Source organism: Leptodactylus fuscus, chromosome 6 (genome assembly GCF_031893055.1).
Source record: "Leptodactylus fuscus isolate aLepFus1 chromosome 6, aLepFus1.hap2, whole genome shotgun sequence".
Classification (NCBI taxonomy): domain Eukaryota; kingdom Metazoa; phylum Chordata; class Amphibia; order Anura; family Leptodactylidae; genus Leptodactylus; species Leptodactylus fuscus.
In genome coordinates, this window is record NC_134270.1 from 113,088,464 (window position 1) to 113,160,552 (window position 72,089).

Below are 72,089 nucleotides of genomic sequence, written 5' to 3' on the forward strand. Positions count from 1 at the left end.
TCAAATGCATTTTTTTTACTTTTTTTTTTTTTTTTAGAAAATAACCGAAGAATCCAGTATAAAACATGTTATTTATTTGTTTACAACATCCTATAAGCAGGAAAAATAATTATTTGTGAAGAAATGCAGAAGAAACAAAATTTAAAAAACTCTAATGGAATGCAATGGAAAATTGAGATGGAAGAGTATGGATGATGTCTCGTTCCTATAAAACCCATAATAATTCATGACACATAGAGAATGATAAATTTGTAGGAATCAGTTAATGTACACAAATAATTTATGCAGTGCATTCATTTTGGAAAATAAATTACTGAGAATATCACATACAGTATCTACATGTGGAATGGCAGTACAAAATATTGAGACGCAGGCAAAAAATAGACGAATGTCATATAACAAATGAATTTCATATCAATTCTGTATATCATGAATTATTACAATATTGTATACCACAGATAATACAGTTTCTTCGTGATATGGCAGTGAAATTGTTATATAAACTATAGGCAGTGGTTTTTCTGGTAGGTATGTAATAAGTAGGGTTGAGCCGATCTTGGGATTTCAGGATCGTTTTTAAAATCCGATTTTCGATCATTTTCCAGTCAATCCCGATCGTAAAATTTGCTCGATCGGCATCCAATCTTTCCCGATCGCTCAATTCTAGTTATAAGCCATAACCTATTCCACAATCCTGTACTCAGAACAGCCTGTGGTGCTGCTAAACAGAGAACTGTAGTCAGTGCGAAGACTAAAAAGTGTTACAAAATGTAAAAAACTGTATTTTTCAATACAGTGGTTGACTTGGGAAGACAACTTCACAGTAGAAGGCATAAATAACTGTTTTGGCTAAGGTAAATAATATATATGGTTGTCTGCCACCCACATATGTACAGGCAAGAATAGAACGAGGAGCATCAGATATCTGAAAACCCCATTCATTTAATTAGAAATTCACCTATAAAAATGTGTCATTTTATGCTTTAAATGGGTTGACCAGAATTACAATATAGTCTGTTTTTTTTCTCTTTCATAGACAATACCACTGGGTTATGTCTGGTATTGCAGCTCATTCAAAGGAGACCATACAAAGTCCATGAGCAAAGTTGTTCTGTTTTTGGAAAAACGCAGCAGACCCTTTATTATAATCCTGTTTATCGTCTGTAAGGAAAATAACTTGGACTGTATATAACTTATTTTTTTAGTGGACATAGACCACAAAGTTATTGCAAGGACCAAGCTAAACCAAACCTCAACAGGGGCAGCCATTTTGCCAGTCTAATATCAATGGAAATGCAGATGGTCATCTTTATGTCTCCTACCTCACAGACATCATTAACTCTATGCAAAATGGGCAAAAAAAAAGACAAATACAATATACTGCAGCTATATCATTGACTATGTTCATGTATAAAAGTTTCAAAAGCTATGGTACAAAAATCCAAAAACATTAAACTATACAAAAATATTATTTTCTTAAGGCAGATAGAAGGAGCCATGTGGTAACCAAGATGGCCTGGTCTTCAGTCCCTCCAGGCAGTGGACAGATTAGTCTTTTGGCTTCCAGTCTATTAGTTCATATTTTTTTTTTTTTAATTGGAAAAGGGGGGTGTCCAGTTCCTATTAGTTGTAAGAAATTACATGGCTTCCTGTTTGGTGATGGTGGGTTGTGGAATGGAAGTTGGCTGTTTGGATACGGCAGTGATTGCTCCGTGGACAATTTTATACTGCTCAGCACCAGAGCCTGCGGGTGGTGATGGTTGCGGGGTCTCCGGGGTGGCTGAAAAACAAAAGTTTGCAATATAAGCAAAAATGGCTGTAGATGATGGCAAATGAGAACATTAGCAGTGAAAATTGACTCCCAGAAACTCACACATCTGTCCATTGTGGAGTTGGGTTGGCAAAGTGTTGTTGGCCACTATGACGTTCGTTGCTAGATGCTCCTGAACAAGATGAGGGTGAAGTGAATGATGGGAGTGGGGGGCTTCATTTGTTGAACCTGTGTATACAAAAATGAATGTTTAATATTGTACATAAATTAAAATAGCAAGTCCAATCTACCCTATAGTCCCATACTTTGAGGAGTACTTGCTCCAGAAGGGTTAATAACGAATTTATGTGGGTGCAGTCTGGTGTTTACCCCAAGAATGAGGTAAGCAGGAGTCCACTGTAACATTGTCGCTCAGGAGAACAGTCAGACCTGACTGAGTAACAAACAACATGACTGCTTTTACATTTCTCACACAGCTCCTGTGAGAAGACGTTGTGTATCTTCATACTACCTGACCAAAAGGTAGTAGTGATAATTCATTATGAATCTCAGTGATGTCAGTGTTCTAGTTAGCTTATAAAAAACTTCAGTTTTCGGTGTACCCATCCTTGTGGACATACTGACCTCCTAACAGCATTTCCTGCAGCAGGTTATCAATCTTGGCCATTCCAAAGAGTTTGACAAACTGGATCTGTTCAATCATCTGCCATGTTATGCTCTGCAGAGTTGGCAGTAAAAGGAGCAGCTCTCCAAATCTTCCCCGGGAGTCATATTGCCGATCATTGATGTAATCTTCTAGGCTCACCTGGACCTGGTACCTCATCCTCTTGATTTTTGTGGGGTCACTTAATCCTTTGGCATCTGGAAAAATATTAAAAAAGGGTCATTAATATTTTCTAAGTTCTACTACCATGCTAAATATTGAACATGCCTACAGTTTATGGAGAAACCATACAGGTTTTACAGAAGGGAGGTGCGTGACTGGTCCTGCGTTCCTGATACAGAGTTCCATAGATACTAAAGATAGTTTTATGGTCTTCCTGAGACCACTACTAGAGGCAGCATAGAAGTTTGCTCCACACTGTTTCATTATTGTGCTTCTCTCCAAATGTTTGTCAGTTAGAAGCAGCGCCGCACCTCCCATGAGGCGACCTGAAGCGAGCGGGAGGGCGGCATTTTTTCTTACCTAAGCCAGTCAGGGGTGAACCTGCCCCTTTCGCCGCCCGAGGCGAACGACAGAAAGCCGCCCCCCCATTCCCGGGAGGAGGGGGCGTTGCTAAGTGAAGGGGGTGGGGCCTGGTGGCGTTCGCAGGCAGAGAGCAGGCACGGGGAGGACCTGCTCTCTGCCTGAGCGTGAGGGGAGGCTGCTGGAGCAGTGCTGCTCCAGTGGCCTCCCCAATCCACCGCTCGGTGCTAAGCCAGTCCAGGACAGCTTGTCCTGGACTGGCTTAGGTAAGCAAAAATGCCGCCCTCCCTGGGGCCCTGGCATAGCGCCGCCTGAAGCAGTCGCTTCAGGTCGCCTCATGGGAGGTGCGGCGCTGAAGCCAGTCCAGGACAAGCTGTCCTGGACTGGCTTAGCACGGAGCGGTGGATTGGGGAGGCCGCTGAAGTAGCGCTGCTCCGGCAGCCTCCCCTCACGCTCAGGCAGAGAGCAAGTCTTCTCCGTGCCTGCGAACGGCACTAAGGTCCACCTCCTTCGCTAAGCCCCTCCCCCTCCGCTCCGCCACGCCCCCTTCTCCCCGGGAAGGGGGCAGCTTTCTGTCGTTCGCTTCGGGCGGCGAGAGGGGCAAGTTCACCCCTGGTTAGAAGACTGGGAAACCTAGATGCTAAACCCCCAAGAGCGGCCATACTGGCTGTCTCCCAGATTTCCTAAAAATACATTTAATCAAATAAACGTTTTAACACTGGAGCCAACTGACTTTAAGGATAATGAACTAACCACTGACTTTTACTTTTGAAGCTCATGAGACAATTATAACGCTTACCAGGATCAAAAAATATGATAGCTTTAAGACATGCGTATTCATTATCATCAATCTGAAGGTCCTGGAATGGAAGAACTAACTCATCTAGGATTCTGACAGCCACTCGACCCACTTCAAGTTCTGAGCAATTTCTTGGCACCACACGGTCATTACCTGCCATGAAAGAAGAAAATATATAATAAGTTTTATTTATAAGTATCTATTTATATAGTGCCATCATATTCCACAGTACTTTACAGAGATATTTACTCAAGTAGGGCACACAATCAACATACAAACTCCTTCCAGATGTTGTCCTTGGCAGGATTTGAACCTAGGATCCCAGCACTGCAAGGTAACAGGGGTTTTAGGAAAGATCTAGGGGATGGCATGGTTATTAGGGAACATCAACTACAGTAATATGAAAGTTCTAGTGCTTGATCACCTGGATACAGGGAATAATATACCGTAGATAGGACCACTGAGGACCCAGAGCAAATATCAAATACTACTGCTGGGAAAAATAAGCGTATGTATTCACTATACCAGTACTACTGCACAACAATACAGGATTCCCATTCAGAAAGCTGAGTGACAAATCCCTAACTTAGCGGGTGACTGTTAAATATTATATATTTACAATATTCTCTAGCAGACATGGGGTTAACACTCTACTGACATCATATCTGTTGTATTTTGGGTACATGGGTGCGGTTAGAGTACACCATTTTAGAAATCTCCTTACATAGCTACAAGATGGAAGGTAACACCCACTCTCATGAACATAAATGAGTGACAGACACACACGTCGTCGTCGTCATCCATGAGGGGGATCCATGGGGAATCTATGGCAGGTCTGTCTGCCATCCCTCTCTGTCATCCTGGACAAGATGTCGTGAATATTCCAGATGACCAGACCAGATGACAAGCATGAACCAAGCTGTAACTACAAGATATCCAGATGATTTAACTCCTCTGAAGATGTAAGCTATTGACAATTGACTGATATTTGTGTTATTTGGACATCTTTCCCTGTTCCTGTGTTTTCCTTCAAGATATTAATAAACCTCTACACTGATTTATAACAAGCTGACTTCTTCCTATCGTGGATAAGGCCTACAACACGTGACACAAGTCTATCCCACAATTTCAAGGCCAGGTACGGATATTTAACAGTGGACACAAGTCTCACCGGCAAATACAAGATATTTAACAGTGACATAAAAGGTAAAGTTATTAATGGGGACTGGTATCTTTTTTTAAATAATTTTTATCCTTTGCTTTTGATAACTTTGTACCTATGCCATAGCTTCCACACTGGAGCATACCTATATGGGGTTCAGAGGGGGCTCAAAGACACCAATTTTATAGACAGCATATGCTAAATGGGGGCCCCAATACTAATTTTGCATTGGGGCGTAGGAGCTCCACGCTATGCCTCTGCTTCTGTGTAACCATGCAAAGGGTTGTATATGGATCCAATCATCTGTATAGCAACTGTTATCTTCTATATCATAAATCTGTGAAGCTGAAATCTAGAAGAAACAAAGTAGCTTTTCCTTCATCAAACCCGTGTAATCTGAAGCCCTTATTTGTCTGCTTGACATGGACTACTTTATGAGGCCAGGTCTTTTTGATGGTGAGTGGGCTGCTTATCTGAGCAGGGTCACTAATGTTTAACACATAATGATATCATGTATTATCTGGGGGTGTTGCAGCCTTTGCTATCTTAATGACATGCCATAAACATGATGTCAAGAACTCAGTATTTGTCACAAACAGTAACCTGGAGACTGAAATGTCAGGTAATTGTGTATATGGGAAGGGGGATTGCTTAGAACACCAAGCTCCACAGGTTTGTATTAGAGTACATATTTATGAGATTGGGGGGGCTTATAGAGTTGGTATAGGGGAGCCAGTGTGGAGTTATATCCCCCACATGTACAATAAATCCTAGCAAAGCATTACCACAGAATGTGTCATTCATTTGTCAGATGTCATTAAAACATATAAAAAAAATGTCTACCCACTGATTGTTCCACCCCCACCTATATCTGTCTCAATTGGGTGATTGAGACCCACCTAAAAGTAAAACATCCTTGTATATCATTGACCTCTTTGCAGCTCCGAGAAGTAAGTGCTCTCCTGCATGTGCACGTAACAGCGCCACCTAGGAACAAAATGGTAAAATGTAAGATAACATATTTACACTCAGTTTGCATGAAATTAGTTGATTCAGTAACATAGTGCTCAGGGTCCTCCAACTTGTTGTAGCATTGAGAAGTTTTACCTAATTCCTTGCTCTGAGCTGTTCCTTAACCAGGTTTAATAAAGTTTGGTCATCAACAGAAGAAATTAGAAATGAATAGCATGAGCTGGATCTCTCACTCAGTTACCGATTGTCACTGTCTATGAGTTAAACATCAAAGATTCTTGAAGACAGAGAGGTTAATGACTAGACAGGGGAAGCTCTGGATGGACCGGTGGAAGGGCGTGGCTAGCTAATTAGTGTGAACCTCATTAGGGTCATTATAAATACATGGATGGTTTTCTGACAGGAAGGTTCCATTGAAGCTTTTACCCTGGCCGCAAGGGTAGATAGAAACTAACATGAAAATCATGCTCAAAAATTTCCAAATAAAACTATATCAAAAATTTGGACTGCAGATTGAGTGAGAGGTTGGTGGCCCCCGATTTCATTAGCAAGTTTTACGGTGCTTCTTGATGGGGCCACCGGCAAGCAAAAACTCTAAGGTTCTTGAAGATGCCAACATCAGGGACCAGAGAACTCATAAACAGACATATAGGGCAGACTAAAATAAGACCAGTCATTCACATTACATCACTGCTAATGCTATGAGAACTCTAAGATGACCCCCAGATCAATTTAATCCTTCTGGTCTAAGGGGCAATATGCAATTGTATCATATGCAGCAAATTTCCAGCAGGCACAAACTGACATTTGTCTGGTTATTGAACCCACCTGATCATCTAGGGGGAGTTCACAGAACGCTGGTATATATTTGGCCCATTCTACAAGGACCAACAATTGTTGTTTCATGGAATCACAGACATCTGTGATACTGGCAATTTTCTTCCCTCTGATGTCTGTGTTTAACATGGAGACTGATGATGTTATCTGTAAGAGAAAGGGCATTTACTGTCTTTTTGTATTCTCATCACAGCTATAGGGCCTTATACATTCTTCCCCAGTTTAGCACTTTAGACAATAAAAACAATACAATGACCATTTATGCCAGTGAGCAGTGAAATTCAGATGAATGCTTATTGTATACAACATACAAGTTCTATATATAAAATGTCCATCATTTCACCCACCCATTGTTACCCTATTGCCTCCCCATTCTCACTGGCTTGTGCTGTTCAATCAGTGCGCTCAGTGACACAGGCTTAAACAAACAGCCTGGAAAAACAACCATCTCTAATCAATAAGCCATGACCCACAAAATGAGGTCTGATCCAGAGGCGGCCGGGTCACTCATTTACTTATCTAAAATGGGGACATTTCCTGTACAAAGAAAGAAAATCGTCTCTGTACGAGAAATGGCATTATAATGACTTGTAGATAGCTAGCTGCAGCAGCTTGAAGGCTGGCCATTAGATTTTATTTGTCTCCCACTTATAAGGAGGCCCCCATTGATAAAATGATCACAGGTTGCACTAATGCTCTGATGAGATATAATCTGTAGGCCATCCAGGCATCAAGTGTTCAAATCTCCTGCAGCGCCACCACAGGAAAAGTGAGGCATTACACAATTCTTTATTAAAATCAATAGGCTATCTGTATAAAGTGCACATGTAGCAGGTGCTCCAAAAAGAAAGAGATAGAGATGCCCTTCCTATTAAGGTATTTCATAAAAGGTTTTTTGACCGTTCAACGCCTTTAAATGGGCTAAATATGCTTCTTTCCCTAAACAGCTCCACTCTTGTGTATGGGCTTTATCTAGTATTACACTAATTATTCACATCTTTAACTTGCATGTTAAGATGTAGATCAGTTTATTTTTTCCACTAAATTTTTGGGCTGCCTTATACAGTAAAGAAGTTGGCATATTTGCAATGCTATGTAAAGCCTTAGATCAGAGATGTAACTTAAAGCTCCTGGGTTCCATTAGAGAATCTGTAATGTAGCCCCTACCTTCTGCCATTTAGAAGAGTGCCATATTTTATGTGTCAGATGGACCTTTGGACCCCCTAAGGATCTAGAGCCCCATAGCGACTGCTTTCTCTGAATCCCCCATAATTATGCCCCTGCCTTAAACGACAATATCATGAGTTGTACCAGATGATAAACTCAATTTTGCTACATCTGACAAAGACTGGTTTCCACTGTCTGTAATATGGGTGTAATTTAAAGTACATATTAGGGACAAAAGATCTAAATGGGGCTTAGATCATCACTGAACGCTATGGTGATATAAGTGAAATTTTGTAGAACATTGAAGTCTCTGAGTCATACAGGTCATAAAAACCCTAAGATGCCTTATTATGGCTGTCTGAGACTAGACAAACTTTGCTCAGTTTATTTTAATTGTTAATCTGTTGTTCATCTTGTCTTTATGACCACCACAGACATTACCAGACTCTCAGCAGATTTCACCAAATTTAACTGGATTTGCAAATAAATATCTTATGTGTATGGCCAGTTTAACTCCAAGCCAAAATAGCAAGACATTATGTGTCCTACCTGCTGTGATAAGACCTCTGCCTGGATTAAGACATTGATGGATGGTAGACTGCTGTCTTCATAGCTTGATCTCCTCGTACTTATTCGGTCTCGTTCATTTTGAACAGCTACAATGGAAACACAAGGGTTAATGGGGGCAGAAATACTTTATGTGTCTGGCTCAATGGGAAACAATCCTAACCCAGGTCTTTCAGTAAAAAGATGTAGTACCAAGGGCTCAGTAAGGTGTGAAAGGGGTTAATGAAGCTTGACCGACACATTATGAGATCAAAGTCAGTGAACATCTTATCCAGAAGTATGAGGATGAGACTGTCTGGGAAGACTGGTTCCCAATTCTGCAGCTGAGGGATTCTCAGTAGTTCTATAGAAAGATGGATGTCCTATGGGGGGTTCTGTTTAAAGACATTCACAACTATATCTGCATTAACCAATGTAAATACTCTCTTTTACTTATCTTGCTCTCATTTCCTATGATGTTTTATTACTATTACTTTAAAAATTCTGCTGGTGACCAGAAAGCAGTGCATTGTGGGAGCTCAGGAGACAGAGGCTATTCACGTGACTGTGTACTGTTTGTGAAAAATGGTCCGTGTGCCGTTCACATTTCCAGGACCAACAATGGCTGGGTGAATTCAACTCAATGCATTATACTGAGTTATGATGGAGTGAACTCCCAAATGGCTGGTTGGCTACTGTACTGAACTTACATAAAGCTGTCAGGAGCAAGGGTCATATGAATAGCCCCTAATATATAGTAGATCAAGTTGAGCTGTGATGTCATATTACTGCCAGATTAAATACATACTTGCTCCAAGAAGGCACCAGTACAATTCTGCATTCACTTTGGGTGTGACTGGGGAAGAAAACATCATATAGCTCCAAATCAGTACAGGATAAGTAAATGAAAGAATTTAATAAGTTACTCGTGGGTTGTTTTTTTTTTACCTTCCTCTGGATGAACACTGTAGGGGACTGTAGGGTTATAGGCAGTGGCGTAACTACCACCATAGCAGCGGTAGCAGCTGCCACAGGGCCCGGGACATTAGGGGCCCGGTGACAGCTGCTACCGCTGCTATCATTATTCTCGGAGGTCTTTTCGGGGCCCCCTCTTGGTGGAATACTTTCCACCAACAGGGGGCCCCGAAGCTTCAGCAAAGGCTGAGACACAGGAGCTGCAGCTCGGGCTCCTGTCAGGGCTTCAGGACGCTCTCCCCCTCTCTCCCCCTCTCTCCCCCTCTCTCCCCCTCTCTCCCCCTCTCTCCCCCTCTCTCCCCCTCTCTCCCCCTCTCTCCCCCCTCCCTTTCTCTGCTGTCCTCTGCCCACCAATGAGAGGAGGAGGCGGGGCTTATCCCTGCCGAGCTCCTGCCGTCCGTCCTGCACTGGAGGAAGAAAGGAAGAAGGAAAATGAAACTAAAGCTACACAGGTACGTACTGGGGTTACTTATTAATGTCAGGCATATGGGGGGATTACTTGTGTTTTAGTAACTCCATGTGCCTCATATTAATAGCAGTTAACCCCATCATCTCCCTCACATTAACCCCTGTTTGCCTCACCATAAGAGTTACTGATATGTGAGACATATGGGGGTAATAATAATGAAGATACTTTATTATTACCTCCATGTCTCTCACATATCAGTAACTCTTATGGTGAGGCTTACAGGGGTTAATGTGAGGGAGATGATGGGGTTAACTGCTATTAATATGAGGCACATGGAGTTACTAAATTGTAATGCACAGGGCCAGATTTTTTATCCACAATTTGTCCTGGTATAGCGGTCAGCGGGTGACGTGACAGTATTTAGTCCTGTAGGGGCCACTAAGGGACATAATACTGTGTGCAGGGGCCACTAAGGGACATAATACTGTGTGCAGGGGCCACTATGGGACATAATACTGTGTGCAGGGGCCACTATGGGACATAATACTGTGTGCAGGGGCCACTATGGGACATAATACTGTGTGCAGGGGCCACTATGGGGTATAATACTGTGTGCAGTGGCCACTATTGGGTATAATACTGTGTGCAGGGGCCACTAAGGGACATAATACTGTGTGCAGTGGCCACTATTGGGTATAATACTGTGTGCAGGGGCCACTATGGGACATAATACTGTGTGCAGGGGCCACTATTGGGTATAATACTGTGTGCAGGGGCCACTATGGAACATAATAGAGCGCGCAGGAATGCGTAGGAGGGACTCGGTCGAGATCTTCGGTGTCGGGGGGGCCCCATGTCAAAAGTTCGCCACGGGGCCCCGCCATTCCTAGTTACGCCACTGGTTATAGGTTGGATTTAGTGGACTGGTGTCTTCATCCAACCTCATCTACTATGTATCTACTATGCAACTAAACTTGTAAGTATACGCTAACTTCAAAATGAACATTTTCTTTAAATGTTGATACAGTCCTATGAAAAAGTTTGGGCACCCCTATTAATCTTAATCATTTTTAGTTCTAAATATTTTGGTGTTTATAACAGCCATTTCAGTTTGATATATCTAATAACTGATGGACACAGTAATATTTCAGGATTGAAATGAGGTTTATTGTACTAACAGAAAATGTGCAATATGCATTAAACCAAAATTTGACCGGTGCAAAAGTATGGGCACCTCAACAGAAAAGTGACATTAATATTTAGTAGATCCTCCTTTTGCAAAGATAACAGCCTCTAGTCGCTTCCTGTAGCTTTTAATCAGTTCCTGGATCCTGGATAAAGGTATTTTGGACAAACAATTCAAGTTCAGTTAAGTTAGATGGTCGCCGAGCATGGACAGCCCGCTTCAAATCATCCCACAGATGTTCAATGATATTCAGGTCTGGGGACTGGGATGGCCATTCCAGAACATTGTAATTGTTCCTCTGAATGAATGCCTGAGGATTTGGAGCGGTGTTTTGGATCATTGTCTTGCTGAAATATCCATCCCCGGCGTAATTTCAACTTCGTCACTGATTCTTGAACATTATTCTCAAGAATCTGCTGATACTGAGTGGAATCCATGCGACTCTCAACTTTAACAAGATTCCTGATGCCGGCATTGGCCACACAGCCCCAAAGCATGATGGAACCTCCACCAAATTTTACAGTGGGTAGAATGTGTTTTTCTTGGAATGCTGTTTCTTTTTGGACGCCATGCATAACGCCTTTTTTATAACCAAACAACTCAATTTTTGTTTCCAAAATGAAGCTGCCTTGTCCAAATGTGCTTTTTCATACCTCAGGCAACTCTATTTGTGGCGTACGTGCAGAAACGGCTTCTTTCTCATCACTCTCCCATACAGCTTCTCCTTGTGCAAAGTGCGCTGTATAGTTGACCGATGCACAGTGACACCATCTGCAGCAAGATGATGCTGCAGCTCTTTGGAGGTGGTCTGTGGATTGTCCTTGACTGTTCTCACCATTCTTCTTCTCTGCCTTTCTGATATTTTTCTTGGCCTGCCACTTCTGGGCTTAACAAGAACTGTCCCTGTGGTCTTCCATTTCCTTACTATGTTCCTCACAGTGGAAACTGACAGGTTAAATCTCTGAGACAGCTTTTTGTATCCTTCCCCTGAACAACTATGTTGAACAATCTTTGTTTTCAGATCATTTGAGAGTTGTTTTGAGTAGCCCATGATGCCACTCTTCAGAGGAGATTCAAATAGGAGATCAACTTGCAATTGGCCACCTTAAATACCTTTTCTTATGATTGGATACATCTGGCTATGAAGTTCAAAGCTCACTGAGGTTACAAAACCAATTTTGTGCTTCAGTAAGTCAGTAAAAAGTAGTTAGGGGAATTCAAATCAATAAAATGATAAGGGTGCCCATACTTTTGCACCGGTCAAATTTTGGTTTAATGCATATTGCACATTTTCTGTTAGTACAATAAACCTCATTTCAATCCTGAAATATTACTGTGTCCATCAGTTATTAGATATATCAAACTGAAATGGCTGTTGCAAACACCAAAATATTTAGAACAAAAAATGATTAAGATTAATAGGGGTGCCCAAACTTTTTCATAGGACTGTATCTGCGATATTGGCATAAGATTTTGCCCTGATACCCCCAGAACTTCCCCTCAGTAAATTCAGAGGTTATTAAAGAGCGAGAGATTGGAAGAAGCACAACCTGGGTCACCGGACAGGAAACCTATATGTCAGTGGTTCTCAGTGACCTTTATCCACTATGAAAACATTGCAGTCACATAATGCTATATCCTCAGAGGTGACCGCTAGAATTGTTTTTATAAGATCTGCTGCTTAGTAAGATGCACAAACTCTGTCCATATTTTTTTTACAGACGTCTTGATTTCATTGACATGATCAATTTTATTTATGGATAGTGAGTCTGTGAAAATAAAAATGGAGACAGGATCCATGATGAAACTGGAGTATATTACAGTCCATGGGTCAGTGTCCGTTTTCACTGATGGATTCCAGCCCGACCCTCACTCGTGGACTTGGTAAGTGTAATTTGATCGAACGTTGCCTACCCCTGAAACGAGCATTTCCCCCCATAGACTAAAATAGGGTTCGATATTCGATTTGAGTAGTCGAATATTGAGGGGCTACTCGAAAAGAATATTGAACCTCGAACATTTTACTGTTCGCTCATCTCTGTCTTCCTTTGTTATGATTCTGCAATGGCCCAGAAGAACAGACACCCTGGCGCAGATGTGAACTCAGCCATAGAGAATATTCTTATAAAAGTAATAGGTAAACAATTTTCCAATACACTTTCTGCATCAATTCTTCACATTTGCAATGACTCTACTTGCTGTCATTGTATGGTTATCAATACTGTGACATGTAATGTGCCAGACACCTGCACCATCACCAAATGACCAGGATAGATTTACTGGATGGGAACAATGAAGGTTTGTATTGAATGACAGTAAGCAGAGATCTTGACATTGTGAGGAATTCATACTTCATGTCTCCTTCCAACGTAGAATGAATAGCCTTTATCTGTTGAAACAGTAATATTCCTTAAGAAGATTCTATTCCTTGGATTAGTTAGTTTGGAGACTATATAGGGCAGTGATGGCGAACCTATGGCACGCGTGCCAGAGAGGGCACGCAGAGCCCCCTCTGCTGGCACGCGTGCTGTCGCCCTGATCGCTCACTAACGGCGAATCCGATGCAGGATTCCCCGTTAGTGAGCGATCGCTGCCTTCAGCTGGTTGTGCAAATGCGCATCCAGCTGAAAGCTGTCAGTGTAGCTCAGTGTAGGCCACGCGTACTACGCGGCCTACACTGACTACAGAGTGTGACCTCTGAACAAGCGCGGGCGTGATGACGTAAGTCATCAGCGCGCGCAGTGAACAGAAGAGAGAACACCCGGCAGCTCTTCAGGTAACTATATTGTGTTTGTTTGCACTGTCAGGGGAGGGGGGCAACGGTAGACATTTCATGTTGTGTAGGAGGGGGCTACTGTAGACTTTCATGCTGTGTGGGTAGGGGGCTACTGTGGACCATTTTATGCTGTATGGGAGGGGGCTACTGTGGACCTTTCATGTTGTGTGGGAGGGGGCTACTGTAGACTTTCATGCTGTGCGGGGAGGGGGCTACTGTGGACCATTTTATGCTGCTACTGTGGATCTTTCATGCTCTGTGGGAGGGGGCTACTGTGGACCAGTTCATGTTGTGTGTGGGAGGGGGCTACTCTGGACCATTTCATGCTGTGTGGGAGGGGGCTACTGTGGACCATTTCATGTTGTGTGGGAGGGGGCTACTGTGGACCATTTCATGTTGTGTAGGAGGGGGCTACTGTGGATCTTTCATGCTCTGTGGGAGGGGGCTACTGTGGACCATTTCATGTTGTGTGGGAGGGGGCTACTGTGGACCATTTCATGTTGTGTGGGAGGGGGCTACTGTGGACCAGTTCATGTTGTGTGGGAGGGGGCTACTGTGGACCAGTTCATGTTGTGTGGGAGGGGGCTACTGTGGACCAGTTCATGCTGTGTGGGAGGGGGCTACTGTGGACCAGTTCATGCTGTGTGGGAGGGGGCTACTGTGGACCAGTTCATGCTGTGTGGGAGGGGGCTACTGTGGACCAGTTCATGCTGTGTGGGAGGGGGCTACTGTGGAGTATACAGGTATAATCCTGTGTGGGGGCCACTGTGGGCCAGATTGTACTGTGTGGGGGGCCACTGAGGGGCAGATTGTACTGTGTGGGGGGGCCACTGAGGGGCAGATTGTACTGTGTGGGGTCCCCTCACTATGTATATCACACAGTATTTGTTTTATAGCAGACGTGAAATTAGTACAGGATGTAATAACATTGCACGGTAACTATAAAACAGATCCTGTGCGATGTAAATAGTGAAAATTAATTGTTAAAAGTACAGAATGCAGAGACCTATAGGTAATTTCAGTACAAGATCTGTAAAGCCCCAGTCACATGACTGTAATTTGTGGGTCCGCAATTGTGGACCCACAGAGTTTTAAGGTTAAATTGCCGTGTTGGCACTCCGTGATAATTTATTTGGTTTTGGGTTGCAGTTTAGGCACTCGGTCTCAAAAAGGTTCGCCATCACTGATATAGGGAAACAAGCTGAATATGCAGAAGTGGCGCAGCTTGTACTAGGTCGTCAGGTCTTATACTTGTAAGTAAATATTAATCTAGAGTATAATATTATCCCAGTTTATTTGGGGTTATCTAAGGAAACATTTAGTGTTTGCCAAGTGATTTCAGCTCATAAAGTGATTATGTGGTACAATTAGCCAAACCAAAGATTGGCAGAGTGATTTTCCCATAATGCTCAGTCACACTATCCATGCAGTGATGATAGAACATACGTGACACACAAGTGCCAGGCTGAACCCTTCATTGAAATTAATGGAGACAAAACACGAGAAGTTTTCATTCCAATCTCTTCAGTCATTGGGTAGATGGGACCCACCCCCACCCTGTGCTCTACAACATTATCTGCGGGATGACCCCAAAATATTTGCTCAGTGTCCATTGGTCATGGATCTAATGTTAAAAATGTTAAACATTAACAGAAGTTGAAGTACAGTATAGGAAAATATAAGATGTGATGAACATAGAATCCTAAATCTACAGGACGTCTCCAAAATACTGAAATCACAGCATCCTGGGACCTCGGCTGTCACTGTGTCATTGCTGTTTTTCCATACCCCATGTGTCAGTGGGTCATTGTGCTGTTTTCCACACAAAGTACTTCTTTCTGCTCTATCTCAAATATTCCAAAGTCACTGTTTTGTACAGGAGCCAAAACAGATAACTGAGGGCCCATTTGCAAAAAACAGTTATATACATCTTGTTTTCTAGTATCTCAGCATAGGGCACCCTCTTTTGTCTTTCTGACAATCCACCGTTAACTCATTAATTCATGAAGTCCAAAAGTCCATTCAGCCACAATGTAATATACAGTACAAAGCTGTCGTTAATAGCTCCTCCTGACTTACTGCACCACACAGGCTATACTCATGGTATGGGGGAGCCACTGCACCCTCAAAGTAGTGGCTCATTGTTCTGTATACCAAGTGCTGATTCTAATTCTTCTGTTTTCCAAGTGTAGTGTATCTTTGCTCTGTTCCCAAAATGACAGGTCATTGTTTCGCACCCCAAAAGGCAGGGTGTTGTTGTTCTGTACCTCAAGTATCAGTATGTCATTGTTTCTACCCAAGTGTTAGTGCCTTGTATCTTACTTATCATTTCTTTGTTGACCTAACTATGAATTTATCAGTGTCCTGGTACCCTAAGTGTGCTTTTATTCTGTACCCCAGATCTTTATTCCATAACCTAAGTCACTGTGTCATTGTCCTAAGTGTCAGTATGCTTTTTCTCTATGTCTGAAGTGTCAGTGTACCATTGATCTATAACCCAGATGTCAGTGTGTCTTTGCTCTGTATCTCAGGTGTATCATTGCTCTATACCCCAAGTATTATTTTATCTGAGTTATGTAACCCAAGTATGTCATTGTGTCAGAATAATGGCATGCTGATAACTTGGACACTAGATCATCCATTCCTGGTACATGATCTGGCAGTCTTCCCTCTCTGGAGTCCTAACCCTTTGTCATTGTTATGCCCAAAATAGTTGGTTCAAAACAGATGTAGTTCACATGTGTTGAAAAAAGACCCTGAGACTAGGCACTATCTACACATATTTACTATTTACCTAACTTTAGAATATTCTTTTTATCTGCAGCCTAGACCAGGGGCATAGCTTATAGAGATGCAGAGCTAGCAATTGCTACCAGGCCCTGGAGCTTCAGGGGGCCCAAAGCAAACACCAGTATTATAGATAGAAGGTGACAGGCAGAGTGCTGGAGTTCAGATGTATCAGCCCCAGGTTTCTGACACATGTGTGAAATACGAAAAAATGCTGCCGCACACACTATATTGTCAAACGTGAAGTTGATTTATTTACAGAGCCAAAAGTGGGTATTTTACTATCGTTGTACCATGGACATGAGGAAATCGGCATTCAAGAGGAGTAATAGATCAATAATGCTTTTAACGTTTCTGTCCATAGACCTTCATCAGAACTGATCTATCAAGGGATGACCGGTCAGTATAATCTGTCCAAGGTGCCTGTCTGACATATGTGTGGTCCAGGGCAGATCTGGAGTAGGCCGCAGCCCAGGTGGAGATCCTTGGCTCATTACTGGGCCAGGAAAGACTGCAGCTTTTGCATTGCAGTGCAGTTCCATGAGGTGAAAGGAGATGTATGGTTCTGTCCTGTGACCCTGAGTCTGGTGAGACTATATTGCTCCTGTTTTATTCATGTGGCTGGAAGTAAGCCACATGTATAGTTATAGTTCTGTTTAATTAGTCGCTCAGACAAGCAGGTTTTTAGCCTGAATTTAAGGCTGTATCTTGTTTTGTTATTTTGTGCCTGAAGTCAAGGTTTATTTATTTTTCTGTTTTTTTCTAAATAAACCAATTTGCTGCATATTTTGTGTCCCTGTCTTGACTGTTTGGGTCCGCACCACTGCTTCTACTGAGCTAACTTCCCCATGATATACATATTTTTTGCATTGGGGTCCAGGGGCTTCAAGTTACGCCTCTGGCCTGGACCCACTTCAACTATGCTTTCTTAAGGCCAAGCATTTTACCTGAAAGCACATTCCCTTTAATTTAGTCAGTGATTAAGTGGGCGCCATTTAATGGGTCATTGAGCTATCAAGCAAAATCCCTCACCTTCTTTCTTCATTCCAGCCCGAAAACACTTCTTTAACCTGCAGTATCGGCACTGGTTTCTCTTGTCCTTATCAACCACACATTGCCTATTAAACCTGAAATGAGACAAAGAAGAAGGGAGTCGTTATGTCTAAAATACGGCAATGCTTACAGCTTAATTTAAGGAGGAATTAAATCAAAAATTGTCACAAGATCACAGTGTGGTGTCCACGGTGTATTTATTGGTGCTGCTCTTACTGGAAGTCTTGATTTGAAAGACCTGGGTCATAGATTTCTAGTAATGTATGGTTTATATTTAATTTTACATGACAAGATATTTTAGAGGGGTGGGTTCACTGCGAGAATGGTGGAGCTCCCCACACACAGTATAACACTCTTCTTAGTACGCTCACACAGTATACTGTCAGCTAAGTGTTCCCACACATAATAATGCTCCCTCGGTCGCCCCACATAGTGTAATGTCCCCAGTCCACCCACAATGTAATGCCTCCAACCCCCATATAGTGTAATGCCCCCAGGCCGCACACAGTACATGGCCTGGGGAGTGAGGGGTGAGTATGCTGCTCTTAGAATTCCCACCTGCTTCACTACTTCCATTGCTGGTGTACACAATATAGGTGTGGTGCTGTTTCTAGAAGACTACAACTCTGATTTTCTAATTCTGTACAACCTTGTTAACCCCTTGGCAACATCTCTCCTACATGTATGTGTTGTATATACAGTACAGCAGACAAATGCTACTAACATCTGTGAAAAGTGATAGTACTGGTAGTGGCTATTTAATCAGCTAGATGCTATGGCCAACTACAACAGTGGCATCTAAGCCATTGGCAGCTGTTATATTTTATTTGAACAGTATAACATAACATCATTTGAGGGCACCACTTAGTAGATTGGGCAGACATTTTAAGAAGTCATTGAGAGTAGTTGTGGCTATTTGTAGGACGCCCTGATAATTATCTCTGCATTCTTTATGGCCACAAAGGTATGTTTCCTTTTAAGGGTTCCTACACTTCTCTATTAAGGTATGTTCACAAGGTGAAAAAGGTGACGGAAACCTTTTCCGCCTTGTGAACATTTCGCACGGCTAGTTGCGATGGGATCCTGATTCAGCATCGCATTCCATCGCGGCATCTCACTCCTGGTTAGGCCCGAATGAATAGGAGCGTGTCTCAAGCCACGGATGCGCGCCTAACTCAGCTGCAGAATGCGCAGTAAGATAGGGCATGTTGCTTTTTTTTCCCGCTAGTAGCTACCAGAAAAAAAAAAAGCGAGCAGCTCACATTGAAGTCAATATGAGCCGTTTTTGCAGGCGGATTTTAGAAACGAATTCCACGTCAAAATCCGCCTGCAAAAAAACTCAGTGTGAACATACCCTTATTGGCAGGGCCACACCTCTAATGAGGCAAGGTGAGGCAGCCACCTCAGATGGCACTTTGGAGGGGGCGGCAGCTAGCACAGGCTTCGGGCCTGTATGGTAATGTCCCAGACCACGTGACATCTGGAACATTACCATACAGGCCCGAAACCTGCTAGGAGTAACATAGGATCCCGGAGAGGTGAGTAAAACTGTTTATTATCTTCCCTCACCTCTCCTGGGGCTCCAATTATTATGCTCGGGGGCCTGAAAAGACCCCTAAGAATAATAATAGTTCATGGGTGGTCCACAATGGGGCATAAGAGTTGGATGTGCAACTGTGGGGCATAATATTTGGGTGAGTAACTGTGGGGCATAATAGAGGTTGCAGGGTCCACTGTGGCAGTAGAGAGGCTAGGTTCACCACTGCTTATTGGTTTGGAAGGGAAATCTCCCAAACTCCCTTTTAAGACCTACAGTATAAGTATATTATAGAACATATTTATCAAACAAACACAGATTTGACCCACCTGGAGGACCAAAAACAAATAAAAAAATTGTTTTAGGCAAAATCCACTCGCAGTTTTCACGGGTCACCCATACATAAGAGTGTATGGAGGGATCTGTGAAAAGAGACAGAAATAGAACATCACCTATATTTTGATGGTCATGTGACTAGCCCATAATGCTCTTGCTTTCAACTTAATTCTGCTGTGTGACGTTCATTGAAAAAAAACATACAACATGCGGCCGTTATTCACTGTGGTGTGAATATAGCTCAGGTAATGCCTGACATTTCCTATTGATTAATTAATTAGGAATTTCTACTGCTAATGCCTCACCTATTATTGATTAACCCACAGTGGTTGAGTAAATTGCTCTGTACATAGATCCATCCTACCTGCAAGAGTACATGTGGTTTTTTCTGACGCTTCTTCTGAAAAACCCTTTGCATCCATCACAGCTGGACGCTCCATAATGTTTTCCTGTTGCCCGGTCACCACAAATTGCACACAAAGAGTTAACACCAATGTTCGCAGCATTGAGACTTGTCACTTCTGATGGTGAAGTATCTGCAGATACATAATATTTACAGTGGTTAACATTCACACACACACTTATTAGTTTGATAGTCTCAGTAACCACTATAAAGTTTCTTTATCTTAAGGAGTCAACCATTGTCAATGGTTGTATAAGTACTGTTGGGGTGCCAACATGGTCTACGTTTCCTTTTAAGGCTCAGGACCCAAGTGGCGTAAACAAGTAGGGTGGGACGTGGGGTTTGGTAAGGAGTCCGGCTCCCAGCTCACGTTGGCCTATTCTCCTATACAGCTGCCAGATATGGAAATTGGGGAAATGCACTGGAAGCTCTTGACCTAGCAGTATCATAGCTGTAATGAATTAAGCAAGTACCAGGAAAAGGAACCATTTTTATTTTCCTTTTCTCTTTTCTGTCATTTAAAGTGACAATCATTTTTTTTAAATGATTTTATGGGGTCCTTCTCTGCAGTTGGGTCATGTTATCTTATTCTGAGCTGTTAAGACTTATATTGCTTAAAGTGGTTTACTGGGCTAAAAATATTGTTGATCTATCCTAAGAATAGGTCATCAGAATCAGATTGATGGGGGTCCCTCACACCCACCAATCAGCTGGTACATAAAGAATGGCGGAGATGGCACTGTTCTCTGTGTAGTGGCCAGACTATGGGATTGTACATCAGCTCTTTTTCATTTTAATGGAAAGTAAGCTCAGATTCGCCACTACACAGATAACACAGGTCTTCCCCATTTGTGTGAAAGCTGCTAAGGACAGGGGTGTTGGGTATCAGATCCCCCACATATCTGCGATTAGTGACCTATCTTTAGAGTTGTTGGTCATCAATAGTTTAAAGGGGTTATCCAGCTTCCAAAAATAATCTGCAAATCCATCCACAGCACTGCTAAATCCTCACTGTTCCCTTGTACACCCATTTCTTGGCTTTATTTTACTTGAGACTCCTTGTATCACCATTATTTACATTCAGTGAATCTGTGAACAAACTACATTTCCCATGATTCATCTGCCTGCTCTCACTTTCACGTTCTCCACTCTCCCCTGCAATGAAATCACAGATAATAAATCACTCTTACATCTGAGGTCACATGATGCTGTGTTTACAAGCTCACCTCCCCCATGAGCAGCAAACACAGACAGTGATAGCAGATATATGCATCATGGGAATTGTAGTTTGTTTACAGTGTCTCAAGTACAGTAAAACCAAGAAAAGGCTGCACAATTAGAGAGTATTCAGTATTGGTGTGGATGTATTTGCAGATAATTTTTGGAAGCTGGATAACCCAGAAAACCCCTTTAATCCTCTCATTATAAGGTTAGATTTACAAGACTCAGTTGATTCTCAGCATGCTCTACTTTTAGAGAGATCTTGGTCAGCACTGGGCAGTGAACCCTGGTAGTGTGAATAGAGCCTAAGTCAGTCTCACTTTCTGTATGATGAACCATTCCTCACAAGTTCCCCACATGGGGGACTAAACGTCTGTCACAGCTACTGCTCCTGTCACACAGTTATAGTGAAGAAGATGACAATGCAGCTTCCTTGACTTATGGTCTCCTAGATTATTTGAGAAAGAGAAAAGGATAAGTATACTGTCATCCAAGCAGGCAGAGATGGTACAGTCTCTATCTGCCCATGTGATGCTGTGCTACGACATTGTGGGTTTGACAGCGGAGCACAAAAAACAAAATATACAAACTAACGCTAGGTTCACACTAGCGTTCGGGTCTCCGTTCTCAACTTTCCATCTTCTGCATGCAGAAGACGGAAAGCTGTCAGACTGGGTCCGGCCGTGAGCGGCGGTGAGCGTTTTATGCTCTCCGCTGCGAAACCGTTTTTTTAAAATCAGACACAGAGTACTGCATGTCCGACTCTGAGTCTGATTTAAAAAAAAACGGTTTCGATGCGGAGAGCATAAACGCTCACCGCCGCTCACGGCTGGATACCTTTCAAGCCCATTCAAATGAATGGGCATGAAAGAGTCCTGCAGGTTTCAGTCTCCTGCCTCTGTTTTGTGCAGGAAACGGAAACCTGCAGAACGGAGACCGGGCGGAGATGTGAACGAGCCCTAAGATGGTATCTAGTTTGAGTGCAGGTTGTCCAAAGTGTGACAGACAATCAGGTGTGGTGTGCAGTAGTGGAATAAAGTGTTTTAACCGGACTGCTTCTCTTACAATATGCAGACATTTTTATATCCTACCACCTTTGTAACAGTTCTATAAATGCTGAAGTTTTATTACCCATGAACCAACAAACTCCAGAGGAAAAAAAAACAGGCCGCACCTAAATCAGTACAGCCTTAAGCTGTCATCTACTTTCACTATGTAACACCCTGCAGAACAATCATATGTCATACAGATCATTTTTGTAACAATTAACCATGGCGAAACAGCGGTACAGGAAGGGAATGGACAAGTACAACATGTAACACAATATGTAACTGCGCCTGCAATATCTGACTGTAAATATTAGCTTGCAGGATAAAAATTATCAATGATGGCAACATAAACACTCACATTGTATGACCATCCCATGGAACTTCCATTGAAAACAAAGCTACCAACATGTTGACACTGAAACTTCAGGCTTTATACACATGACCATATTTTTTATCCACAATTGCGTACAGTCACATTAATTTCTATGGGTATATACATACAGCCGGAGTTTTTGAGGCTTTATGTCAGGCCATAATCAAAAGCTGCAAAGTTTAGAGAAGGTCCTATACCTGTCCATATTTGTGGCTCGTTACATTCATTACAACGTATGGGTCAGTGGAAATGATGGATGACACACAGATACCAATCCGTGTGTCATCTGTGCCATTTTTATTGACTAACACACTATAACCTAACCAGCCCTTGAATATTAAACATCAGATATGGTGGTGGAACTTTCCCTATTTTACAGAATCTACCAGTGGTCTAATGTGCAAGACTTTTCTAGACTCTATTAGATGCCCACTTTTTATTGCAACAATAAAATCATGTTAGTGGTTCTGCCTTTCTCTGGGGAGATCTACCATCCTTTGGTAAAGATCCACCAATAATCTAATGTTTAGAATCAGGATATCTAGCTTCTCTTAGGATGCCCTCACACGGAGTTTACGCTCAGCTCATTCTGAACGTAAACTCGTTCAGAATGAGTGGCGTTAAAACAGATCCTATTGATTTCTATGGGTGCCAGCATACGCGCGCTACCCATTGAAATCAATGGGAGGTTTTTTTACCTATTGCTTTCAATGTGATACGCGCATTTTTTTATTGAGAAGTTTCCAGGTCTATACAATGTGCTTGAGCAAAAAAACACAGCAAAAAAACGTAACGAAAAAGCGCATCAAAAACTACGTCATGTAAAAAAGCGTCAAAAAATGTTTCCTAATTCCTGCAGCAGATTTTTCCTGCCTGCAAAAAAGCCTTAGGCCTCCGGATTCACACAGGAGTTTTTTGAACCGTATTTTGACGCGGTGGCCGCCTTGACTGGATGCCAGTGCAGTGCATACAGTGCACTGGCATCCAGCTGTGGCATTCTGCTCTGGATTAGGTTCAAATGAATGGGCCTAGTCGGGAGGCAGTTTCGTGAGGCAATCTGCCTGAAGAAATGACATGTTGTTTCTTTCTTCCATGAGTGGGAACAAACCGCTTGCGGATAAGGGAACTGTCCAGCTCCCATTGATTTCAATGGGAGGCGTTTTTTTGGTCAAAATCCGGCCCAAAAAACCCTGTCTGAATTCGGCTTTAAATGTCTGATTTTGGTGGGAAAACAGACAGAATACATATGAAGATCATTAGTTCTTTGGTAGGATCCACCAATGGTCTAATATACATTGGGAATGACACGGCCCCCCAGAGCATTAATTGCTCAGGGGACACATGGTAACATGGTACCATAAAGATATTTTATTAGAGTGATTATTAAAATTAGTTAATAATTTCCCCTCAGGCAATATGTCTATATTAAATTATTCTGTCAAGTAAATTCCCGCCTATTTCACTTTCCTCAGGCAACTGGGGTTCAAATCAAGGTCATCCAGCTCAGCTGACGGGGTCTTCTCGAACTTTCGAAGTGGGCGTGTCCTTGAATCAGCTGTTCGGAGATCTCATCAGCTGATTGGCTGTCATCGCGTTTGTGGCGGGAATTTTGAAAATAAATAGCCGGCAAATTGGCTGTTCGGGTCATTCGCGTCAAGATCTTCACGCAAGCCCCCGCCCTCCCACCCTAAAGGAAATCTGTCTGGAAGCAAGCATTGTCATGGTGTTTATTGAAGGTGGTTAGTCGATCAGCTTATGCTGATTGGACTTTGATTTTATTGATTAATTTGATTATTTATTTAGTTATTTATTAAAATTATTTATTGAATTGGATTTTAATTATTTATTTATTTATAGTCGAATTATTTTGTTATGAAGTTTCCTTAATAAACACCATGGCCAAATATTATTCCACTAAAGAAATTGGTTGTGTTGTGTATTTATTTATTTATTTATTTATTTATTTATTTATTATAGTTATTTTATAGTTATGAATTTATTTTATTGGTAAAATTGGCATTGGTTAAGCTTAATATATTTGTGCCTATGGTACCATGGATCTAGACTTTCATGGATGCTAACTATTTGTGTCAATCACATTTACCATGTTGGTAAAGCCTTCCTTTACTGGGAAGATCCACTAATTGTCTAATGTGCATGAGGAAGGGTTCTTCCAGACGTATAGTCGGAAGTTGAATAGATCTTGTTGATAGCTCCTTTCTTCTTTCACAAAATCCACCAATGGTCCTATGTGTAAAGACAAGGGGACCTTGTAAATCAGTTAGATACTATTGGTTGAGCCTTCTTTCATTGCCAGGCTCCACCTAAGAAGGCTCTTAGGGAGCCTTCACGCGGAGTAAACTCTCGCAAAATACACATGTAAAAAATACATGTCATTGAAGTCAATGGGAGTCTTATTTTTACACGTGTATTTTTTACATGTGTATTTTACCAAAATGAGTGAGCGTTTACTCGGTGTGAAGGCTCCCTAATATGACTAGGCAATGGATCAAACTCTCTTGAATGATTTTCTAAAACTGAGTAAATGTTATCAGAATCTCCCCTCTAAGTACTGTCGCTGGGTTCACGCCAGCGTTGGGTCTCTGTACTTAGGTTTCCGTCTTCTGCCGGCAGAAGACAGAAACCTGTCAGACTGGGTCCGATTTTGTGTCCAGTTAAAAAAAAAACGGTTTCACCGCGGAGAGCATAAAACGATCACCGGCGCTCACGGCTGGACACTTTTCAAACCCATTCAAATGAATGGGTTTCAAAACTGACTGCAGGTTTCAGTTTCCTGCCCAGTTTCAGGCAGGAAACGGAAACCTGTACAAACGGAGACCGGGCGCAGATGTGAACGAGCCCTAACAATTGTATTGACATCTTCCAAACAACCTAAGGAGGTGGGGCTGGAAAATCTCCAACACCCTCCCCTTAAATATCCAATATAAGGGCCCGTTCACACAGAGTAAACACGCGTGTATTTTGGCAAAAGGGAGCCTTCACACAGAGTAAATGCGTGTGTATTTTTGCAAAATACACGTGTTAAAATACACGTGTAAAAATAAGACTCCCATTGACTTCAATGATATTTTTTACACGTGTAAAAATATGCCTGTAAAAATACGCCTGTAAAATGTCATTGAAGTCAATGGGAGTCTTATTTTTACATGTGTATTTTTACACGTGCATTTTGCAAAAATACACGTGCGTTTACTCCATGTGAAGGCTCTGTGTAAAAAATACACGTGTAAAAATAAGACTGCCATTGACTTCAATGACATTTTACACATGTATTTTGATGTGTTTTTTTTACACCTGTAAAAAAATGTCATTGAAGTTAATAGGAGTCTTATTTTTATACGTGTATTTTTTACATGTGTATTTTGCCAAAATATACACGCATTTGCTCCGTGTGAACGGGCCCTAACTTTAAAAGGCTTGCACAGATAAAGCCTGAATTCAGTAAGGGGATGGCGTCTCCCTTTAAATACAAGTTATAAAGCACTGTAGCATTTAATGCACAAGACTGGCTGTGTTTATGCAAGTAAGGTAGAGATAAGGAAATAAACATCCTTCTATTTTACTGTATAGATGGCTTATGTACTGCTGCATACTGATTTACTGAAGTATACAACTTACTTTCCTGATCTTTTAAATGGCTGGCTTAAAAAAAAAAAAATCAGAAGCGTTGCTTAAATACAATAAATCAGTAAGACAGTATGATTATTGTATAATTATTATATGATTATATACATGTATTAATATTATTATTACTATTATTATTATTATTATTATTGTTAATATTCATTTTTTAGACTGGCCATATCCAGCAAATGGTGTTATATTATAGATGGGCTTTGTTTGCTCATTGCTTGCTGTTTATATCGCAGTGTTGGGAAGGGGGAGTAAAGTTGTAGACATTCTTGAGTTAAGTAGTTTACTTATGTAGAGTGCACTTCTTAAAGATAACCCTAACCTTGTCCTGTGTTTAACAAGGGGCCACACATATTTCTTTATGAACTAAACAGGTAACACACTATGTTCAGTACTTGCTATACTTGTAGTTGTCTTTCTTGAGGATTTAGGATGTTCCTGCATTACAAGTACAAGCCTTTGATTTCAATGGAAACTGTGTAATACTTCATTTCTCCTGTGGTGGCGCTGTAAGAAAAATGCATATTTTATCAGGTTCCATTGCAGATTATTGCGGTAATTTTTATTTTGTATGGTGTTGTCCGGGGTGGGGCTAGAACCATTGATGTATTATTTTATTTATTTTAATTATTTTATTTTTAAAAAACTTTTCTATTAATTTTTTTTCACATTGTGTCCCCATAAGGTCCCAATAGACCTTTTAGGACATTTCATCCAAGGTTTTTTTTTGGTTTTTTTTAAGGTGGGAAGGCTAATTTCCCCTGTAACTGGAACTGGTACATTTAGCCCCAGTTGCAGGAGGAATACAGCCTCCTGCCCATTCTATACAGTTGATCTGGGTCCTGTAGGACCTAGCAGCTTTAACACACGCTGATCCCGGTGGATCACGTGATTGCCCGGTCAGAGGGCGGCCACACCATAGCAGCGCTCATAGTTGTATACACCGCAATGAGCGCCGCCATGGTGCTGTATAGACAGCATCATGTATAGACAGTGATCAGGAAGTTAGGGAAGGTAATAAACCTTCTCTGCCTTCTGTCTGGGAGCTCCGGCTGAAGTTACAGGCGACTCCCAATTTCAGCAACTGCACAATTTTGTAAAGCTGCTGAAATCTGCTTAGACGTACTATTACATCTTGGCAGGACAAGGCAACCACCTTCCAGACATAAAAACCCATTGGGTGGTCCAGACGTGGTTAAACATAGTGTCAGCTCAAGAGGTGAGCCAGTGCCATAACTAGCAAATACTTAATGTTTTCCGCCGTAGATATCTGCCAGTAGGATCAATGATTGGAGACAAATCCTATAACATATATTTAATCTCCCCAATGTCCTGGGATCTGAAAGTCATTTTGAGGGATTGGGCTCCTTCTAGGAACCTAAAGGCCCCCCTTTGGGTGTAAAGGGCATCAGAATATGGCAATGCGAAGAAGTGTTGATCTAAAAGGTTTATATTTTTATAATATTAAAACATAACAAAACTATAGAAATTTGGTATCACTACAATTGTACTGGCCTGACATAACGTGTTGTTTTTATTGCTATATCAAAAGCCACAACTGTGTTTTTTCCACTTCAACACCATTAATTTTTTTTACAGCTTTCCATGGAATATTAACTTGTCTCTCAAAACGACAAGTCTGGAATAATAAATTTATGGCTTTCTGAAGGCAATGAATAAGAAGAGGTTAAGGGACTGTTCTAACATAATATACCTCTTCCCCGATTCTTCATTGGCCGCTCCCTTCTGCCAATCCCTTCACTGGATACCCATTGCCCAGCGAATAGAGTTCAAGTTACTAAAACTGATATACAAAGCTATACACAACATCTCCCCTCCATATATATCTGACCTAATCTCCCACTATCTGCACACACGTAACCTCCGTTCCTCCAAAGACCTTCTACTCTGCTGTGATCCACTCTTCACACAACCATCTCCAAGATTTCTCCCGTGCATCCCCCATACTCTGGATCTCCTTACCAAGACACATAAGACTGATCCCCACAATCACAGGCTTTAAGAAGACCCTGAAGACTCACCTATTCAGGAAGGCCTACAACCCCCAATAACCACCAAATCACCATCTAAACAGTCTCCCCCTCTCCTTCTGTCTCTATTCCTGCTCCCTCATAGATTGTAAGCCCTTGCGGGCAGGGCCCTCTACCCCGCTGTGCCAGTTGGTCATTGTTAGTACTATATTTGTTTGTATATTTTGTGTACCGTATGTAAACCCTTAAATGTAAAGGACTATGGAATTAATATAATAATGTACCGCACCATGGAATTAACGGTGCTATGTAAATAAATAATAATAATAATAATGATAATAATAATGATAATAATAAGATAGATTGTAAACAGCAGACAAACCCTATGAAGCTGGTCATATAACTTAGCTCTATATCCTGACTTGCCCATATACATACCTCTACAGCTCAATAGGTAACAAAAAAGAACCGAAAATTATTGACACCACTAACAAATTGCTAAGATGAAAAATACACTTTTTTTTTCTTTAGTGAGATCACCACATGCCGTATCTGCAGCTGAAAAATGATGGATATTTCCTGTGCAATCTTTCAGACCCTATTACACCAACAGATTATCAGGCCAATTCTGTGTAAACAGGGGTGTGTGGCCGATGATCAATAAACCTGACTGAGGCAGGAATGATCATGGTATGTAATATACATTGATCCATGTTATATTCTCAGTCGGCACTTGCTAGGTTTACATTTCTATGACTGTCCAATAATCCAGAATATTTAATAATCTGTCATCTCTATCTGATCTAATAATTGTCATTAAAAGAAGTACAAGGGGTTTATGTTTTTATGGCCTAGTATAAAGATAGAACATTATCACCCCCTTGGTTCTATTAGCCAGTAGTGTAAGCCATAAAGCTTATCCACTGAGTCAAAGAATCCTCCTTGGTTTTTTGCCCATGGCCACCAATGACAGCGTCTTATTTTCACAGCGGTTTAAAACATTAATGCTGAAATCTGATTGGTTGCTTTTAGCCACAAAATACACTTTTACCCCAGTGTGGGGTTTTATGAAATATTTTTCCATAGTCTGTAAAAATAGGGATGTAGTCCTCTACAGACACAGATCTATACACATTTCCTTTGAAGAAGTTAGGACAACCCCTGTCCGCATGTCCTGTTAGAGTGTATATATATATATATATATATATATATATATATATATATATATATATATATATCATAGAAAGGGGTCCTCCAGTCAACGAGCTCCATCTATAAGATAGGGTAGAGAGTGGCTTATGCTTTGGAGAACATGGGATGTTCATGTATTCATGGATGGCCATTTGTCTAAATAGCTGCTATGTCATATAACAGTTATGGTGCCTTGCCTTGCCATGGCAAAATAAGCTTTTTTATGGGGCGTTCGGGAACCAAACTCACATAGGCCTTGCACAAGGCCTAACATAATTGGTCTTATTTACTACAAATGTATTTCAGAGAAGCTGCTTTCTTAAATATATGCCAACCAATAACAGGGCACCTTTCATTTTTTTCAGACCAACTTAAGGAATTACAACCGGGCTCTGGTTGGCTGCTGTGGGCAAAATAGTTTAGCTCATCGAGCCAACTGTATGCTAGCTTTAATGAGATATATAGATATGTACCAGTAGCTAAAAGGCAACTTAAACAAAGCAGGACATGTGTCTTATAGAGTTCCTCCAATGTTATGTTCCTGGGCCAGATGCAGAACCATTACACCTCATTTATATGACTGCACAGGCCTAGTTGTGTCTGCAAAGTCCTTATTGAAACTCATCTGTACAAATGAACAACTATACTACTGTGGTCCCATTTATGGCTTTACAAAAGTCTGGGCAAATACAGACTACAAACATACGTGAGAACCACACTAGTTGCCATTCTTGGGGTCTGTAAGGGGACTCGAAAAACGGAAACCCTGTCCACTTAAAAAGCGATTACACACGGAAACCCACAGACTCCATAGATTATAATGGTGCCTGCCGAGTTTCCACCGATTTTATACTGTAGCCAGGGGAGAGGAAAGTTCTCCTTGTAGGGCTTTTCTCTCCCATCGATTTCGGCAGATTCAACAGTGGAGTGGATTGATATCAATGTAGAAAAATGTTGATTTTTCCATATTCTGATGTGTAATATCTCACCTCTCCAATCCAGACAGCCATACACGTATGTATTAAGCTACCCATCTACAAATAATACAGTCTAAAGGGTTTCCACTATATATAGTTATGGAATATCAATTATAAATGACATAAAACTGTAATCCATATGGGTTCGAATGCCGTACTGTTCCACAAACCTCAGTACAGAGATGCTCAGTCCTCTTTTTGTTTTTGTTTTGCTAAGGCCCCACATTGCAGAAATGCAACAAAATCTGCAACAAAAAAAAGCTGCATTTCCGCAATGTGGGACCCCAGCCTTAGAGCAATTTATTGGGACAGGGCACTTAAGTGCTTGGTTTTGCACTGGTCACATCCCCATGGATTTATGCCATATGGTACCATACTGTCTGGAGGTGCCAACAAACCTTTCTTATGTATTTAGATACAGAGTATGAGCAGGGAACAGTATTTTTGACCCAGGTTAAGGGATCATCATATACAATCGGTTGTGGAAATTGGTATAATCATTCTGTCCTACTCCCTTTCATGATAATTCGGGTATGTAGCAACCTACTGTGGTCTTCAGTACCCTACAAATACTGTTGACACAGATACAAGTCATTCAACTTGGGTGACACAACCTGTCACGTTACCTTATAAAACTGTCATGGTCAGTATGGACATCGCAAACAACCATGGCTTTTCTAACTCCGTTTTTTTTTCTTATTGACAGTTCAACTCCATTAACTTGCATGAAACAGGAGAGGTGACTGCTAGTCCACTGGATGTCATCCCCCTCCTCCCTAAAAGTCATTTACAGTCAGGAGACAATTTACTCTCTTACACTAGACCCGGATACAAAGAGAAACCATTAAATGCTTGAGCAGAACAGCTATATTAACTATTCTGAGTCATGGGAACAAAGTCAGAACTTGTCAATGGTTCAATATGCTGTCAGTGAAAACACAGTCCCAGAGGCAGATTTACTAAGAATGGTGTTTCCTACAACAGTCTTAATCCATTCCACTGCTGGCTTGAGATGCACCTGAATTATTAAAAGCCTCCAACTTCTTAATAATTCTGGAGAACGCCCATGTGCGTGAAATCTATGCCAGTCAGTGACTGGCGTAGTTACCACCGAGGTATCTCCACCTTGTTATTCTCCTGCCTGCCTTGTTATATGCTCCAGGCACTTTCATAAAAAGTAGTGAGCAAGGTGAAGAACCAACAATTTGGTTTTTAGAAAAAGAAACGACTGTGGCCAAAGATGCGTCACATCTTCACCCAACTATGCCCATCTGGCGTAAATGGGTTAGTAATTTACCCCCATAATGTCACAGCGTGGACCACCCCCACTTTACACTATGTTACACATATTTTCTATGAAGACATGCCCCATTTTGTAAAAAGTCTAAAAATCTTGATAAATGTAGAGCATGGCATTTTTTTTTTTTTTGTGCAAATTATGCCAGAATTCTGGTCCATTATGCTTAGGAAATATCCCCCACTGTTTTGGACCATACAATTATTAATACTGATATTGGTAAAAAAAAAAAAACAGAAAATGCAACCCATGCAAAAATATTCTTATGACATCTATAGTGCTGGTGGAACTGCTTCATTTTCCTTGCAGAAGTGTCCACTGAAATTTCAAGCCATTCATTTCAATGTAATCTGGCTAATAGTAAAGGAAGAATCCAATTCTAACCATAGGCTCACACTATGGTGTCTGCTGTTCTGGTTAGTCAGAGGATCAGAACAACCAACAAACAGCCTGTGAATGGCAAATTTAGAATATCTGGTCCAAAGGGTTCCTTTAGGCTGAGACCATACATTGCGGAAAAGCTGATTTTCAGTTGCAGATTTTCCTCTGTTTTTTTTTTTTTTTTTCTTTTTTGAGCCAAAGCCAAATACATGGAATGTATGGAAAGTTCTTATACCTCTCCCTTCTGCTAAATCTACTTCTGGCTTTGGCTCAAAAAACCGCAGCAAAATCTGCAACAAAAAAGCTGCTTTTCTGCAACATGGTTCCTTACCCTCAATCTAATATTCAAGAGTCCAGGAACCTGCATTCCAACCAGACTAAGGTTATGAGACCCCTGTATGAGAACGGCAGCAAATTTTCCTGAAGGTCTTTCTCTCGGGTTTCCATGGTCAGTATTTTGCAACACCATTTGTAAGCTAAAAAACAGAAATGGGGCCAAATCAAACAAGAAGCACCTCTATCCATTATATTGTTATTGGTGCAGGTTCCATGTCTGGTTTTGTCCTAAAAATACTGATACAAAATACTGATAATGTGAAAGTGACCTTAGAGCTAACCTATCTGCTTATCTGTCTATCTGTCTGTCTATCTATCTATCTATCTATCTATCTATCTATCTATCTATCTGTCCCCAGCATTCCATAACCCAAGTCCCATTATTATAAGTGATATAAAAAATACCCGAACCGGAGTAACTAGAGCAGCCATTGCATTTACTAGGGGACTAAGAATGCCCACTTAAAGAAATGTTGCTCCATTTCGTCGAGGGTACAGAATAAAGTTGAACCTTCCAATTTTATTGTAGGATCTTTTGATCTCTACAGAGTACACAGGGTTAGCATCAACATGTCTATGGGCCTATCAGAGTGTTTGGAAAGGGATTTCTTTTGTTGCCTCCATCCCCTTACCTCCTCCATTCAGTCTCTATATGTTTAGCTGAGTACAATGTGGGAATCAGACCAATAATCGTCATCCAAACAATTGTGTGACCTAAGATCACCTCAAGAAAGTTCTAGATTTTCCATGACTGAAGTATTAATTATTGTCCGTCACAAATGATTATCAGAATTCATAATAATATTTAGCCTGTACAATTACAGAAACTGAAAAAAAAACTCTGTACACAATAGTGTAAAAAAAAAATAATAAAAATTTGTTGACAATTTGGAATATCTAGTTAAGTCACTAAGTGTATTGTTCGGTATGATACGACACCTCAGTATAGACAGCTATCATTGGCTCTTTTTGGTCTCATGGGGGCCCTAGAGAGGCAAAGGGCCTGGAGCATAGTTATGAGTAGCAACTTTCTACTATGCCAGTAAACCAGAGGTTTTCACTGTAATGGCCACTAACATATAGGATAAATGTATAGTAACCTGTGATACTTATTACTGCCTTTAAAAACCTGCATACAGCTCTTCAGTGAAAAAAAAGTGCCATGTGAACCCTGTCTAAAAATCAGCATGTGCCAATGACTACTTATAAATGGTACAAAGGTGATAGGCACAGCTTCCACAATAACATGGGACAACTACACCCATCATTTACTACAGACATACACTTAGAGAGTCTCTTACCATTCCCTATGGCCAGTACTTGCATGTTCTCAAATTCCAATGTGGTGTAAGCCGGGTCCAATGCCTCAGTGTAGTCAGCCATATCCATATCTATCAGGGCTTTAGAAAGTCTCATTATCATCAGCAAACAGCGGCTGGCTTCCAGCAAATGCCCCTTGTGAGGTTATTGGCCCCTCAACCTCGGCTACATTGACTCTAGCTTGTCACCTCTCTAGTGCAGGTAACTCTGATAGATGAGCACATAAGCAAAAAAGGCCTATGGCTTTCTTAGGGTGGAGTTGTGGAGTTAATTTTTAAGCAACCCACCTCTGGATGCCCACACTCCCCCGCCCCCTTCTGAGACAGGATTTTCTGAGGATTTCATTGACACACTCAGTGACTAATGAATCTATACACGTTGTATGAGCTCAATAAAATTTATGGTTTTCTATTAGCTTTATATTCAAAAACTATAGCCGTAGCCGAAATAGTAATGGCAGTATTATAGTCCTTATATTCTTGTAAAGAAGGGGTAGTCTCATAGTAGATATATGCTTGTACATACATAAGGAGTAGTAATATTACAGTTATATTCTTGTAGCTAGGGGGCAGTACTGTAGTTATATTCTTGTGCATATTGGGCAGCATTATAGTAGTCTTGTTCATATGCATGGGGTAGTATTATAGTACCGTAGTTATATTTTTGTAGATAGATGACAGAATAATAGTAATATTCTTGTACATAAGAGAGTAGTACTATAGCAGTTATATTATTGTACATAGAAGTAGTATAGTAATTATATTACATAGAATGTAGTAATATTGCTGTTATATTCTTTTAAGTAGAGTTTAGTATTGTAGTTATATTCATGTACATAGTGGGCAGCATTATAATAGTCATTGTCTTGTACATAGGAGATTGCATTATTGTTGTTATCTCACTGTACATAGAGAAAATATTATTATAATTATATTCCTGTACATGGGGTAGTCGTATTGTACTGTAGTTATATATGTGAGTATGGGGCAGTATTATAGTATGTATATTCTTGTAGATGACAATATAGTAGTTATATACATTAATAGTAAATAGGGCAGTATTATAGGAGTTATACTTTTTTACATGGTTGTAGTATTATTGTAGTTATACTGTTGTAAAGTAGCAGTATTAGAGTAGTTATATCTATGTTTTATATTTTTTTTATACAGAGGCAGTATTATAGTACTTAATAATACTATAATATATAGAATGGGGCCCAGTCTGTGTTAGCTACACCCCTGAATATGCAAATCTCTATTACCCTACCCTGGGAACAGTGGTGTAACTAAAGTCTTGTGGGCCCGGGGGCAAACTTTTGCCTGGGTCCCCTATGCCCTTCCTAGACCGAATTCTGGATAGTGGCGATTCCAGGCACTGAAGCAATATCTCAGATACTTAAAAGGGGTACAGCTTTAGTACCCACAACTGCAGCTATCAAGAATACGGAGAGTGAGCAGTGCAGTGGTATTACGTGCTCCACTGTGGTCCCCAAACAGTATTACATGCTCCGCAGTTGCCCCCTCACAGTATTACGTGCTCCACGGTGGACCCCCACACAGCATTACATGCTCCACAGTGGCCCCCAAACAGTATTATGTGCTCCACAGTGGCCCCCTCACAGTATTACACACTCCACAATGGCCCAAACAATATTATGTGCACCACAGTGGCCCCCAAACAGTATTATGTGCTCTACTGTTGCCTCCAAACAGTATTACGAGCTTCGCAGTGTAACCCACACAGTATTAAGTGCTCACAGTGGTCCATACACAGTATTACGTGCTCACTGTGGCCACAACACAGTATTATATGCTTCGCAGTGGCCCCCACACAGTATTACGCATGTTACAGTTCTGTACATATATATATATATATATATATATACATATATATATATATATATATATATATATAATTATTTTGACAGAACCTCTTGACTGCGGTAGTGGCTGCAGTCGAGGTCCACAAGCCCCAGAGGGGCAGCCGTCTGCCTGAGTGAAGCAGCAGTAGGTTTGTGCAGTTTCAAGTGTGAACAGGGGCCAATGCATATTCACCAGTTAGTTTCACTGAGTGAAGGCGTTTGTGCAGCTCTACTGTGAACCGGCTGCAAAGGAGGATTACACCAGTTGACCTCACTGGGTAATAGTGTTTATGCAGCTTCAATTTGAACTGGCTGCAACCAAGACTGTCAGGGGTCAAGTGTCACCCCTGGTCAGAAATACAAAGGGCTCCACAACAGCTTTGGAGCTACAACAGTACTAGACAGAAGCAACAGGCTCTACAGTTCCCTACCAGCAGTACCCAGGAATCCTACCCCAGAATACCTGCACTGGCAACCTGGCATTGACAGGAACCTAGCCCTGAACCTTTCTGTCTAAACCAGGGGTAGGGAACGTACGGCTCTCCAGCTGTTGCAAAACTACAACTCCCAGCATGCATACTTGCTCTGCTGTTCTTGGAACACCCATGGAAGTGAATGGAGCATATTGGGAGTTGTAGTTTCACAGCAGCTGGAGAGCCGAAGGTTCCTTACCCCTGGTCTAAACATATTAGTCAAAGTGTGAGCACCCGGCGGGCGTCGGCTCACACCATATAAAGGCAAGTCCCCGCCCACAGGGCAGTGGCCATAACCTCACTGGGCATGCCCAGTATGGGTGGAATGGGACGTAACCTCAGAACGTCTCCAAAAAGTCTGAGCATGCTCAGTAGGGTGAAAATGAGACAGCCTCAGAACGTCTCCAAAAGGTCTGAGCATACTCAGTAGGGTGAGAATGAGAGCCTCAGAGCGACTCCAAAAAGTCTGAGCATGCTCAGTAGGCCAAATGCTGTACTTAGGCTCCACAAACCTCACCGTCCGACGCCGAGGGCGAGAACTGGATTGACCCGCAGGTGGCGCTGTGCACTGGAAGGAAAACCTGCGGGACCCCATCCTAACAATGTGCTTCACAGTGGCCCCAGAGGCCCAGGACAAGTAATTAAAAATAAAAAACACTTATACTCATCTTACCTCAACTCTCCAGGGCATCTTTGCTCCATCCTGTGGTCTGCGGCATCCTCTTCTGTCTTCTGACTGAGGTCTTGTGCTCCAGTGGTCACTTGGCGCGCCATGATGTCATTACGCCAGCGTGCCACCACCCCTGGGTTGGCATTTAATGGTCGGGGCCCTTTCCATTAACAATATGTATGGTGGCCAGGGAACACAGATTTCCCCAACCACTATCATGGTGGTCCAGGGCCCCGGCCATTTCCAGCTGGCCGCAGGACCCATGCCCCACCTCCTGTGACGATTGTTACGCCACTGATATGGAGAAGTGTTATAGTAAGTATGCCCTCAATAGTGAATTATAACATACTTTATAGCATAATAGTAGTTATACTGCATAGGGTTTAGTAATATAATAGATATATTTTTATACATAGAAGGTTTCATTATATGACTTATGGTATATTCTTGTGTATGGGTGTATTGTGTATGCAGTATTGTAGGTGCTCTGTCCTTGTTAATTAGTTGTATTGTTATTGCAACAGATATAGATAGAGAGATATACATAGAGGGCATTATTGTATCAGTCAGGGCTGGCTTCAGATTTAAATGGACACTTGGCAGAGAAACAGTGGGCTCCTTTGGGTAGAGTCAACAAACTGTGGAAAAATTTCACCTAGAACCTAGCCTAAAATCTGCGAATATTACCTGAGGATTTTGTTGCAAATTCTGCTGTAGACTCCTGTAGCATTATACGCATACTGCTGATCTGTAAGTTTACATCATGTTCATTTTTCTGTGTAGATTTTTACGCTAAATGTGGATAAGGTTTTCAAATTTTCCCTTATACAAATGTATCTGCACCGCAAAGCTGCAATGTGTGATTATAAGCCTTATGCCTCCAAGCATATTATATACAACATACATGTCTGGGTCATTTACAGATCTGTGATGTACTGAATAAAGAGCATTATAAAAATGTTATTGTAATTATTTTCTGTGTTGTTATATGTAGTCATTTTACTCATGATTTTCACCTATATATTTGGGGGATATCTATAGAGGGACACATTTATTAAGACTGGCGTACTGTACACTAGTCTTAATAATTCCCTGCACCAGGATGGATTCTACGCTGGTTAAGAATGGCGTAAGTTTGCATTGTAACTCCCGCCAGAAAACTTGCATAATGAATGGTACAAGTATAAGAAGCTTCCTATATACAGTATTTCCCATTCCTTTTGTAGCCATTCTTGGCTTTGGCTCAAAAAAACACAGCAAAATCTGCAACAAAAATAGCTGTGTTTCCGCAACATGGGACCTCAGCCTAAGAATATATTCACTCACCGAAGATAAGTATTATAAGATAAGATATGTTAAGGTGCATTTAGAATTGTTCTACCAGATTGACAGCTAGTAGAGCCTGCATGATGGTGAGATCCGTCAGATATTTTGGTGTAGAAGATCTTGATTTGGTAATAGGAATGGCGTGCTTATGATGGTTTTGTCATATAAGAAACACAATGAAACACAAGGACTCCACATTAGATTACTGAAAGTCCTCAGACAGGAGTAAACACACAGTGATACACTGCTGATATCCAGAGGTACACAGAGATAACACATACAAGTGTATACACAGAAAGGTTCACAGATATATGACCAAACATGGTCACAGGGACATCAGAAATACACAGCTCCCTGACTATAAAACACCTTGCAAGCCCTAAGGTTGTGGCGCTTCTAAAAATAAGACATGAATGCTTAAAAACCCAATGTTAAAAAGTGTAGCTCTAAATACTAATGCTGGTGTGAGATGGTGACAGAATGCTGGAGTCCTGCTATATCAGCCCCAGGTTCCTGACTTATGTGTGGTCCAGGGTGGGTCTGGAATAGGCCACAGCTCCAGCTGTGGATACTTGGCTCATTACTGGGTCATAAAAGGCTAAAGAGCTTGCACTTCAGGACAGATGCTGGGAGCGAGAGAGAGGGGGAGAGAGAGAGAGAGAGAGAGAGGGGGGGGGGGAGAGCGAGAGAGATTGCCTCGATCTGTTCTGACATTGAGAACCTGATAAGACTGTTTATTGGTTGATTCATGTAGCTGGTAGTAAGCCACACATACAGTTAGTATTTTTTCTTTAGTTAGTAGCTCAGACGAGCAGGATTTTGTTTCTTACTGTTTTGCCTGAAGTTAAGGCTGTATTTTATTTTGCTCATTTTGTGTGACTGATGTGAAGGTTTTTTTTATTTGTTTATTTATTTATTTCTAAATAAACCGGTTTGTGCAAGAATTGTGTCCCTGTCCCTGTCTGGTTGGGTCAGCACCACTGCTTTTACCCAGCTAAGTTCCCCACACTGGTCATACACAAAAGATATTTATCTGCAGATACAGCTTATTTTAATAGTATCTGTCATTAATCTTATGTGTATAACCATCACAAACATCAGATTTTCTAGTGATCTATGGACGTGGTTGGAGAACACAAGTCTATTTGAAGACTATGAACATAATCCTCAATGCCCTTATATGATGTCAGGAACAGTGCCAGTTATTACACCATACAATCCCAAAGATGCCTTCACACAGTGCCAAAAATTCAACCATACAGTGTCAACGATACCTCCAAACAGTATTATACAACACCAGATTTCAGGATACAGTTCCAAACATGCCCTAGAAATTCCCCCGCCCATTGACTTCAATGGGTTCCGTTTACCATGCGTAACACATTGAAATCAATGGGTTAAAAAGCCACCCATTGATTTCAATGTGTACCGCGCGTAAGACGGAACCCATTGAAGTCAATGGGATTTTGTTTTGAAGCGCTCACTCTGACACGTGTTTACATGTCAGAATGAGGTGCTGCGTTACATTGTGGGAACGGCCCTTAGTCAGGTTTTCTTTTTGAGCTAGATACGACCAAATTTGCTGAGAACTTAGAGACTGTCCCAGCAATTCTAGGAAGGAATAACCTGCATACTGTGTTATTATTAAGTTTAGTGTGTAAAACTTCTGACTGCAAGTAGCCAAAATGATATCTTTAAAATCTCCTAATTTCATTTGGACTACCTAAATGTACTGTTCTTTTTTACAATTTGAACAAAATTAATAAAAAACAAAAATACCAAAGGGTTATGATGCTCTTCTCAACAACAAAAGATGGAAAGCCTATGAAGGATGTGAAGAATGAACAGGGTTGGAAAAAGAAGCTATGATTTTGAAGACCCTGCAACAATAGTTAAATTACATCATAAAACTCTTCAAGAGGATTGCACTTTTACATCCCAAACAATTACGGAGATTTGCAACAGATAATAAAAAGTGGGGTCCATGACATGGGATCTCAGGTTATAAACGCCACTAATTTTAATAAAGTAGAGTTGTGCCTGAAAGTTTAAGTTTGCAAATATCAAAGTGCCAGACACCTTGTAATGATCCCATATTGGCATACTGTACATGGGACCATTATTCAGAACCTGTATCTTCAGAAGTGAGAAATCCACAGAGGGTTATACTTTATCTTTAACAACCTAATCTGACTACAAGGCGAAGGGTTCATCAGATGAAAGCTCCACAAACAGCTAATCATTACAATAGTGACATGCAAGGCAGGAATGTGTATAGCTGGCACAATCATATTCAGTGAGGTTTCTCATAGATATATAACGCAGAAAAATGGCACAAACATATAATCCTGGGAACAACAACCTTCTAGTCAGGTGTCTGAAAAAATTATTCTATAACCTTCAGTCAGTATGCCTCCTAAAAGCAAAAGAGTCCTAGAGTCATGGCCATTCTATGGATGGCAATCTATGTAGGTCCTTCCAGTGGTCCCCACTTCTAGAATATGGAATATGCAAGACTATGTAACAACTCGTGTGTGAGCTGTAATCCGAAGCTGTAATCTGCAGCCAAGGGTAAAAACAAAAATATACATGATATCGTTCATCTCATACCTATATCCTATGCAGGATTATCTGATAGGCTCCATACAGATGTGAGAAAATGAAGAGAAATTTAAGTTGGAGATCTGCCTTCTTCATTTTCCTGGCTCATCGTGGCAGATTGCAGAACATTGACATTCTATAGCAATTTACCGCCATTGGTGAGGCCTAAATGAATGGGTCTAATCAGAAGGTAGTCACGAGCTGTTGACGCCGCATCTGAAACTGCCATGAAATTTGTTAGTTAGTTTTTCAGTGTCCTGATCCAATTTTTTTCAATGAGGGCAAAATTTGCTTCTGGGGCCATGCAGTCTAATGATGTAATGGAGTGCCATTCAGTGTAATGGAGACAGTGCAGCTCCAGAGCATGAATTGCATCAGGGAGAGGTGATGTCCGTAGTTTTCATCTACTTTGTGCAAAGCACCCAGCTTTCCCAGATTCTTGAAAGTCAAAACTATCTAGCTGGGTCATAACTGAGAAAGAGGTTTAAATAGGTAGATTTTTCGTCAGCAACAGTCTGTATTACAACACTAACTATTATGTACCCAGCTTTCTTGAGACCCTGAAAGATACATCTGTCAAGTACAATTGAGGAGCAGGAAGGAGGGTTTAGTTAAATATATGTAGTACCCAGTAGTCCTTACTACAGCATTATGGGTATTCTACCCAGCTTTCCTGAGACCCTGAAAAGTCCTTCTGACATGATATGGCACAAATATGTAGTAAGGAGTATGATTTTTTTTTTAGATCAGTGATTCCCAAATTTTATGAAGGTAGAACCTAATTTTGAATGAGAATGCCTCTCTACCATATTTGGCTGCATTTGAAAAACAAAATGTCGCTACTCGTATTCTGTCTCTTTTCCACTGTAATCTTCCTCTTAATCTGCCTTTAACACTGAATTCTCCTTTATTTTATTCTGTCAGAAATTTTGGGGCCCATACAGGCAAAATTTGTTGTCCCCGTCCTCCCCAATGTATCGTATAGTTTCTTGTCCTTTGGCCCTCACACAGTATATAAAATTCTCCACAGTGCCTCTAGTATAATCTTCCATAGTGTCTCCCACAGTATAACACGCTACAGTGTCTCCATATAGTATAATGCTCCACAATGGTTCCACATGGTATAAAATGCTCCACAGAGCCTCCACACAGTATAATGCTCCAAAGTTTCTCCCACTGTATAATGCTCCAAAGTGTCTCCTACAGTATAATGCACCACAGTGCTTTCCACAATATAATGTTTACCACAGTGTCTCAACATATGATGCTCCACTATAGTCCCACATGATATAATATGCTCAACAGTGCCTCCCCACAGTATAATGCTCCAAAGTGTCTCCTACAGTATAATGCACCACAGTGCCTTCCATAATATAATGTTTACCACAGCGTCTCAACATATGATGCTCCACTATAGTCCCACATGATATAATATGCTCCACAGTGCCTCCACACAGTATAATGCTCCACAGTATCATGCTCCAAAGTGCGTAGGGGCCCCCTCATGTGGTGAGTGATGATGCCACAACATATTGACCCAGTGTTATCAATGTGCCTCATGTGACTGCTGAGGCACAATCATAGGCATCAGTGGTGACCCGCGGGGCATGTGATGTTAGTCAGAGGTTGGAAGAGGTCTGAAGACGACGCTGGGAATTTGCCAGATGCCTAGGAGAGGTGTGTGCCTGAGGTCATAGCATGGCTTGTGACCTCAGGCATTTTTGACACAACCACCCAAGGGGTCACAACCCACAGTTTAGGAACCACTGATTTAGGAAAATGTAGTACCCTGTATTCCTTATCACAGCGCCACACTCTCTGCTACCCAGCTTTCCCAGAACCCTGAAAGAAAAATCTATTAGGCTTCGGCATGATTTGGGAGCAAGCAGGGGGGATTTATTTAGGTATATTTAGTATTCAACAGTCCCCGGAGTCTGAAATGAATATCTGGCGTGGTATGCCTTACTATTTAGTATAACAGAAAAGATGCGAAAATTGCTCCAATCAGCTCTGATCAGCAGTCAATTATAGGCTAAGGCCCCACATAGCATCTTACAGCAAAAAAGCACTGCAGGAAAAAACACGGAGGCAACGCATTGCGGTTTTTCCCACAGCACTTTTTACAGAAAGTCTCCATTATAAATAAAGGGAAACCGACGGCACTTCCGAAAGTAATTGAAATGCTGTGATTTCCAAAATCTAGAATTCCATTAACTTTGCTGTGACTGTAAAACGCTAGGTTTTTTTCTTTTTCAAACTCCTGACTTTGGCTAAAACAAAATGCAGCAAAATCTGCAACAAAATGCTGCGCTTCTGCAGTGTTGGCCTAAATCATTCATCTAAACCGCAGCAGTTTTTATTTTTATTTGCTGGGTTCACAAATATACGAACACTCCCATATAATATGACCCCTCTACGATCCATTTTTGGAAATACTGTAGAACTGATCTGGCACACAGTCACAGTTTGCCAACATTAGATGTGATCAGGAAATGGCCAGGCTTTCTTTCTGAAGGACTTTTTTCTTGATAAAAAGACTATTTATAATTTAATTGCTCCAATAAAAGATTTGTGCTGAAAAGATAGAAAGGAGGTAGGGGTGCGACATCAGCACGCCGGCGAATACGATCATGAGCACCGCGGGAACACTTCACTAGGGTAAAGTTATAACTTGTGTCAACACTAACAAGGTCAGTGAACTGAGGCGTGAGACACGCTGCAAAGAAGACAAACCAAATTAGGACATGTCCCCTTCTTTTCAGGCAATTTGTAGTTATATTCAATTTTAGAAAAGCTAAATGAAAATGTGATATTATATTTCCCTGTTTCATGTCAGTGAGGGATATAGAACATAGCAATTCAATAATAGGCAGACTTCTCACCCCCCATCTTTCCATTTACCAATATAATAACAAAATGATTGGGTTGAGTAGTGCAGGGCTGGCATTAGCTTGGATGACGCCCTGTGTGGAATATGCTCTTGTGCCCCCATACCATAAGAAAAACAGGATAAATATATCCTGCTCTGAAAGTTGGGATAGGGTTTCTTTTCAGGGGTTGTCTTTTTTCATGAACAATAATCTACTCACCAGCGCCCCTTACATGCAAAACAATTAGAGTCGGCAAGTGGTAATGGTGAATGGGCTCTCACATACAGAGTCACTCCTGTCAAAGGCCTGTCACTGTTAGGTCCCTGGCTGTTGCATCAGTGGTCCACTGCAGCCAAGTGTAGCGGTTGGCTCTCCCTGGTGACCAAAAGCACAACCCTCAGGCTCAGAATTGGAGTGATGTCAAGAGGACTACCTAATCTGTGTGTGATAGCCTGGAACTACCAGAAGTCATCCCTTGTTGTTGTGGAGAAATATCTCACTAGTTCCATCATGTACAGATAGCAACCTTAAGGTCAATGTACAATTCATTTGGGGGTGTGCTTCTTTTGGGGGTGTCCGCTGTCTTTAATGAAGGGTCTACTGTATCTAGTCTGCTGCTTTCTATTTACTTTTTTACATGTATAGCTGCCTGGACATTATTTTTAATGAACTGCACCTATGGCTTATTTTTGGAGTAGGGATTATATTATAAGGGATTATATTATGTTCCCCAACTCTGAGGACTGATTTTTCCAGCAGGACAATGCGGCATGCCACACAGCTTGGTCAATCAATATGTGGATGAAGGAGCACCACATCAAGACCCTGTCATGGCCAGCCCAATCTCCAGACCTGAACCCCATTGAAAACCTCTAGAATGTGATTAAGAGGAAGAAGGATAGTCACAAACCATCAAACAAAGAAGAGCTGCTTACATTTTTGTGCCAGGAGTGGCATAAGGTCACCCAAAAACAATGTGAAAGACTAGTGGAAAGCCAAGACGCAGGAAAGCTGGGATTATAAATCATGGTTAGTCCACCAAATATTGATTTCTGAAGTCTTCCTGAGTTAAAGCATTAGTATTGTTGTTTCTAAATGAATATGAACTTCTTTGCATTATTTGATGTCTGACAGCGCTGCTTCTTTTTTATTATTTTGATAATTTCTCATTTGCTGTAAATAAATACAATTTTTTTTACTTTGCATTTCGGGGACAGGTTGTCAGTAGTTTATATAATAAAAGAACAATGTACATTTTACTCAAAAATATAACAATGAAGAGAAAAATCAGAGAAACGGAAAATTTTGCAGTGGTCTCTTAATTTTTGCCAGAGCTGTGTATATATATATATATACAGTCCTATGAAAAAGTTTGGGCACCCCTATTAATCTTAATCATTTTTAGTTCTAAATATTTTGGTATTTGCAACAGCCATTTCAGTTTGATATATCTAATAACTGATGGACACAGTAATATTTCAGGATTGAAATGAGGTTTATTGTACTAACAGAAAATGTGCAATATGCATTAAACCAAAATTTGACCGGTGCAAAAGTATGGGCACCTCAACAGAAAAGTGACATTAATATTTAGTAGATCCTCCTTTTGCAAAGATAACAGCCTCTAGTCGCTTCCTGTAGCTTTTAATGAGTTCCTGGATCCTGGATAAAGGTATTTTGGACAAACAATTCAAGTTCAGTTAAGTTAGATGGTCGCCGAGCATGGACAGCCCGCTTCAAATCATCCCACAGATGTTCAATGATATTCAGGTCTGGGGACTGGGATGGCCATTCCAGAACATTGTAATTGTTCCTCTGCATGAATGCCTGAGGATTTGGAGCGGTGTTTTGGATCATTGTCTTGCTGAAATATCCATCCCCGGCGTAACTTCAACTTCGTCACTGATTCTTGAACATTATTCTCAAGAATCTGCTGATACTGAGTGGAATCCATGCGACCCTCAACTTTAACAAGATTCCCGATGCCGGCATTGGCCACACAGCCCCAAAGCATTATGGAACCTCCACCAAATTTTACAGTGGGTAGCATGTGTTTTTCTTGGAATGCTGTTTCTTTTTGGACGCCATGCATAACGCCTTTTTTTATAACCAAACAACTCAATTTTTGTTTCCAAAATGAAGCTGCCTTGTCCAAATGTGCTTTTTCATACCTCAGGCAACTCTATTTGTGGCGTACGTGCAGAAACGGCTTCTTTCTCATCACTCTCCCATACAGCTTCTATTTGTGCAAAGTGCGCTGTATAGTTGACCGATGCACAGTGACACCATCTACAGCAAGATGATGCTGCAGCTCTTTGGAGGTGGTCTGTGGATTGTCCTTGACTCTTCTCACCATTCTTCTTCTCTGCCCTTCTGATATTTTTCTTGGCCTGCCACTTCTGGGCTTAACAAGAACTGTCCCTGTGGTCTTCCATTTCCTTACTATGTTCCTCACAGTGGAAACTGACAGGTTAAATCTCTGAGACAACGTTTTGTATCCTTCCCCTGAACAACTATGTTGAACAATCTTTGTTTTCAGATCATTTGAGAGCGGGCTGTCCATGTTCGGCGACCATCAAACTTAACTGAACTTGAATTGTTTTGTAGAAAGAAATGGTCCAAAATACCTTCATCCAGGATCCAGGAACTGATTAAAAGCTACAGGAAGCGACTAGAGGCTGTTATCTTTGCAAAAGGAGGATGTACTAAATATTAATGTCACTTTTCTGTTGAGGTGCCAATATTTTTGCACCGGTCAAATTTTGGTTTAATGCATATTGCGCATTTTCTGTTAGTACAATAAACCTCATTTCAATCCTGAAATATTACTGTGTCCATCAGTTATTAGATATATCAAACTGAAATGGCTGTTGCAAACACCAAAATATTTAGAACTAAAAATGATTAAGATTAATAGGGGTGCCCAAACTTTTTCATAGGACTGTATATATATATATATATATATATATATATATATATATATATATATAGTGAGAAGGTGGCAGGCAGGTTCCTTATATATGTTTGGTATGGTAATTGTGTGGTCCAGTGCTACTAGGTAGCAGGCCTCTGAACACGCGCGTATCTAATCCTCTGGCATGTGGAATTGTGTGTAGATGTGCATATCTAAACCTGTGGCGTGTGTAACTGTGTGCATTGGTGCGTATCCAATCCTCTGGGGTGTGGTATTGTGTGCAGTTGCGCATAGCTAATCTTCTGGCGTGTGGTACTGTGTGAAAACGTGCGTATCTAATCCTCCAGCGTGTACTTTGTGCAGACGTACATATCTAATCCTATGGCCAGCGTGTGGTAGTGTGTGAAGACACGTGTATCTAAACCTCAGGCGTGTGATACTGTGTGCTGACTTGTGTATTTAATCCTCTGGCGTGGGGTACTTTGTTCATATGCGTGTAACCCCCTCACAGGAGTTACTAATGGTTATTTGGCCATATAAGTGCCTTACATGTTATGATAGTTTGTATATGTTGCCATGTTTAGTCTGTATTCATTTGTGACATGTTCTCAAGCTGTTGTTCTCTGGTTTCACTTGTCCTAGTGAGCTGTGGTCTCCATAGCAATACACACTATAGTGAGTGGATCTGTAGCTGGAACAGGAAATAGTCATAGCAGGGAGAGGAAGTAGTATCCTGTAAGCAGCCAGGGAAGGAGAAGTGTGGCAGTGGCCATCTTGTGTTTCAGACACTGGGTGCTGTGAGGATTGCCACAGCAGGGCAGAGAAGCTGTGTGACAGAGCCCCCATCACCATCAGTAAGAGGACAGGATTATATCAGGCTAAGCAGAGCTACAACCCTGGCAGCCTGCACCTATCTCTACAAGGTAACTGAACTCCTGCAGTAAACCAGAAATTGGACCTGCAGACATCTTAGACTCTCTGCTAATGCATGGGAAGGTGTCAGCCAGCTACAAGCCACTGTGCCACAGCTCACTGCTACAGGACAAATTGAACCAGCAGATGCCTGTTACAATAAAGCAGTGAGCACTTCTACTGATCCTGGCCTGGACATTGCCTTCCTTGCAGCTAAGCCCTGGGCAAATGCTCTTTGTTGGAGTGGAGCACTGGCACCCGCATCACCATCTCCAGCCCAGGGACCAGCGGGTGTCTCAATACTCCAACTGGTGTCACATCTAACTGACTCTATCTATTACCATGTGCACCTCTCCTGGGAGTTCTGGTGCCTATAAGGTCACCGTGACAGTCCAGCCTCCTGCACGGTTCTCCCGGGGTGGTCGCATGCGCGTATCTAATCATCTGGCATGTGGAACTGTGTGCAGACGCGTGTATCTAATCCTTTGGCATGTGGAACTGTGTGCAGATACACGTATCGAATCTTCCTGCATGTGTTACTGTGTGCTGACTTGTGTATGTAATCCTCCAGCGTGTGGTACAGATGTGCATATCTAATCCTTCCACGTGTGATACTGTGTGCTGACATGCGTATCTAATCCTCTGGCATGTGGTACTGTGTGCAGACATGTGTATGTAACCCCCTCCCTGTGTGGTATTGTGTTTAAACATGAGTATCTAATCCTCCATTGTGTGGTATTGTGTGCAGTTGCGCATATCTAATCCTCCAGAATGTGGTATTGTGTGCAGTGGTGCGTATCTAATCCTCCAGCGTGTGGTATTGTGTGCAGTGACGCGTATCCAATCCTCCGGCGTGTGGTATTGTGTGCAGTGGCGCATATCTAATTCTCTGGTGTTTGGTATTGTGTGAAGACGTGCATATCTAATCCTCCAGCTTCTGGCACTGTGTGCAGATGCGCGTATCTAATCCTTCGGCCAGTGTGTGGTACTGTGTGAAGATGCGTGTATCTAATCCTCTGGTGTGTGATACTATGTGCTGACTTCTGTACCTAATCCTCTGGCGTGTGGTTCTTTGTGCAGACGCGTGTATCTAATCCTCTGGCATGTGGAACTGTGTGCAGATGCATGTATCTAATCCTTTGGCATGTGGAACTCTGGGCAGATGAGTTTATCTAATTCTCTGGCATGTGATACTGTGTGCTGACCTGTGTATCTAATCCTCCAGCATGTGGTACTTTGTGCAGATGTGCATATCTAATCCCCTGGCATGTGGAACTGTGTGCAGACACACGTATCTAATCTTTTCGCGTGTGGTACTTTGTGCAGATGTGCGTATCTAATTCTCCGTAGTGTGGTACTTTGTGCAGATGTGAGTATCTAATCCTCTGGCGTGTGATAATGTGTGCTGACCTGTGTATCTAATCCTCTAGCGTGTGGTACTTTGTGCAGACGCATGTATCTAATGCTCTAGCATTTGGAACTGTGTGCAGACGTGCGTATCTAATCTTTTGGCGTGTGTTACTTTGTGCAAACGCGCGCATCTAATCCTCTAGTGTGTAGAACTGTATGCAGACGTTTTGTATCTAATCCTCTGGCATGTGGAACTGTGTGTAGATGCACATATCTAATCATTCACCTTGTGGAAATGTGTGCAGACGTGCGTATCTAATCATTTTGGGAGCCTGTGGTGTATCTGATGGTGGTAGTTGTTCTCCTGGAGCACTTCTAGTGTTGAGGAGTCCTCTACTATCACTGTGTCTGGTGATGCTGGTCAGAAGGGCCCTCAATAGTTAGCACAGGAATGGCTCATAGATAATGGCAGCAGATGCAGCTTCCAGATAGTTGTAGTAGTACAATGGGAGTCCCACTGTAGGAAATGGTACTGAGCTTGGTAACAGTTTTCACAGCAAGGGGAGACCAGAAAGAGATGTTAAGTCCAGTGCCTAAAAACTTCACTTGAGTAATACTATACTCCTGCCTCTCCGACTATATATGAATATGATATGAGTACGCCCCAAGGATCCCTGACTATCTGTGGAGTTTGCAGGGTCCAGGCTGTGAAGCTCTATCAAACCTAAACTTTGCCTCCAAACTGGCACTTTCTGTCCTCTCTGTAGGCTGACAGCAAGTATCTTCCATGTGTCAGGTCTGCAGCAATGATGATGTTGCTGGGCAAAGGCTCTAACAAGAACCCCAACAAACTTCCCTCATCTGAGGCTGTAACAGACTTGAAACAGAATTGAACTGCCCTGAAGCGTTAGAGTCTCCTTCTCTTACTCCAGTCAACTATCAGTTGGGTTGAATCAAACTTTCTCGAATGGAGGGGGTGTACCACTTTCACAGCTCCCTAATGGGGAAAAATAAATGGAAGCTGCAGAACATATAAACCATATACAGTATAATATAACATAAGCAATTTAGCAGAGTCCACTGGGATACTACACGTCCGCCCTGTGCCCCCTGTTAAAACTGCCACCAATGCATACATACTGTAGATTAAAGGGGTCTGGCAGGGGATCATATGTGTGCTCCTCACTAGTACCCCCTTCCACCCTGGCTGCTGGCACCCTGTGCAATCAGATGAGTCACATATAGTTAAAGGGGTTGGCTACTTTCAGACCAATATTGACAAACAAATGTACAATAAAAAGATATACAATTTCCCAATATACTTCCTGTATAAATTCCTCACGGTTTTCTAGATCTCTGCTTGCTGTCATTCATCCTGTTACGCTAGGTTCACACCTGCGTTCAGCTGTCCATTCTGTGGTTTCCGTCTTCTGCATGCCAGAAGACGGAAACCACAGAGCGGGTCCGGCTGTTAGCGGCGGTGAGCGTTTTTTTAATCCGGACACAGAGTACTGCATGTCCGACTCTGTGTCCGGATTATAAAACCTGGCTTTGCGGCGGAGCACATAAAACGCTCACCGCCGCTCACGGCCGGACATCTTTCTCACCCATTCAAATGAATGGGTATCAAAGAGTCCTGCAGGTTTCTGTCTCCTGCTCTGTTTTATGCAGGAAACGGAAACCTGAAGTACAGAGTGTCGGGCACAGATGTGAACGAGCCCTTACTTCTAGAGGATAAAACTCTGACCATGGTCATGTGATTTACGGTCCATGGTCATGTGATGAGGACACAGGTGCACAGCTGATTACCAGGCAGGTGTCTGATTACTGAGCTGTGACTATAACGAGTGACACCTGTGTGTACATCACATGACCATGGACCGTAAATCACATGACCATGGTCGGCGTTTTATCCTCTAGAAGTAACAGAATGAATGACAGCAAGCCGAGATCTAGAAAACCTAGAGGAATTGATACAGAAAGTATATTGGAAAATTGTATATCTTTTTATTGTACATTTGTTTGTCAATACTGGTCTGAAAGTGACCATCCCCTTTAAGGCTGACCATGGTGCGGTGTTATCTTGATCACCTTATCATGACTGTCCAGCTCAAAATTATTTTAAGATCACTGACTGCTGTCAGGACTGGAAATGGCATAAGGGTGCTTATATAGGTAGATTTCTAATTATTATTATTATTATTTATTTATATAGCACCATTAATTCCATGGTGCTTTACATTTGGGGGTTACATACAGTACACAGAACATACAGGTAGATATAATACTAACAATGACTGACTGGCACAGTGGGGTAGAGGGCCCTGCCCGCGAGGGCTTACAATCTATGAGGGACGAAATTCAGGATGAAAACTGGGTGGAATGATCCCGATGATTTCTGTAATATTGATTATAATGATTATAATAATGAAATGGATTCTATTGGCCTGTTTTTACTTTGATAAATGGTGATCTTGTTATATTATTGTTTTAGCTATTATAGACCATGTCTCATGCTAGGCCATGTATCATAGTGGTTGTCTAAAGGGTTTTGATTTTGTGCACATGTATGCATTTTCTTTGTTTTTTGCCTTTTGTCTTCTCTCCTCAGTAAAGTTGTTATTGCGGAGCCGTTGGTTGTTTTGTAGTAAAATGAGACCACAATGTCTCCAGGGTGTCTATGTGACTAGCTGGTATCTGCTCAGTCATTACCAGCTAATATTTAAGCTGCTCAGATGCTGATAATGTATCTCAGCAGTGACTCTATGATTATGGCTGCTGCATCATCACACTATATTGGCAGATTATTGCTGATAATCTGCTCAAAAAGATCAGTAATCAGCATAGAAGGACATGGCACACGGTTATTTTCATCCACTATGACCTGTGCTCCAGTTTTCAATGTTACACTACATATACTACGTATGGAGTAGGGATTAGTATTCTCTATGACAATATAATACTCTAAGTCCTGTGTCCCAAAGCGGTCATGAGAATCACGGGCATAACTAGCAAAGACTGCGCCTCCAGCAAACTTTTGACTTGGGGCCCCCCACGACATAGCGTCCCCTTTCCTGGCCCCCACACAGTATAACACCTTGTTTACACACACTATAATGTCCCAAAGTGGCCTCCAGACAGTATAATGTCCCATAGCGGCCCCTCCAAATAGTATAATGTCCCACCGTGGTCCCTGAACACTCAGTATTATGCCCCGTTGTGGTCCTGTACACAGTATTATGCTGAATAGTGGGCCACCCATGAACAATTATTATACTGTGGGGTCTTTTTAGACCATAGAGTATAATGATAGGAGACCCAGGGAAGTATATAAACATAAAAAACAATGTTACTTACCTCTACTGGGCGCACTCCCCGCTGCTTTCAGCCCTCTTCAATGTTGGTACAGATGTCATGTAAGCCAGGTCAGCGTGGCTATGCATAATGATGCTGACCTGGCCTCACTTACCGATCCCTGCTTCTGCTCACACCCGCCTCCGATCCATGCCTGTGAGCAGGAGCGAGGATCGATAATTAAACAGGGCCCATTACATGCTAATAAAACAAAAAAAAATCACTGCTACCCCGGTATTTATGCCACTGATGAGAACCTTCTAGTCCCCTGAATGCTCAATGTGAATGATAGTATGCATTCTATTTACATCGGTGAGGCTGCCTGGACTCTGATGAGTATATACAATGGAAAAAGCCCTTAGTCAATTATAATACAGTATGCAATAAGTTCTTAAGCTCCTCCCACTTTAGAATTTTATCAGCATAAATTATTAGGCCTGTATAGATGATGTTGCTGCGGGGACAAACGGCTAAGCTATATGACAAAGTATTTCTGTACATTTTAGCTCATCTAACCTTTTGCCTATACAGTATGTTAGAAAGATACAGAAACAATTTCTAAAACACGGGCAAAGTTTACTTTCAAAAAAAAAAAAAAAGTTCCAAATATGGGCAAAAATAGCTTTGTCAACATCAAATGTAGAAACTAGTCTATCTGCTAATACACTGTAAAGGTATCTGTGAACTGTTTGTGGTCCGGTTTAAAATACCCATGTAAGGGAGCTGAGTTAATAAAGTTGGGTGTATTCTTCGGCAATGGTGCTGCAAGGAGATGAATACTTGCTGCTTGGATTCTACGGCAGCAGGAACACCAATGGCCAGTTTATCTCACTAAGTATGCGGCCTATTTTGGACTTTTTTTTTTTTTGGAAAGTTTTACCCATACTTAAGCTTAGCGAACAGTTAAGTAGTTTAAGTGAAGAGAGTGATTCTGGCGTAAGACCAATGTTATTGCCCAAGTAAGGTACAAAAGATTTGGCCACTGATAAACCATGTAGCATTGCAGCCAACATTGTACCTTGCATTTAGATTTATTCATGTTAAAGCCTGAAAAGTCTCCTAAATTTGCAAGACAGTTTAAGACTCTTACCTTGCTCCAGCAGCTGAAACGAAGGTTTCAATAAATAAAAGTGGCAATAGTGGATACCCCATAGCCAATGGCGTAACTAGGAATGGCGGGGCCCTGTTGACACGGCCCCCCCCCCCCCCCCGACCGACGCCGAAGACCTCAACTGACCCCCTGCTACGCATTCCTGCGCGCTCTATTATGCCCCATAGTGGCCCCTTCACACAGTATTATCCCCCATAGTGGCCCCTACACACAGTATTATATCCCATAGTGGCCCCTGCACACAGTATTATGTCCCATAGTGGCCTCTGCACACAGTATTATCCCCCATAGTGGCCCCTGTACACAGTATTATGTCCCACTGTGGACACCCATAAGCAATTATTATACTCTGAGGTCTTTTCAGACCCCAGAGTATAATAATCGGAGACCTGGGGGAATAAAAGCATAAACAATTACTGTTTCTTACCTGTCCCCTGGCTCCTATGCTGTTGGCCTCCGCTGCCGTCCTTCTTCAATGACGTCGGACGTCATATAACCCGGGACACAGGCCGGGTTCATGTGACGTCAGACAACTAGGAAGGAGGCCTGGCCCGGATTGTGGAGAGGTAAGTAACAGTGTTTTTTATGTTTCTTACCTCTCCCGGTCCGCCAATCATTACACTCGGGGGTCCGAAAAGACCCCCGAGTATAATGATAGCAGCGGTAGCGGCTGTCACTGGGCCCCTAATGTCCTGGGCCCTGTGGCAGCTGCCTCTGCTGCTATGTCAGTAGTTATGCCACTGCCCATAGCCAGTCCCCTTGTGCATTGGGAAAGGATTTGATAGGGAACCAGGGGTGCCCATCCTGGCTCGGGTATCTGTCAGGACCTACAGATTTGCCTGTGAGGAATGTCTTAATCACCTATTGTACCTATTGGGGAATACAGAATCTCTAACTTTTTCTCCGGGACTTTAGGAAGCAGCATTTGGTTCACAAAAGCCTCACACAGTAAGATGTCTACTGAGCAGGGGATGCAACTGCGACTGGGTCCCATATGGGGCCTGCGGCCAGCTGGAAATGGCTGGGCCCCTTATACTTACCTTTCCTGGGCTGAACATCCGCTCCAGGGCACTTCCTGCCAGTAACTGAGGTCACGCAAGCAGTCAGTCTGGAGCGCAAGATCTCAGAGGATGCCACAGACCACAAGAGGACACCCCAGAGAGGTAAGGCAAGTAAGTATATAATGCCGCCCCTGCTACCTCTTGTGTCACCCCCTCTACCTCATAGATTGTAAGCTCTTGCTCGTAGGGCCCTCAGTCCCATTCTGTGAAATGACTTTCTTTGTAATGTATCTTTTTTTCTGTATTTGAACCCTACAAATTGTACAGTGCTGTGGAATATGTTGGCGCTATATAAATAAAATGTATTATTATTATTATTATAGTGTTTGTTATTTTTATTAACTTCTCCTGGGCCTCTACTTATTATACTCTGGGTCACAGTATAATAATAGCACTGCTTCAGGAAGGTGGGGGAGCGCTGTGAGCATGTAATACTGTGTGGGAACCACTGCTGAGCACGTAATACTGTGTGGGGGCCATTGCGGAGCTCGAAATACGGTGTGGGAGTCATTGTGGAGCATGTAATACTGTGTGGGGGCCACTGTGGAGCACATAATACTGTGTGTGGGCCACTGTGGAACACCTAATACTGTGAGGGGGTCACGGTGGAGCACATATTACTGTGTGTGGGCCACTGTGGTGCACTTAATACAGTTTGGGGGCCACTGTGAAGCACGTAATACTGTCCCAGTATTTTTTACATGCCGGGTTCTGCGCTGTTTACTCACCATATTCTTGATAACTGCAGTTGTGGGTAATAAAGCTGTGTCCCTTTCAAGTATTTGAAATATCACTTCAGCGTCCGTAACTGCCAGTATTAAGAATTCGGGCCCATTAGACTTTAGTTACACCATTGCTCCCAGGGTAGGGTAATAGATAATGGACCCTGCTTACCAATCCCCACTTCTGCTCACGGCTGCCTTCGCTTCCTGTTCTGCCCTCCAGGGTGCCCTGTGTCTGCAATATCAAGTCGCTGTCAGTGACGTCCCAACATCTAGCATCAGCAACATGATATGGGACTTTACAGTCACTGAAAAGTAGATGGGATTCTGGTGAACCCCACCCACAGAAAAATATGTGGTTTTGGAAATCAGATCATGTCTATTATACCTACGGAAATGCCATGGTTTTCTTATACGTGTAATCAAAGTAGAAAGTCCGTAGCGGAAACCTCTACAGACTTACTGTGAAAAGCACTGCGGAAAAATCGTGATACATTTATGTGCATTTTCACTGCGGCCTGCTATGTAAGGCCTTAGCCAGTGATGAACCTAGCCTATCCACTGCCTGTGGCAGACAATCAAAAGACGTCCTCTTCCCTCCCAGACTGAATACATCTTCCCACATTTCCTGTCTCTTCCCTTTGGACCGCCATGACCACTTCACTTCTTCCAGCTGTGACTTGATTCTGTAAAGTTTACAACACAGACATCTTTGACTCCTCACTTCTCCACGCACCCGACCCCATACATATATATGTTCCACAGCAGCCCCTGCAACCTCTATTATGCTCCACAATGGCCCCTGCAACCTACACTCACCGGCCACTTTATTAGATACACCTGTCCAACTGCTCGTTAACACTTAATTTCTAATCAGCCAATCACATGGCGGCAACTCAGTGCATTTAGGCATGTAGACATGGTCAAGACAATCTCCTGCAGTTCAAACCGAGCATCAGTATGGGGAAGAAAGGTGATTTGAGTGCCTTTGAACGTGGCATGGTTGTTGGTGCCAGAAGGGCTGGTCTGAGTATTTCAGAAACTGCTGATCTACTGGGATTTTCATGCACAACCATCTCTAGGGTTTACAGAGAATGGTCCGAAAAAGAAAAAACATCCAGTGAGCGGCAGTTCTGTGGGCGGAAATGCGTTGTTGATGCCAGAGGTCAGAGGAGAATGGCCAGACTGGTTCGAGCTGATAGAAAGGCAACAGTGACTCAAATAGCCACCCGTTACAACCAAGGTAGCCAGAAGAGCATCTCTGAACGCACAGTACGTCGAACTTTGAGGCAGATGGGCTACAGCAGCAGAAGACCACACCGGGTGCCACTCCTTTCAGCTAAGAACAGGAAACTGAGGCTACAATTTGCACAAGCTCATCGAAATTGGACAATTGAAGATTGGAAAAACGTTGCCTGGTCTGATGAGTCTCGATTTCTGCTGCGACATTCGGATGGTAGGGTCAGAATTTGGCGTCAACAACATGAAAGCATGGATCCATCCTGCCTTGTATCAACGGTTCAGGCTGGTGGTGGTGGTGTCATGGTGTGGGGAATATTTTCTTGGCACTCTTTGGGCCCCTTGGTACCAATTGAGCATCGTTGCAACGCCAAAGCCTACCTGAGTATTTATTGTTGCTGACCATGTCCATCCCTTTATGACCACAATGTACCCAACATCTGATGGCTACTTTCAGCAGGATAATGCGCCATGTCATAAAGCTGGAATCATCTCAGACTGTTTTTTTGAACATGACAATGAGTTCACTGTACTCCAATGGCCTCCACAGTCACCAGATCTCAATCCAATAGAGCATCTTTGGGATGTGGTGGAACGGGAGATTCGCATCATGGATGTGCAGCCGACAAATCTGCGGCAACTGTGTGATGCCATCATGTCAATATGGACCAAAATCTCTGAGGAATGCTTCCAGCACCTTGTTGAATCTATGCCACGAAGAATTGATGCAGTTCTGAAGGCAAAAGGGGGTTCAACCCGTTATTAGCATGGTGTACCTAATAAAGTGGCGGGTGAGTGTATATTATGCCCCAAAGTGGCACAATAGACTGTGGTGCCAAATGGAGGTTGCAGGGGGCTGCTGTGGGACATAACAGAAGTTGCCGTGGGCTGCTGTGGGGCATATTAGAGGTTGCAGGGGCCTCAGTGGACCCTGCAACCTCTATTATGTCCCACATTTGCCCACCCAACTCTATTATGCTCCATAGTGGCCCACCTATGAACTATTATTATACTGTGAGACGCAGAGGTCTAAACCAGCCCAGGACAGGGCCGCTCGGTTTGTTTTCAGAGCGGCCCTGTCTTGAGCTACTTTAGAAAAAAGAAACTACATAAATGTGAAATTGCCACAGCTGCCACCACCTCCAAAACTGCCTCCTGAGGCGGCCGGCACCCCTCACCTCATTAGAGGTGTGGCCCTGGTTAGCTCTAAACTGTTTTTACGCAACACGTCTGTACTGTAGTATCCATCTGTACATGGCAGTCTGGCATCTGATGTTAGGCCTCTGACTAGCATTGCAACACCTCAGCAATCTACAATTTTGTCAATTGAGTCTAACCACTTAAATGTCTTTATCGATATTGAACAAGCCATCTAAGGAGTTAATTTGCTGAAACCAGAGTTATCTTTGACTCCATCAGGGAGAGCTGGGTGCTGGCTGGATAATACAATTGGCACCTGGCAATGATTATGGCACTGAACATTTACTACTCAGTGCAATGTAATAGTACAGTGAAGAGAATTAAGGGGTTATTGTTAGGTGACCTTTTTAACAAAAAGGGGTTGTCTACAGTAGATTCCATGAGGAAGTTTTATCAATTGCATCCAATGAGATTCCAGCTCTATTTGTAAAGGTCCTTTGGTTTGAGGCTATCTCATCATGGCAGTGCCCTTCTATATATCTTCTTAAGGCACTTGGACATCATACAGGGTGGTAAACTACATTTAGGAACTCTCTCTCTATTGCCCAGAGGTTAGTCAGTAATGAAGAGCAGCTCTCACTCTCACACTTCATGGCTGCCATGTCATACTATAAGTGGGGGTTTTAGAAGCTAAATATGCAGTGATCTGTTGACTGCTTTGATATAAATGGGTTCTATAAAAAAAAATCACATGCAGTCCTATGTAAAATCATATCATCTAATGAGAATGGGCTTCTTTGGGATGACAAAGTCAGCACTGCTGCTCTGCAAATAGCTCACCTAATCCTCTAGCTCTTCAAGCTTTTACCTTGCATCAGTCTCCATCTTCACTATAAGGATCAAAAGTCAGGAAAAAAGTGAAAAGAGCAGTTCAGCTGTTTCTTAAAGCCGCAGCACTTTACCTATTGTCCTAATGAAATTACAAATTCCAGTTTGTGGACAAAGTCCTGCACGCTGTAGAATATGGATCTCCGACCACTGACCAAACTCCATTCCAAGTAACTAGCTATTTATTCTTTTTTGAAGTTTGTACTGTTCTTAGTTTGGATACTGGATGTGGCAGGAGAACATGAGAGATCCCTGCCAGCAGCAATGGGGGACCGCACTCTGTTTTTAAAAGGGTCAGCCTTAGGATTTACTGTCTGGGAAGCAGGTGAGTTATCTGATAGCATACTGGATTTATGTTTCATGAAGCTATCCACTTTTCATCATTAGGATTCAACTAACATGACCACCAGATAAATAGTTAAGGCTAAGGCATCACTTAGTGAGCCTCAGCAAAAAAAAAAAAAAGGCGCTGCGGAAAAGACCGCAGTGGAAACGCATTGGTTTTTTTCGCAGTGTTTTTCACAGAAAGTCTGCAGAGTTTTCCTGTGCGCACTTTCTGTCTCTATTATACTTATACAGAATACACCAGTGTTTCCGTAGATATAATTGACGTGACGCAATATTCAAAAACCAGCGAATTAAAAAAAAAGTAGCCAGAATCTTTTCCACTTTGTAGATACTGCAAAATGCAGCTTTTCAGTCGTTGCCATAACGCTGCATTTTCACACCATGGGGCCCCGGCCTTAAGTGTCCAAGAAAAACTGTAAATCTTAAATTTTACTTTAAAAAGTATAGAATGTGGCAGAACCCCAGGAGATATAGTGAAATAGGTGTGTTTATTCAGCCATATTTAGCAACATCCAGTTCACTTATTTTCACTATATATGGTGAGGTGCTACAACATTCTCTGAGGTTGTATTACTTATCAATTTATCTGTTTTAATCTGTATAACTATATAGTTAGCTATCTAACATCTCATATCTGTATATTTGTCTATTTATTATTCTATCTTATTATCTATCTATCTATCTATCTATCTATCTATCTATCTATCTATCTATCTATCACATGACGTAGATGCTTTCGCTAACAAGTCAGACTTTTCCTACATAACATAAAGCCACCGAAATGTAATAATAGATTTCTATGCAGCTCATATTGTGGTGATGGTGATAATTTACCATGATGAAATCCTTGCATGGCTGTGTGTAAACACCATGTAGAATCCTCTATATTTGTTAAAGTGCTGAGTTGGAACCTGTGACAGGTACGGCCCTCGGCCCTTATCAGGGAAATCAGGGGAGAGAGCGTTTGTGCAATGTTTTCCAGAATCTATATTAAACCTCATTTCACCCTGTCTAAAAGCCAAATTAAGAGTTATTGATCTGATTTAGAGGGCCTTTATCTTAAAAAAAACTGCAAGGCCCATAAATGAAGGGAGTAGCCATGTATGCAAACAGCGGCATAGCTTAAAGCACCAGAGCCCCAATGCAAAACCTGTAACAGGGCCCCGCACCTACTATGTGCTATTTATAATACTCCTCAAAAGGGCCTTTGGGTGTTTTTATAAGATCCTGGGTGCAACTGCTACATTGTCACTCCTTATAACTATGCCCCATAATATGCATGAATTCCATATCATTAGATCACAGCTTCAGAATACATGAGCCAGGTATAGTAAGTCAGCTATGGTCCTCACACTGGCAACTAAACGCTTCCCAATAGCAAAACTGCTTTGGCTACCGCTAGGTTCACACCTGCGTTCAGGGTCTCCGTTCTATGGTTTCCGTCTTCTGCATGCCAGAAGACGGAAACCATAGACCGGGTCCGGCCGTGAGCGGCGGTGAGCGTTTTAGGCTCTCCGCCGCGAAACCGGATTTTTTTTATCCGGACACAGAGTACTGCATGTCCGACTCTGTGTCCGGATTCTAAAACCCGGTTTTGCGGCGGAGAGCCTAAAACGCTTACCGCCGCTCACAGCCGGACAGCTTTCTCACCCATTCAAATGAATGGGTGAGAAAGCCTCCTGCAGGTTTCCGTATCCTGCTCTGTTTTATGCAGGAAACGGAAAACTGCACTACGGACAGGAGAACGCAGATGTGAACGAGCCCTACATTGTATTTTTGGTGTATAAATCATTTCTTCATTATTGACACCTAGATGGTGCTGTTGTATTACAGTTTTCCTATTTTCAATAGGGTACAGGCTTGGACTCGCCCGCAGGTGAATCCCCCAATAGGCCCCCAGATCACCCTGGCATGGCACAGTACACTCATTGTACTCCTACAGATACTCTTCATACAGCATCTCAACTAGGCTATGTGTCAGTATAAAACTGCCCAATTTATTATCATACATTGGGTAGCTGAGATGACATCAGGCCAGCCAGGATCTTTACTCTGTGGGCCCCTTCCAGCGCCGCACCTCTAATGAGGCGACTGCGGGGGGGGGCAGCCTTTTTACTGACCTAAGCCTGTCCAGGACAAGCTGTGTGCGAACTGTCCTGGACTGGCTTAGCGTTACGGCAGCCTGGCAGGGGAAGCGAGCGTTGGCTTGAGGCGGGCCTGTGGATGCTCTCACCTATTAGCAGCAGCACTGCTCGAGTGGCCGCCCCTCATCCCTAGCAGAGAGCAGGTCATCTGCCTGCCTGCTAACGCCGCCCCCTCCTCCCTCTCCTCCCCACACGCCGGGTGACGTGGCCACGTAATTAGACCCGCACCCAACGTGTGCCTGCGCTCCTACGCGGACTCACAAGACCGCTGCGCAGGCTGAAGATCAGACAGCAGTAAGTACGCTGCTGCTGAAAAAAAGCACAGAGATAAAAGTGATATATGTGATAAATACGAGATTGATGATGATAATGATGGGGGTGGGGGGGTGGAGTGTTGGGGGGAGCTCGGGGAGGGGGCTTTGAATGTCTGTCTGGCCCTTGAGGACTGTTTTTTTTTTCCACCCACTTGCAATTCTTGCACTTGGGGGTTAATAGGAGCACTACAGATGTAGTGCTCCTGTTAACCCCCAAGTGCAAAAATTGCAAGTGGGTGGAAAAAAAAAACAGTCCTCAAGCCCAAGGGAGGGCCAGACAGACATTCAAAAGTCCCCCTCCCCAGCACCCCCCCCCCCAGCACTCCAACCCTCCCCCCTTGTATTAATAATGTTCCTAATAGCCATTATATAAATACTGCATATCATTAATACAAGGGGGGGGGGGGGATTATATAGGGGCATTATTATGTTAGGGGCATTATTAATATGGGGCACGATTTAAAGAGGACCTTTCATGAGTTGGGGCACATGCGGTTATATACACTGCTGGAAAGCCAACAGTGCACTAAATTCAGCACACTGTCGGCTTTCCCATTCTGTGACCCCAGTGAAGAGCTATTGGTCCCGGTACCGAAACTTCACTGGGGGCACAGAACGGGAAAGCCGACAACTCATGAAAGGTCCTCTCTAAGGGGCTTTGTGTAGGGGAGGACAAAATGGGTCAGGTGCCTGGAGAAGTGAGGAGTCAAAGATGTCTGTGTTGCAAACTTTACAGAGACAAATCGCATGCTGGAAGAAGTGGCCATGGCGGTCCAGAGGGAAGAGACGGGAAATGTGAGCGATTAGTCAGGGACGTCTCTGGTAAGTCACCACAAAATGTTGCGCACTACTGTACCACTGTAATGTTACTGCTAGCAGCCCCGCCCTGCCCGGTATTCAGTGCAGCGGGGTGGGGGGGTGGATAGCCTTTCTGTCATCCGCCTCAGGCAGCAGAAAGGCTAGGGTCACCACTGGCCTCGTCTTCTCCATCATACTCCATCATCTTGTGGATGCATGAGGTCTGCTGCTGTGTGAGTACATACCATCAGCTCACAATGCTAAGATTGCCCTAGTGCAAGGCTACTGACAGGACCCCAGGACAGAAACAACCAGAGACATGGGCTCGGCAGGGAGCTAGTACTGCAAAAAATCTGTTGTCAGCACTTTAGGAACTTGCAAACGACTGTCAGGTAACATTTGCATGTAGTTTTAAAGTGGGTCCACTGTCTGTTAGGATACCTATGTTTTGCCACTATCAGGACATATTAATGTCCTAGGAATAGAGGGGTCTCCCACCCTGGTTTGCTTAGTCAGGATAGGTCAGCATTACACCAGGACCCCACACCAATCAGCTTATCTGGCATCCTATGGTGCCCGGAAACTATTACATTGGACAAGGATGAAAGCAACTGCAGTGTCCTGGAGAAAAACAACTTCTGCAGTTGGTGCACTGGGGATGGGTCTTCAACTCCCTGAAGCACTGCTCTTACCACTCAAACCCCCACTATCTCCTGCCCAGACCACTCAGCGGCAGATCTCCCCATCACCCATCCTACTTCAGCAGCAGTGCTCTCAATGTCGAAGGCCCACCCCAGTGCACCGATTGCCTTATCTGCATATCACTTCAAAGTTGTTTTCTTCCAAATCTACACAAGCGACATACCTGACAAAGGTGAAATGTATATCACTGTAATGTGCTCTGTAATGAGGTGGTGGCAGTTGAATTTGTTTTGGAAGGGGGTAGACTCCCTTTAAACAGTACAAACTTTGTCTTTAAGATTTGACCTTTCCCCTGCTTCAGTATAGACGGGGTTAATTAATACAACTAATTACTATGCGTGTTATTTCTGGGAATTGATATACACAGAGGAGCAGATAAAGTAGTTACACATTGCACATCACATTCTGTTTTGCACTGCCTCTTGGGCAATAAAGATAAACCATCATTTTATTGGTTATGACACGATATTAATATAGTGTAGAGTAATAAAATGCCATAAAGTTTACCATAGACAAGCCCCAACATCCCCTGTTAGCACGGTCATATTTTTCCAGTATAGTAAGAGGAAATAATGTCAAGAAACAGCAGGTTTAGACACATAAAATCTCACAGTCCAATTAAAGCAAGCAAATCTAATAGGTAGAATAACACATTCGCTGGTGTATATGTATATAGATAGAGAGATGCAAAAAAAACAGGCCGCGTACAAAAAGATAAAGTATACAGCTCCATAGAGATAGATGTGTCACCATGGAGACAGAATACAAACTCTGTGGTCAGAGGTGCAGCTTGAAGCCCCTACACCCCAGTGTAAGCGGACCCCTACTTACCTTGTGCCATTTAGAATAGTGGTAAATGTTGATGTGTTCACTCCCTATAGATACGCCCCTGCCTGTGGTGTATGCAATCTTAGGAACACTTAGGACCTATTAGGGCTAGTTCACAAGCAATTACGCATGTGCATATTCCATCGCGGCTGCCGCGATGGGATGCCGATGCAGTGTACGGCATCCTGTCACGGCTTTCTGCTCCGGATTAGGCCAAAATGAATGGGCCTAGCCCGGAGGGTGCTGTCGCGAGGTGGACACTGCCTGTAGAAAGGACAGATGTTTTTTTTTTGTTTTTTTTGTGTCTACATAGACCACGATTGGGCGGATTATGACTTGGATTCCGCATCAAAATCTGTCCCATCTTGTCCCATGTGAACTGGGCCTTATGTACAACCCACATAATACCACCATATGGTGCTCTAGTAATATTTAGCATATCCATAGCTCTCACAATGTATCACACTTATCAAATCTTGAAAGTTGAAAGAATGGGGAGAGATGAATCCCCACAGAGTGTGGGGTATATAAGGATTCTGGTCTGTGGTATGTCTTTGTTAAAGGGGTCTTCATACATTTAGGGTGCCTATGCTAATACTGCATTTGTTTTGGGGGTGTAATAAAATGTGTCATATGCACTACCAAATAACTTAGGTTTGGAGTGTGGCCTATATAGAGTTTATGGGTGAGGCACATGGTGAAAGATTTTGCACAGTGCATTTTGCCTCCTAAAATCTTCCTGATGCCACATCTCAAAAGTTGGCAAGTATTGCTCTGGAGACAACATATTAAATGAAGGTCCTGGGTAACTTCTTAGCCGGTCACCCTTAGAACTATCAGACTAGAAGATGAAAATGTTTCTTATAATTATTAATGGTGGTGCTACTAAGATGATTAGTTATAGTGCGCAGTTGGGGGGTGAAAAATTAACCAACCTGGTTTACTATGGGTCATGGCAAGGCCCTCGGACACTGGCAGAACGGTCTGTTTACCTCAGGATCAGCTTCAAAAAGTCAGGTGGTTTGTTGAATCATTGCAAAGTCAACACAATTTTTGCAAAATCAGCTCAACAAACATGAGAAGTTGAGAGGAGATTAGAAAAATGAACTACAAAGACGGTTCCCTAAATATAAAGCGGTAACGGTTTTTTTGGTTGTTTTATGGGGTTTAGTGGCCGGGGATATCTGTGGTTAAAGAAAATGTGTCACCAAAAAAACACCCTGTTTTTTTAAACCAAGTTGTTTTTAGAAAAATATTTTTGAAGAATTTTTATGATTTTATTTTTTAATTTTCCATGCCACTATCAGCCGATAGCAGCCTTCACGACAATGTTGATGATGATTCGATTATACCTATAGGGAAAATGCCGGTGTTTCAGTCGGTGTAATTGATATGCTGCGATTTCCAAAACCGCTTTTTATCGCAAAGTGGGGATGGGATTTGCCAGAATTCAGTCCACTTTGCTGCGACTGTAAAACACTGTGTTTTTTTCTGCGGCATTTTTTTCTGCTTGCTAATTCTGTGATGGTTTTTATTTCAGCAGTGACATCACAAAGAAGACTGACATAATCGCTACAGATATCACACATAGTGAGCCATCATTGCATCCACTGCTGACAATAGATGACGTCACCTTCTATCTACTTACTCTGTACAGAGCTAGAAAACTCTCCCATAGATTGTAATGCTCCAGACTATCGCTGCCTATGGCCATTACTATGATATAAAGCATATCACTAAGTGCTGTTTACAGTACAGAGAAGAAGCTCAGGCAAGATGTCCGCCCCATAATCATGTACAGAAAATAGAATACAAATTCTACAATCAGAAAATAAAAACAGACTTTCAATAAATAAATGTAAAAATACTGGCATTCCCTATAATTCACAATCCACGTGTTTCTTTTGAGGCACAATTATGGGGAATGCTTTAGTTGCAGCTATGTAGCGGTATATGAGCTAACATCAGTGTTATAATGCCGTCTATGACTGGTACATTGTTAGAGGGATACGTTAAAAATCCAAGCACTTCTTTGCTTGTAATATGGTTGTATTAGAAGATGAACTGTCCTATCTGATGATGCATCTCCCATTGTCTTTTGTTGGCAGAAGAGGTTACTAGATCACAACAGATCCGCCACTTTAAATCTTAATACATGGTGTTGGTTTATCTTATTTTCTATACTCGCATGTAAATATCCATTGATTAGTGAGTATTTCAGATTTTAAAAATGCAAGTGTTAACTGGATTCGAGTGTCAGTCAATACTGTAATTCCAACATTCTATTCAATACTGTAGGTCTATATACAACCTACATGGTGCTTTGCTATGTAGTATCAAATAATCATAGAGTAAGTTAGTTTGAGGTCTTCAAATGGTCATTTATGTTTACTTCCTTACTTTTGGTCCTGTATACAAACTCATAAACCAAGAGCTGTTAAGCGCTGTACATGGGTGAGGAAAGCAGAATTTACAAGTTTTCTACAATGGGGTACCTACCATAAAGGCAGAGCAGGCAGCAACCATAGGGTCTGGGGTAAGATGGTGCCCAGCACTTAATTGTCTCCTCTGTCTCCTGTTAAATAACTAGATCTTTTGCCTACAGTCACCGCTAGGGGAAACTCAGTCCTTACAGAGTACAATCAATCAAATCCATATGTAATCAGCTCCCTCTAGTGGCAGCATCAGGTAGATAAAATTGTATTACTCAACTGTATGATTAAAGGGGCTCTATCAGCAAAATTATGCTAATAGAGCCCCACATATGTGTGAATAGCCTTTAAAAAGGCTATTCAGGCACCGTAAATGTTACATTAAATCCCGGTCCCGTTTTTAAATAAAAGTATTAAAACATATATGCAAAACTTACCTATCGTGCACCATGGGCAGGGATAAACAATGCGATGTCAGCTTCAGGCACGCCTGCCTCTTCTGTCTTCTTGGAGTAACGCCCTCTGTTTCCGTGTCTTCCGGCTTCTTCTCTTTAAATCCCGCGCCTGCGTAGTAGCGCTTCCCTCCGGAGCGCTATTGTGCAGGCTCACTCGCCATTTTACTTAATGGCAGTTCGTGAGTGAGCCTGCGCAGTAGCGCTTCGGAGGGAAGCGCTACTACGCAGGCGTGGGATTTAAAGACAAGAAGCCGGAAGACAAGGAACCAGAGGGCGTTACTCCAAGAAGACAGAAGAGGCAGGCGTGCCCGAAGCTGACATTGCATCATTTATCCCTGCCCATGGTGCACGATAGATATAAAAAATAGGGTGCACTGAGCTGATCTGTAATTAAAGTGGATATACCACAGCTAGATATACAAAAAAAGGGTTCCTCTGAGCAGCAGTTCTATTAACGCCCCCTAGAGCAGGGGAGCGGCAAAAATCAAGCGATAAACCAATTTGGGTAAAACCCAAAAAAATTAAATAGAAAACTGCGCTGAACCAATATCAGTAAAAAACACAAATTTTTATTGAAGACACTTGGTAAAAACACACACGACGCTGATATGCCAGCGTTTCGGGGTAACCACCCCGAAATACTTATTACTTATTAAACATAAAATATATTCTTTAATTTTACCCCATTACCTAATAAAAGACGAGCCCAGAAAGCTTATAATCTAAGCAACCTGCAACTTTTTACTTTTTAAAAAAATGGACCGGGTGAAACACGTGCACCTTTAGTTTGCGGGCTTTCACAGTATAAGATACCTCCATATGTCGGAGTGTCATCAATATTGACAGACACAGGATTGAGCACTGCAGACCTGCCTATCATTGGACCACAGGTTCAACTTTGTTCAATACCTTGTATCACTTGACAAAGGGGGTGGTTACCCCAAAACGCTGGCATATCAGCGTCGTGTGTGTTTTTACCAAGTGTCTTCAATAAAAATTTGTGTTTTTTACTGATATTGGTTCAGCGCAGTTTTCTATTTAATTTTTTTTGGTTTTACCCAAATTGGTTTATCGCTTGATGGTGCACGATAGGTAAGTTTTGCATATATGTTTTAATACTTTTATTTAAAAACGGGACCGGGATTTAATGTAACATTTACGGTGCCTGAATAGCCTTTTTAAAGGCTATTCACGCATATGTGGGGCTCTATTAGCATAATTTTGCTGATAGAGCCCCTTTAAGCAGGTTATATGAAACTTTAAGGGCTAGTTTTCCACCGTGTGTTTTTTTGGCATAGGTAGCCACGACAAGATGCCGATGCAGTGCATACGCATTCCATCAAATGAATGAGCCTAAACAGGAGCGTGTCTCGAGCTGCGGATGCCGAAGCTGACTCAGCCGCGGAATCTGCGGCAAGATAGGGCATGTTGCTTCTTTTTTCATCTTGCAAAAAACTCTGTTGAACATACCCTATGTGTAAGTATGGAATTCCTCCAGGTACTTCCTCCTGCACCCTGAAAATATACTGATAGGGAGTTTAGATTGTGAGCCCTGCTAGAACCAGTAAGTGATAACACTAGAGAAATAAGTTGATAAAATAATATGTCTGAATTCCTATATAAGCATACATAGGCAAAAAATTTAGATATTTGCAGACCTCTCAGTGAGGTTGTAGTTCTATGATTTCACCTATTACTATGACACTGCTACCCATGGCAAAAGCAATATTGCCCTACATGGGGCCACTTCTCTGTAGTATAGCAGAGGTATGTTAAACACTACATGTGTCATACAAGGAATTAATGTGATTTCTAGGGTGTGATAACCATTGACTGCCTCCATAATCATATAAGAGTGTGAGTTCTTATATCGGCAGAGAAACGGTGTTATTGCTATATATTTCACTAACATTTGTGACATAGAATGTGTTACCCACTAGTTTTCCTGTGATGTCACTGACTAGTGGAGTGAATGTACTTATTAATAATGATGATGTCATCATGGTGCACTATTTCACTTATAAGCTGGTATTTTTTAATGGCAATGGACCATTTGTTCTACACTCCTGTGTACAGATAATATCCATAAAACTAAATCCACATATAAATGTTTTACTAGCTACAAATATTTCTCTTGCCAGTACAGAAATGCCCTCTGTAGACCTCCAGGTACTGCCCATTTATAGGTGTTTAGATTGCAGTAATAAAAGAGAAAACTATGTATGGAGCTGTCATAATAGTAAATTAGTCACCATGTGAAATGTTGGATCTGAAGCCCCGAACCCTGAGAAATAATCTAGACATTCACTTTTCCTATAGACAAGGACCTGTTCACCTTGCTTCTTCCATAAGCATTGGTCTCAAATCTCTAACTGTTGTGTCACTACAACTCCCAGCATGCCAGAACAACTGGAGAGCTACTGTTTGGAGAACACTAATATACAGGAAAGATTGTGACATATTTACTAGCTTTTATGAAATGACACCATAGATATTTCAGGAAGTGACAGTTTTTTCCCCATAAGTCTATTGAATCCCAAGTGATACATATGATAACTTACATTACACTCTATCATGAATATAAACTCCAGAAATTAAAGCAGATACAGACCCAGATCAGACTCCTTATATATAGACCTCAAACCTCTCTAAACCAATACAGATCTAAGACCAGGCACCAGAAATAAATACAGACCCAACACCAAAAATCCTAAATAAGTGCAGATTCAAGATCAGATCCCCTAAACAAATAAAGACCCCCAGATCAGATCCCATAAACTAACACTAAATAAATGACAGACTCATTTCGGCCCCTTACTTGTGGCCACAAATGCCTGGTACCAGGGATTTAACTATGACTGCAGACAGAAGTGAAGGGCCAATGCCGACATCAGGACCAAATAAGGTGGTCTTCTTCTGGACCCCTAAAGCCCATTATTATGCTACAGCTGAGGCCTACTGGAAAATCTCTTTTGGACCAGTCCCAACTTGTATTCTAGGCACAATACGAACGATTTACTAAGAAGATTGTGGCACAAATATGAAGTATAGAATGCCGTCCCTTCCCAGCATTCAATGCAACAAAGCCGTATTAAGATATAGTCTTGAAAAGTGAAGACTGTGGTCTTCATGATGGTCATATATACATTTGGTCACTAATACTACATCATGTATCACAATCTACAAACACAGTCAAGGTCCCTCACTGTGGTAGACTACCGCAGAGCAAACGGACATGATGACTGGGTGACAGAAAGGCAGCACCATGAGAACAATTATGGTCAACACTGGCATCTGTCAGACAGTCATTGTGCACTTTAGCTACCTATAGCAATGCAACAATGAGGAACATCCAAGCGCTCAAATACATCAGGACACATGTAGCTCCATTGCCGACATTCACCAAGGTAAATTGCTGTATCAAGGGTTACCTGCCAGGTATAATGTCACTAGATGAAATATAAGAATCAATCTGATTTCAAGGAAATACTATTGTACCTGGAGATAGCATGGAGGATATCATCTCACCAAAAGGGGTCTGCAGCAGGAAAGCACAGCCGTGTGGTTCTTACCCAGAAATCCCCTCACTCAGCAAGAACAATGGGTTATGTTTCTGGGTTGTAGAGAATTCTGTAAGAATAATCCCTTAATTCGCCTAATAACAAGATTTATTGAAGTAGTGTTACACAGCTCCATCTTAACCATTACACTGCCAGGGTCAGGGTCAATATTTTTATAAGGCATAAAAAGGCACCAGTATATATGGGCATCTTCTTCTGTTACCTTGTTTAAAGGGTTGTTCTCATCTTAAGAAATTATGATTATGACTATGATTGTGAGTGTCCATTCTCTGGGAGCCCTACTGGTCTTGATAGCGAAAGGGCACAGTGCATGTCCTATCCCCCATCTATGTTGGAACTGCAATATTGCTCCATGTAATTTAACTGGTACGTGAATTCCTGTAAATGTTATTCGATAATTCTAATAATTTTAGCTAATTTTGGAAAACCTCAGTGATAACTGATGTGTCTGCAATTGTAGCTTCCTCAAGGAAGCTTTGCAATACTTGTACAGATTGATCTAGTTATTCAGTGGTACAACTCCCCCCCCCCCCCCATACTACTACTTTACTAGGTACTTTTTCAGTACTCCAGGAAAGGTAGGTGACAGCAAAAGCTTTCTAGAGATGGGAAAGTGAGGCATACTTGGTACATTTTCTAGGCAGCCCTTGTTCATATACTCAGTGTTAAGCATAATGCCCATAACAGTGCTAGCCACAGTTCCCACATAATAAGGCCATCCATTGTGCCCCATAACGGAGGCATGAGAGAGCTAGGTGAGATGACAAGGCTGGTCGCAGTTCCCCACAACAGATCCAACAGACAATATAAGTGCCCCATAAACTTCTATAATAGTGTTGCCCCTTTGAGATGTTCCTGCTGAATGTAGGATACTTGGCCCCATGTGAGATTTATTGGCAGTCATACTGATTGTCACCAAACTTCCCCAAAACAGCAACATGTTTAATAAGTGGGGTTATCCAAGGTTAGAAAAACATGTCGGCTTGTCCATTGGCCTGTAGCCTAGCTTCTTTGAAGTGAGTGGGGCTATGCTACTGTACAATATCACATACAACCATTATAAAGATATGGGATTTTTCATCTAGAATTTTATTGACAGTTATCCAAATCTGATCTGTTTAGTAGACACCAGGTTAGGGTGTATACGATAAGCTTATATCATAAGAAGACGGCCTCCATTGTGTGTAGGTGACATTATATAGCCGTGAGAGTGCTCAGTTAAACCCAGCCGCCTCTATTTGTTAGAAGGAGTATTGATTCCTCACATGTATCCTTTGAAGAACTACCTTGGTCTTAACAACTAAAGTTTTACAATCCACATTTCTAAGACAAACAGCAACACGTCACAACCAGCTTAAGGAGGGATAATGGTTAAAAGACGCTGCAAATGTTATCACTCAGCAAACCTTCTGTTATATATTTTCAGCTAGTTCATTATTTATCCAAGGAGCCATCAGGTGAACTCAAAGACAGGGCAATGGGATTAGTTGGGTTAAAGTGTGACAGGATTTCTATAATGCTTTACCCACTTTTCTTGAAATTTGAGGCGAAATAAATCAGTTGGCAAATAGTAAAGTATCTTCACATTCATCCCGACAAATATTTTCTGCATGGTTTATATGCAATAAAACGTCTGGACAAATATTATTTCCCAGGTATGAGGGATGTGATGTTGTTATTGGAATTAAAGGGGTTGCCCTGAATTAATAGAATAACCCCTCGTACAACCCCTTTAATTTCCTCTGTTCTGGATGCTGCAGATAAAGTAATAATTTTCTGTTAGCTGGCAATTCCGTCGCCATGATAAGCTGTGGGTGTCCATCGAATTTGACTTGATATCATCCTCGCTCTCCTCTTGGCCATGGATTCCACCGCACTTTCATCCCAAATCCCCTGGCCTTTACGTTCTCCCTTCGCACTTCCTGAAGGTGTGGGATCTGGTTTGCTCTTCTGTCCGCTTGGCCCGTGTCCCGGGCCCTTTGACTCCCCTCTTCGAAAATCTTATGTTCCCCCCTGGGTGCTCAGTGGATCGGTTCCTCTGTTGGGAAAGAGAGAATTGCACTCGTCTTCAGGAGGTGGCGGGTGATTCCCCGCTCCTTCCTTTTGCCCAGTTCTGTAGCTCTTACCCTGACTTGCGCCTCTCGTGGTTGGAGTACGCCCAACTTCAATCCTTTTTGAAGCAGTTCTCGCTCACTTCTCACCTCTCTCCTCCGGCCTTAGCTTTAGAATCCTATATTGGGCGACGGACCTCCCCCCTCGTGCTCTTTCGCTGTTGTATGATGTTCTCCTTTCGGATGTCACTG

At 42.2% G+C, this 72,089-nt stretch overlaps 1 protein-coding gene across 1 annotated transcript; it reads right to left on the minus strand.

The window, feature by feature from the left end:
* Positions 1 to 1,554: 1,554 nt before the first annotated feature.
* Positions 1,555 to 33,874, minus strand: HNF4A (hepatocyte nuclear factor 4 alpha). The gene is made up of 10 exons (XM_075277063.1): positions 33,674 to 33,874; positions 19,864 to 20,035; positions 17,606 to 17,700; positions 8,444 to 8,550; positions 6,719 to 6,874; positions 5,818 to 5,905; positions 3,757 to 3,909; positions 2,396 to 2,632; positions 1,874 to 1,999; positions 1,555 to 1,780 (listed from the first exon to the last, which is right to left on the minus strand). Exons 1-10 carry the CDS (start codon positions 33,792 to 33,794, stop codon positions 1,638 to 1,640), a joined length of 1,398 nt encoding a protein of 465 aa, XP_075133164.1. The 5' UTR covers positions 33,795 to 33,874; the 3' UTR covers positions 1,555 to 1,637.
* Between the last annotated feature and the right edge of the window lie 38,215 nt (positions 33,875 to 72,089).

Coding starts and splice junctions, on each gene's coding strand:
- HNF4A (XM_075277063.1), bottom strand. CDS start 33,794: ATGATAATGAGACTTTCTAAAGCCCTGATAGATATGGATATGGCTGAC. Junction 20,036..33,673: donor AGTACTGGCCATAGGGAATG/GTAAGAGACTCT, acceptor ATGTATCTGCAG/ATACTTCACCATCAGAAGTG. Junction 1,781..1,873: donor ACTCCACAATGGACAGATGT/GTGAGTTTCTGG, acceptor TTTGTTTTTCAG/CCACCCCGGAGACCCCGCAA.